This window comes from Chiloscyllium punctatum, chromosome 37, assembly GCF_047496795.1.
Source record: "Chiloscyllium punctatum isolate Juve2018m chromosome 37, sChiPun1.3, whole genome shotgun sequence".
Lineage (NCBI taxonomy): Eukaryota > Metazoa > Chordata > Chondrichthyes > Orectolobiformes > Hemiscylliidae > Chiloscyllium > Chiloscyllium punctatum.
The window spans coordinates 19356203-19416399 of NC_092775.1; the positions used below are offsets into that span (position 1 = coordinate 19356203).

The 60197-nt window shown below is 40.6% G+C and overlaps 1 protein-coding gene across 3 annotated transcripts; it reads left to right on the top strand.

Annotated features, from left to right (window-relative positions):
* Positions 1-6682: 6682 nt before the first annotated feature.
* On the top strand, positions 6683-52525 carry sgk2a (serum/glucocorticoid regulated kinase 2a). 3 transcript variants are annotated; one of them, XM_072556380.1, is made up of 13 exons: positions 6683-6746; positions 16893-16933; positions 31154-31255; positions 31346-31403; positions 33380-33463; positions 36793-36924; positions 46116-46228; positions 46320-46356; positions 46446-46532; positions 47405-47500; positions 49051-49206; positions 50720-50809; positions 51927-52525. In XM_072556380.1, exons 3-13 carry the CDS (start codon positions 31209-31211, stop codon positions 52083-52085), a joined length of 1059 nt encoding a protein of 352 aa, XP_072412481.1. In that variant the 5' UTR covers positions 6683-6746; positions 16893-16933; positions 31154-31208; the 3' UTR covers positions 52086-52525. The 3 variants fall into 3 exon arrangements, with proteins under 3 accessions (XP_072412481.1, XP_072412483.1, XP_072412480.1); XM_072556382.1 differs by lacking the exon at positions 6683-6746 and adding an exon at positions 16077-16122; XM_072556379.1 differs by lacking the exon at positions 6683-6746 and adding an exon at positions 16302-16403.
* The last annotated feature ends 7672 nt before the right edge of the window (positions 52526-60197 follow it).

The window sequence follows — 60197 nt, forward strand, 5'->3', positions numbered from 1 at the left end:
GATTGAGTGTTGACGCAATAGCTGAACATGCAATAAAGTCCAACAATCCAGTTCAAGGAAGTGCAAGCTGATAAACGACACGTGTGGTACTTAGGTTAGTGACAGTGAAAACATCTTCAAGGCAGGCATCCTTGCAAGAGGATTCGCAGTAGGGTTAAAATCAACGAGGTAAAAACAGTCTGTCCAATACCGATGAAAGCTAAGGGGAAAGAAGCCGCAACGAGGGAGAAAGAGAGTGAATTAGGTTCGACGCACAGGAAAGGCAATGAGAGGAAAAAAGAGAATGAGTAAGGCAGAGAGAAGATAAAAGAGAATTATGAAGAAAAAATCTACTGCCTTCAGGAATGGGTATTCAGTTATTTTTTTCTCCCTGACCAAGAGATGTTGATTTGCATTTGCACTATCCTGTTCATTTCCAGGTTCAGTGTAACTATAGCTGTATCAATATGTCCTTCATGAGATGCTTATGATAGGTATAAAGACCTCATATTCCATCTTACCCCAGCATCACTGAAGCATGACATGCTATTGAAAGCATACTGCACTATTGTGATCTTTTAGACCAGACATCTGATGTATAATGTTCACTTTAGCTGTAATAAATGTCAATGCATGTAAGATAATAAATGTAATACATTGTTAGCTGCAATAAACACCTGTTGATTCTTCAATATCACAATATACATGCTTTGTTCCTTATAAAAACCACTACTGCAGGCAAAATACATCATCATGGCAATGTGGGCCATCTACAAATTACTCCACTATCTTGGGGTAAATGGGTGGAAAATTAATTTCAAGACCAATGTTGAAAAGTATGGTTCTGGAAAAGCTCAGCCAGTCAGGCAGCATCCAAGGAGCAGGAGAGTCATGTTTCGGGCATAAGCTCTTTATTAGGAATATGGGAGGGTGGAAGGGGGCGGAGAGATAAATAGGAGGGTGGTGTGGGGTTGGGGGGAAGACATAGGTAGATGTAGGTGGGCGGTAATGGTGATAGGTCAATGGGAGGATGGAGTGGATAGATGGGCTCCGCCCTCCCCGCTGACTTATCACCATCACGCTCCACCTGCATCTACCTATGCCTTCCCTGCTACCTTCCCCCCAACCCTACACCACCCTCCTATTTATCTCTCATCCCTCCCCAATCCTGATGAAGAGCTTATGCCTGAAACATTTGAGTCTCCTACTCCTCAGATGCTGCCTGACCTGCTATGTTTTTCCAGTGCCACACTTCATGACTCTGATTCTCCAGCATCTCCAGTCCTCACTTTCTCCTAATTGAAGATTAACCAGGCAATAGCTTTGGATATCTGCAGAAATTTGAACAGCCTGCAGCATCGGTTTCCATGAGTACAGACTCACACGATCTGCACGTAGGGAATTAAGCACCAAGGAGCAGGGAATTTGGCTCCAAAGGACAGGTCAGACCCCGGAATAAAACACAGGTGACCAACAAGATGGTATAATCACAGCACTGGCAACAAGGAAAGTGTTAAGAAGATGCACAAAAGCAAACACGTGGGTGAAGTTCAGAATTAAGCAAAAGACAAATTTCAGAAAATAGCCAGGTTTTCTATATAGTTAACTCACATACAGTGTCAATGGTATAAGATGATCAGAAGCTACAATAAACAACCATTAATATATGTCCTGAAAAGGCAGGACAACACATACTAAAATCTAAAACTGATATGGGAGTTGGTATCAACATATTACCAATATGTACAGTCAGTTCTACTATTATGTGGTAGTTTCATTCACATGCAATTCCGTGTTATAAGAAAATTGTGTAATAGCAGCACCATTTAAACTAATGGGGCCAGAATGGCATTATAACCAATACAGTACATGCTTTAAAACTTCGCACTTTAGAAACAGTGTCCCCAATTCATCAGTCATGTTACAGTGAATTTGTGTTAACAAAACGCACATTATAGCAGAACAACCTGTATTCTGAAGGACATCTACCTCAGCAAATGGCACTACATTTGATTTGATTTGATTGATTTATTGTCATGTGTGTCTAAGTACAGTGAAAAGCTTTGTTTACAAGCAGTACAAGCAGATCACAGTACAACATATGCCTTTATTGGTGAGTGGACTGAAGTTAGAAGTTGGGATGTCATGTTGTGGCTGTACAGAACATTGGGGAGGGCAAGTTTGGAATATTGCATTCAGTGTGTCTCTCTGCTACAGGAAAGATGTTGTTCAACTTGAAAGGGTACAGTAAAGATATACACGGATGTTGCCAGGGTTGGAGGGTTTGAGCTATAGGGAGAGGTTGAATAGACTGGGGCTGTTTTCCCTGGAGTGTTGGAGGCTGACGGGTAACCCTATAGAGGTTTAAAAAATCATGAGAAGCATGGATAGAGTAAATAGATAAGGTCTTTTACACAGGTAGGGGAGTCCAAAATTAGAGGGCATAGATTCAAGGTGTGAGGGGAAAGATATAAAAAGGACTTAAGGGGCAACTTTTTCACACAGAGGGAGGTGTGTGTATGGAATCAGCTGCCAGAGGAAGTGGTAGAGGCCGGTACAATTACAACATTTAAAAGGCACCTGGGTGGGTACATGAATAGATAGGGTGTAGAGGTTTATGGACCTAATGCTGGAAAATGGGACTAGATTATTTTAGGATATCTGGTTGGCACGGACAAATTGGAATGAAGGGTCTGTTTCTGTGCTGTGCAACTCTTATGACTGTGACTCTAAATATGAGAGACCATTCACAATGTGTATCAAATCTTCAATTCCTTGCATTGGCAGAATCACACTGCACTGGCAATACACAAGCTCACCTTACCTTCCTGAATTCTTCTACCTGGCAGATACCAATGGTCCAGCAGTGGCAGGACAACAATGCGCCCAGATCTTGGTGTAGTCACAACCCATGACATTCAAATGTACACCTGCGGTGCAGCAACAGACCACACATGATATAATTAAATTAGTCAAATAATTCTAAGGATATGACTTTAAGTGAGATATAAGACAGGTACCAGGATGCTTACATCTGATATGCTGAGCAGATTACCCAACCCTGCCAAAGTTCAAGATATCCCTTTTGATCTACACATTGACACTGTTGACTACAAAGTTTGAAAACATCTCATGGCTGATCTATTACACATTGGCCAGAGCCACTGTAAACAATTGCAGTTGGCAATGGCCAAGATGATCGCCTACAAGAGTAACAAAAGATCATTACCCATGAATGGCCTGTCAGGATTAAAGAAGTTCTTAATAAGCTTTATTCATTTTGGCCATAACAGATGAACTTGGTATATTGCAACAGGCCATACTCAAGGGCAAACATGCCCTAATACCAAATATGCCGATTATCATGATTAACGTGTCTGTGTTATACCAGGGGCACATAGAGTCATAGAGATGTACGCATGGAAACAGACCCATCGGTCCAACCCATCCATGCCAACCAGATATCCCAACCCAATCTAGTCCCACCTGCCAGCACCCGGCCCATATCCCTCCAAACCCTTCCTATTCATATACCCATCCAAATGCCTCTTAAATGTTGCAATTTTACCAGCCTCCACCACTTCCTCTGGCAGCTCATCCCATAGATGTACCACCCTCTGCATGAAAAAGTTGCCCCTTAGGTCCCTTTTATATATTTCCCCTCTCACCCTAAACCCATGCCCTCTAGTTCTGGACTCCTCTACCCCAGGGAAAAGTCTTTGCCTATTCACCCTATCCATGTCCCTCATAATTTTGTAAACCACTATAAGGTCACCCCTCAGCCTCCAACGCTTCAGGGAAAACAGCCCCAGCCTTTTCAGCCTCTCTCCATAGCTCAAATCCTCCAACCTTGGCAACCCTTTCAAGTTTCACAACATCTTTCCGATAGGAAGGAGACCAGAATTGCATGCAATATTCCAACAGTGGCCTAACCAATGTCCTGTAGAGCCGCAACATGACCTCCCACCTCCTGTACTCAATACTCTGAGTAATAAAAGAAAGCATACATGTTTTGAATATGTAAGATGGCTAGCACCTGAATCTGTACTCCAACCAGAGATGAATGAGGATTGGCAATACTCCACGAATGCATGTGAGGCGTGCCAAACATATCAACCCCAGCAGCTGGGGAGCCTCTACAGCCACACAATGCCCCATCAATTTCTTGGACAGAAATGATATAAGATCTAATCACAGCACAAGGGGAAGATTACATCCTTGTGAGAGATTACTTTTCTAAATCTCCAATTGTTCAATGACAATCAGTACAACGTCACTGACACAATGTTTTCAGTTTATTCCATATCTGACAATGGATAGTAATGCATTGGCAAGTTATTTCAAGACATGTACCCTAAGTGGGGAATGCCCCATTTCAACCAAGTTGTCAAAACCATTCAAACAGGAACAATGTGTACTCATCCAGACGGGTATACAAACATCAGATCGGATGAGTTGTCAGACTTCCAAAGCATTACAGTAAGGTTTGAAATATTAGTTTTGTAAACTTTGTTTTACCTGTTTGTATAATAATCAAAACAACAACATATGACCATGTATATCTGCTTTGGAGATTTTTTTATTTTTGGAAAATGGGGAATGCTGTGTTATTTCTCATGGTGAATATGATACTGTACTTTAAAGAGATGTACTGATGATATCATCATTGTGTCCCAGCATGTGTCCTGAGGGTACAAAGCCTCATATTCCATCTTAGTCCAGGATCACCTGAAGCATTACATGGTATTGTAAGCAAGCTGCTCTGTTTTAATCTATTAGTTTAATATTAGTTCAGATACTTTTCTGCAGTGAACATAATGTTTGCTTAGAATAGATAGCTGTAATAAGTGTCTGTAGGGTTTTTCAATATCACATCACCCATGCTTAATTTCTTATGATGAATAACATAAGCATTTCCACTTCAAGTAAATCACATTGCAGAAGGCAAACTCATATCAATGATAACTTTACTACTTAAATGTAACACTATTGTTTCTCTGTAAATATAACGTAAGGAAATATTACGTTTACATAGCACCTTTCACAACCTCAGAACCTTCCAAAGTATTTCACAGACAATTAATACATTTTTGAAGTGTAATTCTGGATATTGTAGCAACCAATTTGTAAGCAGCAAGCAGCAACATGTTAATCATCAAATTACCTGCCTTTATGATTTTGGCTGAGGGTCAAATATTGTCCAGGACATAGGGATAACATTTCTACTGTTTTTGACCTGGTACCTGGAATATTTACATTTGCGTGAGACGATAGATGGGGTTTAACATGTCATCTGCAAGATGGTGTGTCTGACAGTATCAGCACTAGGACTCTTTCAGTATCAGCACTAGGACTGGATTCTAGATAACACACTCAAGTCTGTGGAATGCAACCCACAGTCTTTTAACCCCAGGAAAGAACTAAAGAGCATGTTTCATTTGATCTAAATGTTCGCACCTATAAATTATTTGATCTGAGGCTGGAAATACTTTAAGTATTTTGGTCTTGCAAGAGTTAAATAGAATTATATTTTAACCAGCTTTGAATTTGATCTTTGTAATGTTTTGGAAATAAAAGTTCACCCCCTACAAGTTCAATGCGATTAATTGACATGAATCTGCAAATCTTATCTTTTCTAATTTTTTTTTCCTTCAGCATATAAAAGCTGAGGAAGATCAAAAATTTCCTCCCTTCAAGAACAAAGAACAGGACAGCTGCAAAAGAGCCTCGTTGAAGACAAAATCATGATAATGAGTACAAAGTAATACCAGGTCAGAAAATGAGCATTTTACATTGTTATAGATGTGGCTGCTCTACGAGACATGGTCTGGGTGAATGTGTTGCTTCCCTCACATCCCGATGAGTATTGTTAGTGTCCTTATGCAGCTCCTACACGGAGAGATGCTCATGATACACTGCATTGAAGTACTGATGGGTGTTTCCTCCGCTGATAAACTATAAAGGGCAGATTCTGTCAGAATAGAGCCAGAGCTGTAACTGCAGTACACTGCTTGTGCCAAAAGATACAAGAATAACAACTTGCATTTCGATTTTAATGTCTTTTTTTAAAAATCCCAAGAGTAAATCCTTCTTTTGTAACTGAAACTGATCTTCTGAAATAGAATGAACTCTTAAATTATCGTATATTATGCAGTTCTAAAGAGCCCCTCTGCCTTCTGCATGTTAAAGTTAATTCACTGTACACCGCAAGGATTTTCTATTGCACACTGGAAATTAATTTTGGCAAAATACATCAAGATGCTTTATGAGCAACCTCCACTACTGCCAGTCTCCACACTCATCTGCCCCTCAATCCCGTTGCTTTTCAAGAAATATCGTAGCAGAACCTGAAATGGGTTCTTAAACCTAAAGCTTTGTTTATCTATTAGACTAGTTTTGATTAATATTAAAGATTTCATGATGTTATTCAAAGAATATTGAGTTCCCCTTGGGTTCCTTGGGCAACAAATTGTACCTCAACAGAAAAACAGACTAACAGGCCACTCCTTGCACCTTGTGTGGCATTGCACTGCACACAATGACTAGGCTGCTTACCTACATAATAACAGTTATTGAGTTTCACTGTGATTCATTTCTGTAAACTGCTTTGTGATATTTCTGAGAGTAAGTTAGTATAAAACAGCCATACCTCACAGGTACTTGGTGCATGTCCCACAGTGTGAGTGGAGCACAGAATCGTCGTTGAACTGAGCACAGCGTTAGCAAATTGATAAAGTCGGGAACTTGGCACAAGTGGGATTTCTCTGGTATTTATTTTTTAAGCTAAAATTTAGTTTAACATTTAAAATCTGACTAGGAACTTTCAAAAACAGTGAAAGAAGTTGCAAGCTAGGTAAGCTATGTGGTGATCAGTAACTGCTTATCAATCTCAGTTAACTATTAATCATTCACAGTGCTTTAACGCAAATAGGTATTAATTACTATGAGCAGGAGGCTGAATTCATGGTTGTAACTTAAGTGTCTGTTATTAGCTCTGTCTAAGTTAATAGCATTTTCCTGGAAAGGGAGACATGTTGTTAAACCTTTCAACCTGCACTTGTCAGGACAAATGCAAGAATGCCAAATTTCAAACAATCACATTAATTTATATTACAGAGCACAAGCACTGCTGATTGGTGACAAGACAGCTTCAGCAATACATCTCCCTTTGAAGCAGCATAGAGATTCTGAGTGCAAGTAAACAGAATTTGCTACTGTGCAGAGTGTGAAACATAGAAAAATCATAGAATTGCGTGCCGAGTTAACAGTAGCTTGTGTGTTTGGTAGTATGATGGACTGTCACTTTAAGATTCCGATCACATGATGACATTATCAACCATGACATCACATGATTGGACTCTTAACGTGACAGTCCACCATACTACCAAATACAATAAGGTAACGTCACCATAGTCCGATCAAACAATTTGGTGGGTATTCATTACAGAGTGCAATGATTGATGGTGGTTTAACCTGAGGGTCACCATACCTCAAGCAAGGAGGTGGGTTGAGAGAAGGAGAGTTCTCCATAGTAACCTCAGCCAGTGTAAGAATTAAACCCACACTGTTGATGTTACTTAGCATTGCAAACTAGTCATCCAACCAACCGAGCTAATTATAACATTCACACCACTCAACAACCCGGCATTGACCATCTCTAACAAGAGAGAATCTAACCACTGCTTCTTGATGTTCAATGGCATCCCATTATTGAACCTCCTCCATAATAACATCCTGGGGTTTACCCTATCAGACAACACTATGAAAATCCAAACTGGGTGTTAGTGTGCAAGTTATTGCTGCTTGATAGCATTGATGATGATTCCATCATAATTTTACTGATGATCAAGAGTAGACTGAAAAGACCGTAATTGGCCTTGATGGTTGAATTTCACCTTTTAGTGCACAGAACATATGTGGACAATTTTCTGCATTGCCAGGTAGATGACAGTTTTGTAGTTGTACTGGAAGAGCATGGCTAGAGTCACAACCATCTTCCTTTAAGCTAGATGTGACTCTAACCAGCAGAGAATAAGCCCCCAATTCATATTAACTTCAATTTTGCTCAGATTCCTTTGTGCCACAGTCAGTCAGTGGCTGTCTTGATGCCACAGGGAGTCATTCTCACTTCATCTTTGGAATTCAGTTGTTTGATCCATGTTAGGCCCCAAGACTGCCTCTGCAGTCTTTTATTTAGGAGATGTTGACGTCAATGAGATTGCACAGAGATTGTCTCATGTAAACCTGGCAAATCTGTTCAGAGGAAAAAGAATAAGGCCAATGTAGGTGTTCAAAAAAAAAATGGAATTCGGTTATGTCCCAAAAGGGCAAAAGTCAAGGACTAAATAAAATTAACATTAAAAAATACAATAATGAAGAAGCTAATGGAGAAAATGGCAAATCCTAACACTGGATGCTTTCCATCGCAGTGTTTCAAAATAGGGATCATTTCAGAGGTCAAAGAGTGTGGTGCTGGAAAAGCATAGATGGAATTCCTGATGAAGAGCTTATGCTCAAAACATTGATTCTCCTGCTCCTTGGATGCTGCCTGACCGATTCTGCTTTTCCAGTACCACACTCTTCGACTCTGATCGCCAGCATCTGCAGTGCTCACTTTCTTCCACCATTTCAGATGTTCCTAATGATAATTTTCCAAAGTTCTGTCAGTTGGGAACCTGTCCTGCAGATTGGAAAATTGAAAAATCACTCTGCTATTCAAGAACTGTGGCAGATGGAAATCAAGAAGTTATAACTTCATTAATTTAGCATCTATTATTAGGAAATTTCTATATAATTAGACATCGAGCAATTGACACTTTGACAATTTTCAGCTGGTCAGAGAGAGTCAGCATGGCTGAGTAGTTCCTTGCTGAATTTTGACTGAATTTAATGAGGAGATGAATAAAATTATAGACAAGGGAATGTTATTTAAATGGACTTCTACAAGGCCATCCTAAGAAACTGTTAGCTAAAACAGAACGTCACAGAATTAAAATGGTTGACCTGGTTAAGGAAACAATTCAGCAGCTAGGACAGAGAAAGAATAGGAGGCAGGTACTCAAATGGACAGGTTACAATTAGTGGTGCCCTGCATGGATCTGAGTTGAAATTACAGGGCTTAGGGCTCCATATTGTATATTATTAAAATGCTATGAATAAGCATAAAAACAAATCAAAATGATATGTGAAATGCGAGCCTTTAATTCTCAATGGAAGAAAATACAAAATGTTGGAAATGCTGCAGCTAGAACAAGCCCCAGATAAACCACACATGGGATACAAAGAGCAGTTCTGGGTCCCAGCTCAGGAAGAACACTTGGCCACGAAGGATTTTCTAGAATGGTGTCTGAGATTCAAGAGTTAAATGACAAGCAAAAATTACACAAAGTAGTTTATATAGAATCATAGAATCCCTATGGTGCAGAAAGAGGCCAGTCAGTCCATCAAGTTTATAGCATAACCCTGCATGGGGTTTCTCTAGAGATTAGAAGATTTAAGGATGAGGATTCCAAGAAACGAAGGGAAATGGAAAGGGTTGATGAAACGAATTCTGCTGGTTCAGGTATCTAGGATAAAGGGACACAGCTTAAAATTATAGCGAGGCTTCCCAGGAGTGATATGGAGAAGATGACAAAAAGTTTCAATCTTTCCTATGGAAATACTACTTGATGCGAGATAACTGTGACTTTTAAATTTGAGATGGATAGATCTCTGTTAACATAAGATATTAAAGAATATGTAGCCATAGGTAGTTGTATATGTTCAGTCACAGATCACTTTGGGTGACAGAGCAGGTTTGGGGAGTGAACTGGCCAACTCCTGTTTCCATGCTTTTACTGTAACAGAGACTGGTTTAAACAATTATTCTCTAGAGGCAGCTGGCCGAGGCACGTGAGTGCCAACATTTTCCGATTATGTTGTACTCAGTTGTAATAACAGACATTAAAAAGAACAATGTGCGTACAGGTCATATGAGAACATTTAATGTCTTTCAAACAGGCAAGAACAAGCAGAAACTTGAACTTCTGAAACACTTTGGTTTAAGACCTGCACAGGCAACATATTTTGTTGAGGTTAATTGCAAAGAAAAGCTGTCTGAAAACCATGTCAGCTACTCCTTTGCAAATCTCTTAATAGCTGGACAGCACCTGTCACAATATGTATAACTTGGGTATTTTTATTTGATGGGGTATTGCAATGAAAAACAAGTTCTAAAAACAAGGTGAAGAAATCATTTTTAAACTTAAATTGTAGGAACAAAGAACTTGGCCATTTAGTCTCTCAGGCTTGACTGTCAACTGACTTTACCCCAGTCTGGCCTACATGTAACTCCAGACCCAAGCAATATGAACTGTCCTCTGGGTAATTATGATGGGCAATCAATACTGGCCTGACCAACAACACCCATATCCTGTGAACAAAATTTTAAAAACACAGAAACCATTACACTCCAGATTTCCAAATTTCCCAAAAACATTGGTTTACAAGAAAAATCACAGATTTAAGATGAACAAATAAACTAGCTTCAACTGCTCAATGTAGAAGAGAGGTGCAAACATCTTACATTCTTTCCATTCAGAAGTGTTCCCCTAATTTCATGCCTGGCAGATCTGACTTTAATTTTCAACTCCACCCCCTGGTCCGAGACTCCGAAATCAAAGAAATCCAACTATTCAGACATTTAAAATATTGAAAATCTGGAGCTGATATTTATTTTTATGTTGTACGAACCCTGTATTGACTTGTTCTGTACTGTTTTACATGTTAAAAACTTCATTTGAATTATCCCAAATTTCTAAATTCTGGGCAATTCAGCCCTAGTTTGTGTAATCTCTCCTCATAATTTAGCCCTTGCAGTCCAGGTATCATTCTAGTAGGTCTACATAACACTTCCTGTCAGGCCAATATATCTTTCCTAGTGGTGGCGTCCAGAACTGTTCTCACTATACCAGGTGTGATCTAACCAGAGCTTTGTGCAGCTGAAACATTGAATCCAATCCCTTTCTAAGTTTAATGAATAAAGTTTCGAAGTGACCAGTGCATTCTTAATATTAGTGATCCAACAGATCAATCAGCTATTTGCTAATATTAATAGTCAGCAAAGTTTGAGTATCATATACATAATGTTCCACTGTTGTTCAAAGGAAGAGCAGATAAGGCCTCGCAGTGTAACTTGATACTAGCTATTTATAGCACTCACAACAGAATAGGGACCGCATTAGAAATGCAAAGATTAAATATAGGTCTACAAGGCTGCACATTCTCCCCATGTCTGTGTGATTTCCTCCAGGTGTTCTGGTTTCTTCCCACAGTCCAAAGATGTGCACATTATGTGGATTGGCCATGCTAAATTGTTCATAGTGTCCAGGGATGTGCTAGATGGGATTAATCATGGGAAATACAGTGTTACAAGGATAAAGGAGGCAGGGTAGGTATGGGTGGGGTTGTCTTTGGAGGGTCAGTGTGGACTTGATGGGCTGAATGGCCTGCTTCTACACCATAGGAATTCTATGATTTCCATAAGGGAATCATATCGTGATGCCACCCTTGTTCCTGCAAAAGATCTGTTTGAAAATATGGGATGGGTCTGAGAGTGATTTCATCTTGGAACAGGAAACAGGTGGGCAATGGCCAACCAAGAGTAACAAGCTCAATAAAGTGGGTCTTGAGGTGTGGCAGTAAAGTTCCTAGCTTGGACCAGGAGATCCATGTTCAGATTCCACCTGCTCCAGGGGTGTGTGATAATATTTCTGAAAAAGCTGATTTGAAATTTTCAAATAAAAGGAATTGGATGTTCAGCAGGCAGTAGAGGGGGGTCATAGTTTCTTGATTTCCATGGCTATGTTCATGCCTCTGTATTGTACTGACAGCCTTGATGTTTTGAGAGAGAGAGATAGGAACCATATGGAATACAGTGCTCCATCTCTCTTCCCTCTCTCCTGAGCTTTCCATCATCTTTGGTATACTGCATTTCCTTTAACCGGCTTTGCATGCACATTAATCAATTGGAAAACAGATGCTTTACAGATGGTGGTTAACATATGAAAAATATACCACAGGTGTTATGGAAAAGAAAATTCAGCTGTGCGCGATAGCACTTCTGGGTATAAAAGAAATTAAAACACAAACCTTTGGACAAGCTCAGCAGGTTTGGCAGCATCTGTGGAGAGAAATCAGAGTTAATGTTTCCAGTCAAGTGACCCTTCCTCAGAACTGAAGTGGGCTAGGAAAATGTCGGTTTATAAAAGAAAAGAGCTGAGTGCAGTGGAGAGTGTCATGTTTGTTGATTGTCTGCCCCTGTTCCGTGGCTATGTTCATGCCTAGTTGTCATTGGAGAGGGAGCACACAATGCCCACCAATACTATTGATGCTTTTAGAAAGAGGTGGGCACTCCAGGGCGAAACAGTGCCATATCTGCCTCATTTAGCCCACTCCCTCTCTCCCTCACATTTCATGGTATTGCATTGCACTTGCTGGGCAACGCACATAATTTGAGTCATTGGAAATATGGGTGATTTATTGATGATGGTAAATATATTAAAATTTGGTGATTTGATGGTAGAAAAGAAAAGCCGTTCAATTGTATGTGATTACACTTCCAGATATAGAAGAGAAAGAGTACATTTCAGAGGGAGGCGGGCATTGGAGGGGGTAGAGTACCTTATTATCCCTCCAACCCTCTTCAAATTTAGTCTCCTCACTCTCTCTCTATCTTTCCCCCACTTTATTATTGTTTCGCTGCTGTTGCTTGTACTTCATTTATTTAGTTAGATGCACGGGTGGTTTGGTGGAGATATATTAAAAAAAAGGAACCGGGTGTTAACCCTCAAAGCCTTGAGAGAGAGGTGAGTACTACAGGGCCTGGAGGGTATTATTGTCACTTCCAGCATTCCTTCCTAATGGTATTGGGGGTCTACCTACAGCAAATGGATTACAGCAGTTAAAAAAGGCAACACACCACCACTTTATAAAGGGCAACTAAGGATGGGCATTAAATGCTGTCCAGCCAGTGAGGCCCATGAACCTTCCAAGTGAATAAAAACAGTCCATTTTAATTGAGTTCCCACCTGTCTTCCAACATGCCTCTATTTTTGTTGTCGTTGTACTGTCCCTGATGAGTGATTTGGTGATAAGTCTATCAAAATGAAAAATACAGTAGCGTGCTTTGTGGTACAGTAGTAGTATTCCTAGCTTGACAGAAAAAAGCCCAGGTTTCTACCTACTTAAAAGGTTTCTCATAACCATCTGAACAAGTTGGTTAATTTTGTTTCAGGGAAGAACTGAATTCATCATCACAGGATCTGGGGTGCATTATTTGCACCCACCCCGTGACATTTTGATTAATTTCTCCTTTTGTTTTTGCTTTCTGGGGTTAAGTTATAGCGTTCCTGGGAGGTCTTGTTTTATTTCTGTTTGTGATTTTGTTTTATTTATTTAAAATAAACAAGTTGGGTTCTTTGGTGTAAGTTTCATTTTGCTGTGATATCTTTCACCCCATTGGGTTGATTTGGTTGATCCGACTAGTCAGGCAGATGTCCTTTCTCCCCTCACAGCTACTTATGCATCTCTATAAAGCTCAGTGCTCAGTCACCAAGGATGACCCGCCTAGAAAAGCCATTCCAGGATATATGACGTAGCTATACTCTGTGCCATACCTCCAGGACATTTTGTAGGATACATGAGGCAAGCCAAGCTCTGAGACTATAGGTGCGTCCAAATCAGCTGTTGCATGTGGCAGTCTGGCCCTTTTTTAAAAAGCCAGTGTTCTTCCCAGGCTGATTGTCTTTCTGTCGTACTGTGGAGTCTGTCAATCAGATATATAAAGATTATAGGAGGTTGCATCCCCTTTTCATTTATTAAAAGAAATCTTTGTTGTCCTTTTGGTTGCACTTCAGCCCCAAGCTCCTGATCTTTAAGCATTTGGTGTGGATGAGGTCCAGGACATTGGAAGACCTCCTCATGGGTCTACATCTAGACCTAGCCAAAGTAGCTCTCAGTCGGTCCTGGAAGTGGACTGTGCAGGGGGATTGCCTGCCTCTCTAATATGGTTTTCTCTATGCCCAGGGGTCCTTCTAGGGGAGGAGACCAAGTCCACTGGCAGATTGTGAGCTTTTCATGAAAAGTGGGTACCACTGGAGCTGGGATGCTTCACTAACCTCACCAAATTACATCCCAATTTGAAATTTTCTGTGTATCCTTTGAGATGTTGATTCATGTAACAGTGCCCCTGGTGTACTATTCTTAATTTGTTTTAATTTAGTGAATATATTCCATTTAAATATCTCAGTTTTCTGGCTTGCGATGCAGAGTGACACCAACAACATGGGTTTAATTCCCACACCAGTTGAGGTTATCGTGAAGGATTTTCCCTCTCAACCTCTCCCCTTGCCTGAGGCCTGGTGATTCTCAGGTTAAGCCACCACCAGTCTTCTTTCTCTAATGAGAGAGCAATTCCATGGTTTTGTAAGACAATGACGACTTTACCTTTCCTTTTATTTAAAAGAGTAGGAGTCGGATTTTTCCAAGGCCAATTGACTTTTCAATGATGCAGTGGTGTCCATGGATCATATGTATGTAGGCTGTGGGAGGTTGAACCTCCTATTCATTTACTTTCTTGCACTTTTGTTTTCACTTCAGCCCCATGTTCCTGATCTTTGGGCACCTAGTACAAAGGAGAAAGGCGAATAGAGGATCTCCTTGTGGGCCTACTCCAGGGCAGAATCAAAATGGCTATCAATAGGTCTAGGCAGCAGGCCATGGAGGGATTGTGATCCGACAATTTGCCTCTCTATCATGGTCACCTTTGTGTTGGGTAGCATTGGAGAGGATGTTCACGGGGTTGGGCTGTATTATATCCCGCCTTAAATGCCATTTTGACTTAGCTTCATGGCTTTTCGTTTGATTGTTGGTTAATGTTACAATGATCCGAGTGTACCTAGGCATTTTTGTTTTTAATTTGTTCTGTTTAAAACAAAGACTTCGGCTCTTCTGAAATGAAGTAGTTGATTTCTGGATAAGGAAAAGATCCGGAAAGGAAAGATGGTAACTTGTGTCTGTGCGAAGCTATAGATTTACACTAAAACATGTAACCTCTGAAACTCTTCTGCTGCCTGACTCAACATATGGATGTCAACTTTCAATTCTGTCAGTAATGCAATTACTTTTATTCCTCTGCTATATCTGAGAATCATACCTAAGATTTGTACCTAAGATGGCGCCATGAGAAGATAGACATTGTAAAAGCTTTTCACTGTACTCCTACAATGATGTACACATGATGGAAAAAGGATATTGAATTGTATTCTATATTGTATTACATTGCACCTTTATTCTCATTTTGTTGATTGATGTAGATTTTGTTTTAGATGTGTAAGTGAAATAAACATCGGAAGTCATAATGTTTCTTCAAAAACCTGTGTCTCCTGATATGAAATCACTTACAGATTGCTTGTTGTAATTGCTTGCAGTTGAACCATTGCTAAGAATTAGGTTTGATGTATTACTTTGTTTTCAATTTTGGTTGCTTTTTTTGGAGAAAACAGTAATTTCTATAATAATTAAATGTGGGTAACACATTTGAAGAAATTAATTAACAACAAAAATGTGAGGAAAGCGAGCAAACATATGAGGTTTGATCTTCTGAAAGCATTCAGAAATTAAGAGCCTGGCAGAAAGAATCCCAGGGTAAATGATTATCTCTTCTCCAGATTATTTAACTGAGTTTCCTTTCACTGTCCAGCATAATAAATCTTCCAAGCAGAGTGCCAACAGTGTGTCAACAATAATCACTAACAAATTAAGTTTTCTAAAAGTGCGACAGGAATGGGTTGATATTAATGAGAATTTTTTCAGTGAGGCCTGATAGTGAGATTTTCCTTATACAATCAGTCATGTAAAATTACTAGAACAGGTACATTTATATTTCAGATATGCTGCATGAGGGGAGGAGACTATAGGACAGTTGAAGGTTATAGGTGTGCCATTTCAATACCAGATGATCAGAAACAGTACTTTTTTTCCTGTTTTCTGTTTAGTAAACAAGTTCCTGTCCTTGTCAGTCCTGTTTCACCTGCAGATCATTCACAAGATTAGCAGCCGCTTATTGTCACTGGTCAGAGATTAGAGGACTTGCACTTTCCCAAGGTTCTCCCACTAATAGTATACCTTTTTTAACTTTTTAACTCTGAAACCAATCGTCAAGTTCCAGGCTGCTCAGTGTCAAATTTAGTCTGATAACATTCCTCTGGACTCCCCTGGGAGAGTTTACTATGCTAAAGGCAGTGTATAAATGCTAGGTGTTGTTGGCATCTGACAAATGAGATTTGCTGATTGCGCAGCAATCTAGTTTGTGAAGCTGGTGATCAGCTGGACAGAATCGATTGAAGTTTCATGTCTTTGACGACTTTGTGTATGGCTGCTCACAGGTATGCCGACTCAGCTCGTGGTAGCAGTAACTTCCCACAATGAGCTAGTTGAACTTCATTTAGGGCTACAGCTCTTCTCTGTGTCTTATGGGAGAATACAGTTCTGATTGTGTCAGATGGAGAGAAACTACTTCAACTTAAGGTTGACACTGATGGTAGAGTTGGTTGTTAGTTACACCCCTCTCACCATCATTGAGTTTAAAGGCTCAGAGCTAATCCAAAATATTATCAGTAAATTAACACAGAGCCTTTAAGTGGCCCAGTCTCTGTTACAAATTGCACACAGGAGTAGTTAGACCTAGTAGCATTTTCATAAACAGAATCATGAATTGAATTGTCCACTGGGCATCTGTGTACTCATTGTTAGATAAGTTTTAGTATTTTAGTATTTCAGTCTGTTGTCTGACAAATATATTTGTAAGTTAATTGAACTTATGGCTGTGTTAATATGTTCTCTGTTTTATTTCATGTGCTTCACTTTGATATTAGTACCACAGTTAAGACTGCGCTTCACTCTTCTAAGATACATGGTAAGGAAGAATAGCTTTTCTGCATATGTGAATTTATATTACACCTTTAGTATTAGAAGGAATCAGTGTTTTTTTCATATTGTTGTTAAAGCTATAGTGTAAATCCAGATTGAGGTTGTTGCAACTCAAGTAGCCAGGATGAAGCCTAGTGTTTGTATAGTTCTAAATTTGTTTGACAGATCTATATATTGCATATAATTCTCCTCCAATCCAACAAGTACAGATTCAGTCTGCTCATATATATTCTTTTGAAAAACAGATTTAAAATAAACAAATTCAACCACATTTTTAAAAGTAATATGTTAAATAGGCATTAACATAAACAGATGTTCAAAGGAATATTTAAATTTAGATTAAAATGTCAATGATGTGGGAATAATGCATTAGAACCTCCATGTCACTTGCAGGTTGGGTAAGGCCTTAAGCCTGCTAGTGGACACCATATGATCCAACTTCAGGAATACTTCAGCATAAATATTACTGCAGACAAGAGGCAAGCAGTCAGATCTAGCAATCCTCTCCACAGTCTATTGTCTCAACCTGTTAATGGCCGCCTTGGTTAGGACCAGGAGCAGGCCCACAATGAGTTTCTCTGACCTACCTATCTTCCTTTGCATTCCAATATATGTTCCAATACATATGAATAAAATTGTATCCCCAGTTAATACCCACTACCCAAATCAAATTAAACACCTAATGAACATACAATTAACATAGGACTCTGAAAAATGCAGAGTTTCCTAAAATAGGGAGCTTTACACAATATCCATGTGAAACTGTGTGAAATACAAATCCAGACTTCTGGCAAACATGGCATCAGGTTTATCTGGGAAAGTCATCAAACTTTCTGGCAATCTTTCAAAAGCACAGCAAGTCAGACAGCATCCGAGGAGCAGGAGAATCGACGTTTCAAGCATAATCCCTTCATCAAGAATGAGCCCTCATTCCTGATGAAGGGCTTATGCCCTAAATGTCAATTCTTCTGCTCCTCGGATGCTGCCTGACCTGCTGTGCTTTTCCAGCAACACACTCTCGACTCTGATCTCCAGTATCTGCAGACCTCACTTTCTACCTGGAGATCTTTCAAGCCTATTTACAATAACTATAAATGTGTAGGAATAAAACATTGCAACATTTATTACTTAGTTCAAAAATAGAAAATTCTGGAGAAACTCAACAGGTCTAGCAGCATCGGTAGAGAGAAAGACAGAGTGACTTGAAATGTTAACTCTGCTTCTCTCTTCCCAGATGCCATCAGACCTACTGAGTTTCTTCATCAATTTCTGTTTTTGTTTCAGATTTCCAGTATCTGCAATTCTTTAATTTATCATGTAATTGTTGGGTAGAATTTCAACATCACTCTTGAAAATAAGTTTCATACAAGATATACAGAGGAGGAAAGTTTCAGGTTAAGTTTCTAGACTTTGTTGTATTCATAACTTTCTCATGGGCCCTTTTGACAGGATTTTCAAGCCCCTGTGGTGGGTAAGTATGGGACCCAGAAATTCACGCCACTATCTGGTATGTCAGGTTTCTGGCTTTGTCCCACTCCTGGGACAACAGGACAAGATAAGGAATGGTTAAAGGTCCATTCAGACCTATGGCCTGGGCTCCTGAGGCATTGGAAACTGGATTGAAACGTCGATTCTCCTGGTGATGGATTGGGGCCCAACAGTTCAGGTAGATTTGGAGAACCTCTCCCATCTCATCACCCTGCTTGGTTTGACTGGCCTTGGAGTTCAGCTGCTGAAGACATTCTTAAATTTCAAAATTGAAGGTGGAGGCAGAGCACCTGAAAATGGCGGCACCTTCTGTCTCTTCTACCTAATTTGCTGCCCTTTCCATGCTCCCCAGTGGCCATCCAGCTTTGAGAGGCCCCTTGTCATTAGCGAGCCCATCCACTGTCCATTCAGAACTAATTGAAGGAAAATCACAGCCAGGTGACTGTTTCCCATGCAATGCCAGGCTATAACTCTCATGTGACCCTGAGGTCCAGATGTTGATCCAAAGAGAAAAGTCCTGGCTTGGAAAGTAAAATTCCCATTTTCAATTCTACAATTCCACTGAAATTTCACTCAGGTAGTTGGTGTTCACTTCACCTGTAGTAGCACTATTAGTTGAGAATCCAGTTTGCAGTCTGACAAGTTTACACAGCAGTTGCCTATTAGAAATGTGGCTATGGCACTCATAACGGAATATACATTTTTTTATTCATTCATAACGTGTGAGCTTTACTGGCTAGGACAGTACTTAAAATTTCCTGTCTCTAGATGCCTTCGAAAAGGTAACAGGTCACTTTCTTGAATTGCTGTAGTTCATTTGGTGTAGATGGACACACAGTGCTGTTAGGGAGGAAGTTCCAAGATTTTGACCCCGTAACACTAAAGGAATGGTGATATTTTTCCAAATCGGGATGGTACCTGTCTTGGAAAAAAAACTTGTGGTTGGTGGTGTTTCCATTTATCAGTTGCCCTTGTCCTTCTAAGTAGTGGTGGTCTTGGGTTTCTATGCTGAATTTCTGTAATGCATCTTGTAGATTGAAATATTGCTGCAACTGCGTGTTAGTGGTGGAGGGAGTGAATGTTTTTGGATGTGGTGCCAATCAAGCAGCCTGAATAGTATGAAGCTCCCTGGGGGTTGTTGGAGCTGCACTCATCCAGATATGTGGGGAGTATCCCATCACACTCCTGACTTGTGCCTGGTAGATGGTGGACAGACATGGATGCTCCAAACTAAAGTCTGAAATTTTCTGCAAATTTGGCTGTTTTTGCCTGGTCTAATCTTAATCTTTAATCACAGATTGAATGATTTTTGTGAATCAAAGATATCAAAAGGGATAAGGAACAAATGCAGGTACATGATGTAAGGTAGCAGATCAACCATTGTCTCATTGAAGTGTTCCTATTAGTCATGGCCCTCTTAAAATTGGGGTACTGTCACTAGATTTTTTTTAAGAGTTTTTTTTTGATAATAGCACGGGATACAATGTCAGTTTATGGGTGAAAAGAAAAGACAACATGCTACACAGGTCAACTGACCTCGAGTTTTAAATCCCACAGGATAACACAGAATAGCATTTATAATTCTGTTAATTTTCTTTCCATGTCATTAGAATGGTTAACAATTGATTGTGACAAACTGTAGATCAGTTCCTTGGCTTATCTGGTTAGACAGCAATGTTTCCTTAATTCTGAATTTCTAATTTAATTTACTATGAGTGTTACTTGTTGAAAAACCCTAGTACTTCATGATGACCACAGACTTGTGTCAGAGAAAAGCATGCTGGAAGTTGAAAACTGATTACTACATCCTCTGGTATGTCTATTTTAAAACCTGATGGTTCTGTTAATAGTAGAATAGTAGAAGTTCAGATCAGCCACTTGTGACCTGATTGTGCACAAATCACGATGATTAGTCAGAATTTAACAGTGAACAATAAAAGCATCTAACCTAGAGATTAATAGTTATGGTTTAATTTGAACATTACACCTGTGAATGAGGAATGGATTAAATCTCCACTTAAATGTGATCCATGATTTCCCTAAAATGAACTAAAAATATTTTAATAAGTAGATAGATTATGAGAACGCTTGTGCACAACAATTTGGGCTCATCTGGTGCAGTGGTAATGTCCCTCTCTCATAGACCAGAAAGATCCAGGTTCAAGTCCCATCTGTGTGGGATGTGTATCAAAATTGATTGATTAAAAAGAGTTAATTTCAAAATACTTCAACACTTTCTCTTTTTGGTTGTGATCTCTGTGTTAAAATTGAGGTTAAAGAGTATTGTAATAGGGGTTTTTCAACCAAATAAAAGTGAAATACTGCAAATGCTGGAAATCTGAAATATAAACAGAAACTATTCAAGAAACTCAGCAGCTCTGGCAGCATTTGTGGAGAGAGAAACAGAGTTAATGTTTTGAGGCTGATATGATCCTTCATTAGAAACAATGTACTTTGAAACCATTTGGAAGAACTGCCACACAAAAGTAAAATACTTTAGATGCTGGAAATAATCAACATTTCCAGCAGTGTCTATGGAGAAAGAAACAGGCATCTCATTTCAGGTCAATGACCTTATTTCATAGCTGGAAATAATTATAAAAGCAATACATTTTAAGTAAATACAGTGACAGAGAAATGCAGGAGGAATGAATGAAAGAAAAGAACTTCTGTGGGGTGGAACGCAGAAATGATTAAACAGGAAGGAAAAATAAAACCTGGCACTTGTGACCACTGGACGTTTCAAATATTTTACAGCAAAATGATATACTTTTAAAGTGTGATCACGATTGAACTGTGGGAAATCAGCAGCAAATTTGCACACATCAAGCTCCTGCTAAAAGAGTGTGATATAGACCAGATAATCTGTTTGATGATGTTTATTCATGGATAAATATTGGCGAGGCCACCTGTATTCCTTTACAGCCACCTGAGAGGACAGACAGGGCTTCTCTTTAGCATCTCAACCAACAGACAGCACTGCTGACAATGTAGCAAACCCTTGGAGGTGCAGCCATGATTTTTGTGCTCAGGCCGCAGTGTTCGACTTCAACATTGTGATGAAGGGTTGAGAATAAGCCATAGCTCATATGAAACAAATGGAAAAAAGAGGCTTTAAGGTAAAAAGACATTATAATTGGACTACAATGCAAGTAAAGAAATAATAGGTTCTGGTGGCATTGCATTGAAAATAGCAAAATCATCATCAACACAAAAATAAACATTAGTTAATTTCATAAAAACTGTAAAAGCCATAGTGATTGAAATGTATTTATTGACCAGCTCATCAGTTGGGCTGGCATCAGAAATTGGAGCTGGTATCCACTCTGTATATTTTGTTTTGATTACTGTCTTTCTAAAGTACTTGATTTGTGATACATCTCATCTTTAAGAGTGGAATAAATCACAATAAGCACACCACAACAAATTATTTTCATGATTCAATGCAAGAGATTGTATCGACTTCGCTTTAAGATGGAAGAAACGTGGCTCTGCACACACTAATGTCTTGCATTCATTAATACAAATCTGTGGAATGTCATCTTTTACGGAGATGCGGTGGCTGTGTGGTTACCACTGCTGCCTCACGGGTGAGCGGATGATTTGGTTTATGCGAAGGTTTGTAGGGTGGAAGGTGAGCACAAGGGGCATTCTGTCCTTGTTACGGTTGGAGGGGTGGGGTCTGAGGGTGGAGGTGCGGGATGTGGACGAGATGCGTTGGAGGGCATCTTTAACCACGTGGGAAGGGAAATTGCGGTCTCTAAAGAAGGAGGCCATCTGGTGTGTTCTATGGTGGAACTGGTCCTCCTGGGAGCAGATATGGCAGAGGCGGAGAAATTGGGAATACGGGATGGCATTTTTGCAAGAGATAGGGTGGGAAGAGGTGTAATCCAGGTAGCTGTGGGAGTCGGTGGGTTTGTAAAAAATGTCAGTGTCAAGTCGGTCGTCACTAATGGAGATGGAGAGGTCCAGGAAGGGGAGGGAGGTGTCAGAGATGGTCCAGGCAAATTTAAGGTCAGGGTGGAATGTGTTGGTGAAGTTGATGAATTGCTCAACCTCCTCGCAGGAGCACGAGGTGGCGCCAATGCAGTCATCAATGTAGTGGAGGAAGAGGTGGGGAGTGGTGCCAGTGTAATTACAGAAGATCAACTGTTCTACATAGCCAACAAAGAGACAGGCATAGCTGGGGCCCATACATGTGCCCATGGCTACCCCTTTGGTCTGGAGGAAGTGGGAGTATTCAAAGGAGAAATTGTTAAGGGTGAGGACCAGTTCAGCCAAACGAATGAGAGTGTCAGTGGAAGGGTACTGTTGGGGACGTCTGGAGAGGAAAAAACGGAGGGCTTGGAGGCCCTGGTCATGGCGGATGGAGGTGTAAAGGGATTGGATATCCATGGTGAAGATGAGGCGTTAGGGGCCGGGGAAACGGAAGTCTTGGAGGAGGTGGAGGGTGTGGGTGGTGTCTCGAACGTATGTGGGGAATGTCTGGACGAGGGGGGATAGGACAGTGTCGAGGTAGGTAGAGAGGAGTTCAGTGGGGCAGGAGCATGCTGAGATAATGGATCGGCCAGGGTGGTCACACTTGTGGATCTTGGGAAGGAGGTAGAACCGAGCAGTGCAGGGTTCCCGGACTCCCCTCGACCATGACCCCACCCCCCATCACCAAACCATCATCTCCCAGACCGTACAGAACCTCATCACCTCAGGAGATCTCCCACCCACAGCTACCAACCTCATAGATCGGGAATCCTGCACTGCCCGGTTCTACCTCCTTCCCAAGATCCACAAGTCTGACCACCCTGGCCGACCCATTGTCTCAGCATGTTCCTGCCCCACTGAACTCATCTCTACCTACCTCGACACTGTCCTATCCCCCCAGTCCAGAAACTCCCCACATATGTTCGCGACACCACCCACGCCTTCCACCTCCTCCAAGACTTCCATTTCCCCGGCCCCCAACGCCTTATCTTCACCATGGATATCCAATCCCTCTACACCTCCATCCGCCAAGACCAGGGCCTCCAAGCCCTCCATTTTTTCCTCTCCAGACGTCCCCAACAGCACCCTTCCACCGACACTCTCATTCGCTTGGCCGAACTGGTCCTCACCCTTAACAATTTCTCCTTCGAATCCTCCCACTTCCTCCAGACCAAAGGGGTAGCCATGGGCACACGTATGGGCCCCAGCTATGCCTGTCTCTTTGTTGGCTATGTAGAACAGTTGATCTTCCGTAATTACACTGGCACCACTCCCCACCTCTTCCTCCGCTACATTGATGACTGCATTGGCAGCACCTCGTGCTCCCGCGAGGAGGTTGAGCAATTCATCAACTTCACCAACACATTCTACCCTGACCTTAAATTTGCCTGGACCATCTCTGACACCTCCCTCCCCTTCCTGGACCTCTCCATCTCCATTAGTGATGACCGACTTGACACTGACATTTTTTACAAACCCACCGACTCCCACAGCTACCTGGATTACACCTCTTCCCACCCTATCTCTTGCAAAAATGCCATCCCGTATTCCCAATTCCTCCGCCGCTGCCGGATCTGCTCCCAGGAGGACCAGTTCCACCATAGAACACACCAGATGGCCTCCTTCTTTAGAGACCGCAATTTCCCTTCCCACGTGGTTAAAGATGCCCTCCAACGCATCTCATCCACATCCCGCACCTCCACCCTCAGACCCCACCCCTCCAACCGTAACAAGGACAGAACGCCCCTGGTGCTCACCTTCCACCCTACCAACCTTCGCATCAACCAAATCATCCGCCGACATTTCTGCCACCTCCAAAAAGACCCCACCACCAGGGATATATTTGCCTCCCCACCCCTTTCCACCTTCCACAAAGACCGTTCCCTCTGTGACTACCTGGTCAGGTCCACACCCCCCTACGACCCACCCTCCCATTCTGGCACTTTCCCCTGCCACCACAGGAACTGTAAAACCTGTGCCCACACCTCCTCCCTCACCTCTATCCAAGGCCCTAAAGGAGCCTTCCACATCCATCAAAGTTTTACTTGCACATCCACTAATATCATTTATTGTATCCGTTGCTCCCGATGTGGTCTCCTCTACATTGGGGAGACTGGGCGCCTCCTAGCAGAGCGCTTTAGGGAACATCTCCGAGACACCCGCACCAATCAACCAAACCGCCCCGTGGCCCAATATTTCAACTCCCCCTCCCACTCTGCTGAGGACATGGAGGTCCTGGGCCTCCTTCACCGCCGCTCCCTCACCACCAGACGCCTGGAGGAAGAACGCCTCATCTTCCACCTCGGAACACTTCAACCCCAGGGCATCAATGTGGACTTCAACAGCTTCCTCATTTCCCCTTCCCCCACCTCATCTAGTTTCAAACTTCCAGTTCAGCACTGTCCCCTTGACTTGTCCGGACTTGTCCGACCTGCCTAGCTCCTTTTCCACCTATCCACTCCACCCTCCCCTCCCTGACCTATCACCTTCATCTCCTCCCCCACTCACCCATTGTACTCTATGCTACTCTCTCCCCACCCACACCCTCCTCTCGCTTATCTCTCCACGCTTCAGGCTCACTGCCTTTATTCCTGATGAAGGGATTTTGCCTGAAACGTCGATTTCGCTGCTCGTTGGATGCTGCCTGAACTGCTGTGCTCTTCCAGCACCACTAATCCAGAATTATGTATCATCTTGTTAACTGTCGCATTGGAACATGAATATTACTAAACTAATCAAAAGAGAAAATGCTGGAAAATCTCAGCAGGTCTGGCAGCATCTGTAAGGAGAGAAAAGAGCTAATATTTTGAGTCTAACTGACCCTTTGTCAAAGCTGTGTTGGTCAGTTAGACTTGAAACGTCAGCTCTTTTCTCTCCTTACAGATGCTGCCAGACCTGCTGAGATTTTCCAGCATTATTTCTTTTGGTTTCAGATTCCAGCATCCACAGTAATTTGCTTTTATTACCAAAGTCATGTTTACATCAGAATCATTAGATTATGTTTATAGTGCAACTTGGATGTTGCAATGAAGCAGTTTGTTAAACCTCTCCTGACTTTAGAAGGCAGGAAGGCAGTGTTACGAGACCCCAGCCACCCACGAACAAAGTCCCAATATTGTTAGAGGCTACAACAAGAATTTGTATTTTGTATTCAATAGAAGAAAATAAATCCAATGGGCTGTCCAATCCCATTTTAAAATGTGTTAATTTGAAAATGTACTTAGCCAGAGTTGATTTAAATGTCAAAGTGTGTGGAAGCACCACCCACATACACAAAATATTTCATGTTTAATTGCGTAGACAGAACCGTGCAAATTGGTGCCAGACAAAACAAACAGGACTGCTTGGCTGAAGCTGTTACTTCTGCTACCAATCTCAGGCTAGTAGCTGCAGCCAAAATACATCCATAAGCTGTTTTACATGTCAGTCTTTGAACACCAGCTCATGTAGCCCAGATTTAATGTAACCGATGACAACAAAATAGAGCTGTTGGATTTTTCATAGAACCATTTCTTTTCATAAAGACCTCCAGATTGCTGGCAACCTTCTTCTGCTGATGTAAACATGATGTGTGAGGATGTTTTTGACAACATCATGATACATGCTACAATTTACAGAATCAACTATTTAGAGCCTTATTGCACCAATGAAGGCCATTGGATCTCCCTTGGAAGAAGTTCTGTCCCTCTCGCGTTCCCCTATATCAAGAGATGGTATTGAGATGGAACTTGCTGCCCCTGAGGCAGGTGAAATCTGAGATGATCAGTAATTCCAAACATTAATTGAATCGCGACTTGGGGGAATATAATGTGTACAACTACGAGGATACAGCAGTGAAATGGGACAACTGGTTGCTCTACAGAAAGACAGCTCTACATTGGGCCAAATCCACTCATTCTGTGCCCTAAGGCCTTGATGGCAGTATCCTCTGGTCCAGGAGGAGGCAAGGCAGGGGGAGGGTGGTGGACAGTTAATTAGGCAACGTGGTGGCGTACCCAATCTCCACCATTTCCCATCTCCTTTGGGAGATTCAGTTGGAAGGTCCATTGCCAACTTTCCCATACTGCCACAAATTGAGGCTCTTAAGTACTAAATAAAGCACCACAATCCACTGCCAACTGCAGGCAAGATCTTCCAACAAGCCGCCTTCCCGGAGACTGTTGGGGGGTGGGGCTCAATCAAAGGTATTCAGTGCCAGCTCAAAGGTAGGGACATAAGACAGGAGAGCAGCCACTGAGTGTCAAAAGTACTTAATTGGCTGGAAGACTCTTTGGGTATCCCAGGGATGTGAAAGTTGCTTTATAAATGCAAGTCTTTTTTTCTAAAGTTAATGTATTTTTGGTACGGTCAACAGAGAGAAGTGAAGGTATTTAGTGCACTGAGATTGACTAAGATTTGTGCAACTGACAGTTCAACCACTAATAGCGGATGGGGAGCAGTTGGAGCTGGAGAGCTCAACAGAAGAACAGAGGGTGCCTGGATGGATTTTGTCAATCTGGAGGAAGTTGGACAAACCCATAATTGAAAATTTAAACATAAGGACAATAATCTAAATCTTGATTTCTCCTAATCAAGCTAAAGTAGGACCATGAAGAGTAATGAGAAAATAGCACTTGGTTAAGGATAATATATCGGTTTACATTTACCTATTCATATCGTTATAGCAACTCTCTATTCTGACCACCTCTGATGTCTCAATTTTCTCTGTTCTAAGGAAGAGAGTCCTAGTTTCTCCAATCTTATCAGACTTAAAGACTATCATGCCTAGTATCTACATCTTATCATCAGTTGCTTGCTTTCCTTCAGCTATGTAATACATGAAACAAGACATAATGTTCGAATTGTGGTCTGACCAATGATATTGTTTTAAAACTATTTTGTTCTTTTTGTACTTCTACAAAACCTGTAGAATCCTTTACTTTCCATATTTATCAACCTAGTCCATAAGATCACAATGTGTAGAAGCAAAAGTAGGCCACTTGGGCCTTCAGGTCTGCTTCTTAATTCAGTGAGATCATGGCTGATCTGATAATCCTTGGACTCTACTTTCCTACCTTTTCCCCATAAACCTTGATTCCCTTATTAATTACAAATCTGTCTATTCATCCTTGAATATATTTAATGACTCAACCTTGACAGCCATCTGTTGTAAAGTATTCCACAGATTCGCTATCCAATGAGAAGAATATTCTTCTCTTAAATGGGCAATTCCTTCCTCTGGTCCTGGACATTCCCACAAAGGGAAACAACTTTCCACATCCACCCTGTTAAGCACCCTAAGAACCTTATACATTTCAACAATGTCTCCTCTCCAATAAGTAGAAACCCAAACTGCCCAATCCTCCTCTTAAGAAAATCACCCCCATATTTGGAATCAACCAAGTGAACCTTCTCTGGACTGCCTCAGTTACCGTTAAATCTTTCTTTAAATAAGAGGATTAAATTGTACACAATATTGTAGGTGTGCTTTGCCTTACTGCCTTGTATAATTTCAGCAAGACTTCCATATTATATTGTGCACTGTCTTTGAAAGCCAACATTCCTTTTGCCTTCCCTATTACCTGCTGAATTTGTATGTTAGATTTCTATGATTTGTGCATGAGGACCCCTAAATCTCTCTGTGTTGCAGCTTTCTGCAGTCTTTCTCCTTTTAAATTATATTAATTTCTTTCTTTCTTAATGTTAAAGTGCATAACTTCACATTCCCATTCATGTTTTGAAAAGCGAGATAAAAATCTTGACAGTTAATGAAAAGTCCCTATTTCTGTGTTTTTATATTTCACTTGGCAAGGACTTAATCTAGCCTCATTCATATATGATTTCCTTTCCTCTCACTTTATTGATCAAAAGTAGATGGTGCAATTCCTGGGATGAAAGCCATAGTGGAACCCTGGCAGCTCCAGCTCACCAGTTGCTCCTCTAGGCACCCATGTTGGCCAACCATGCCAAACATCTCAGGCAAACTCCATGGGAAATAACTGTTTGCATCCCCTTCTCTGTGGATGTTGACATCAACATGCATCAGCCTCACCACATTGTCATGGTGCATCTCTGACTCACTTAGAGGACAGTTCACTACTTTGCTTCACTTTGAAGTACATCAAAATCTTTTGTTGCAATGCTGCTGCCAGGCCACTTTGCACACCGGGACATGCACTCAAATCATGAATTACACCAGGCTGCACCTCAGGGGTCTTCTCTTGCTCTTTTGGTACTTATTCACTTTGAGGACTGCAGATGCTAGAGAGTCAGTGTTGAAAAATGTGGCACTGGAAAAGTACAGCAGGTCAGGCAGCATCTGAGGTGCAGAAGAGTTGATGTTACGGTCATAAGTCCTTCATCAGGAATGCCAACTTGGATGGTCACAACACCTCTACATTGCTTTGTGCTTTGCCACCTCATTGATAACTTGAAAGCTCACATTGTTTCTGTCTGGGCTTACCATTTAGCAGAAACACACAGCTTGGCACTTTTTCCTTGTTATCAGCAGCGCTCAGTCAAGGGTGCAGACATGTTGTTCTATGGCTACGTCAGTTTCACACCTGTAGTATGTGGCAGCAGTTTATATGGTAAACACACTGCATTGCTTCAGCCAAATGACCACGTCAAGGTTTCAGTAATCCTAGCTCACTTACAATCTCCTACTTGTGCTGTATGACTGGTGCAGCATACAGTAGGATATGGTCCCCTATGTCAAAGTCCATGGCGCTCCTTGTTAAAGTCTCCCTTGTCTCACTGTATATAGGAATATACTAAACTGTCATTTGTATGTGATGCAACTGCAGACTGGTCCCATTACAAAGAATGTGTTCTGTTTCTGATATTCCCCACAATGTTTTATTGGAACCTTGGCCAATGGATCACACCACAGCAGAGGTCATTGGTGCCGTGGCCACACTGCTATGTAGGTACAGAGAAATTGAGGAAGAACAGAGGTATCAGCAATCGCAGGACCAACCGCAAATTCTAGCTCCACACAAAGAAGTTGTAGCTGAGGTTCCCTCAGATTGCTGAAGAGGTATTGTTCCTTCAGCCTGTGCCATAGGCCTTTCCCCTAAGTGCACAGCAAGGTAAACGGCATACAGGTTGTGTTGAGAATGTCATATCACAATATGGCTGATGTCATCAACAGACATGGATTCCATTCTATCAATGTACATGGCATCTGTGACTATCTGTACCATATTGTAAAGTCTGCACTAAGAACTCTGAGAGTTGCTGTGATGCCTATATTCCTGAGAACACTTGTGTTCCTTTTCCTTTCAAGAACCAGTTGTCTTTTAAGGATGCTTACTGGGAGACAAGGACTACCTTCAGCAACAATGGCCAATGACTCCACTACGTAAACCCTAACGAAGGTCCAACAGAGATACAATGCAGCTCATTCTTTTACCAAGATCATTATGAGGCAGGTGATGAGACTGATGCTTGGATCAGTCTGAGGGGCCTTGCTGCAGAACATTGGAGCAAGCAAACAGGAGAATGTAATGGATTCTGAAAAGCTGGGAGAGCAGCATTAGTCTTGTGAGGAGGCAGATGAGGACATCGTACAGAAGGTACATCACCTTCACCTTCATAATACAAAGTCACGCATAATAACCCAGACAGGACTTAATTGACATTCAGTTCCAATAGATGAGAGCGTTAATTGTTTTTAAATATGTTGATGCTTGAAAGGTCTATGTTTGTTCCCAAAAGCAAACACAGCTTTTTTATTTATTTTCTGTTGTTAAGTTCTGTCTTTTGTGTTGTTAAGTTTTCAACCATTTGAAGACTTTCCAATATATGATGCTGCCATAGAACAAGAGGTTATGCCAGACTTTGTTTTAGGGATAAAGTAGTAGTCACTTCGACAGTGGAAGTCATCAACGTGCCCACACAAGCTTTTCTTTCTTGCTTCCCTCCCACTGTGTAGAGGGCCATGGATTGTGGTTGGCAGTGCTTGACCCAGTGCACAGGCTGGGCTTCAAATATGGCACTGGTGTTGAAAGTCTGGGAGTGTCTTAGCAGTGGTGAGTACTTCTGCCACTGGTGAGTATATGATAGCATGGGCACAGTGAAATAGGGGCATACTTCATATCTAAAGGTAAACATATTATTGCATCAGAAACAATATTGCATCAAAAAACTCAAAGGAGCTAACAGAGGCAAACCCTCCATGCCTCTCCCTGAAATTGGAACTTGTCAGGTTTTTTTGTAAATTTCAGTTAATTCTTGGTGAAATTCAGCCATCAAGAGCGTAACTGCTCAGGGACCATGGAAGACAGGAAATCTGCTTTGGGAGAATTGTATTGTGATTAATCCAGGAACAAGTGCAATAAAATGCCCTAAAAATAAATGAATCTGCTGTCAATATGTTTAACTCTGTGGAATGAAATATTTTGTGCAGTTTTCTTGTTTCCAGAAAATATGTAATTTCCTCAATCATACAGATTGTGAATGACACCATTCTGATAAATCATAATTCAAGCCTTTCGTAAGTTTTCAAATACAATTTTGTCATGAAAGCAGTATCTATTTGAAATGGTTTCACGAAACCATAGCTTCATAAAATCTTGGTTTAAAGCAGGATGAAATTTAAGGGCTTAGATTTCAAACATTAAGAAGCTGCTGGTATTTACTTCCCTTTCCAGAACTCGTCCTGTGTAAAAAATGTACACATTCAAAAATTCAAAATAACAAGGTGAAGCCAGTGAGTAGAAAACATTCTTGACCCTTGATTTCCTGTTTTGAAATTTAGGATTTGCAGATCCTTATTAGAAAGGTTTAACATCCCTTCCTTTGAGCCTCAGATCATGTCAGCACAGAGCAACATCAACCTGGGACCATCCGCCAATTCCTTGTAAGTTCTTTTTAACATTGGAATAATTACTGACTATCTCAGGAAAGATTTAATTTAAAAATTAATTTACAAATTATTATTTATTTATAGTGCCAAACCAACGGACTTTGATTTTCTAAAAATAATTGGGAAAGGGAGCTTTGGAAAAGTAAGTGAATTATTTTAATATTAATATGATTTTATTTTTAAATTTGGTTTCTCCTGCAACACAACTTTGAACCTGTTTTGATGTTGGGCACAATCATGGATGTCATACTGCGCCAATAGCAAAACACATCTTTTTATGTACATTCTACAAATTATCTCATTGATTGGGGATTAAACCTCTTCAAATGCTTTACAGTCAAAGGAGTCAAAGTTTTATCTCTAAACAACTAAAGATGAGAGGATTGGACTAGTGAAAATATCACCTATCCAGCTGGAAAAGCTAAATGATAAATGCTTCTTCCATCCAAAGTTAAAAATCACACAATACCAGGTTATTGTCCAACAGGTTTAATTGGAAACACTAGCTTTCAGAGTGCTGCTCCTTCATCAGGCAGCGCTCCGAAAGCTAGTGCTTCCAATTAAACCTGTTGGACTATAACCTGGTGTTGTGTGATTTTTAACTTTGTACACCCCAGTCCAACATCGGCATCTCCAAATCATGTCTTCCATCCAAAGTTTCAACAATTTCAGTTCCCCATCAACCATTTTAAAAGGATTGTGTCAGGCTGTCATGAACCATGGATCGCAACCCCAGATCACCTATGACACACTAAACTTTTAATTACATCAAATTTTGTAAAAGAGGACTGCTACATGTAAAATGATTGCAGATATAAATCTTGTGTGTCTGTTGAGAGAGCAAGAGAGAGACCCTGAAATGGCACACCTGTTGAAGTGTCAATGAAGCTTCAAAGGGATGAATCTAAAAGGGAGAAATGCAGTACAAACTGCGTTATGATCTCTTGGAAGTTATCTCAGATTGATGAGAGAAAAGACAGCATCTAGGTAAGAAATATGTTTCATATTTTACCCTTTCAAGAACACCAAAGAGCAAAGATTAAAAGCCAGTTCAACTCTAGTATTTATGTACTAATGGAGGAAATTAATCTTATGATCTGAGGCACTCACATGTACTAGTCTGGGTTTGAGTGCTAGTATGCTTTGAAGGTCACAGTTGAATTACCACCCACTTGACACACCTGCATTGCAGATAAATGATTATCCCTCCCACAGTGCTAAAAGCCAACTAGCCAGCAAGTCAATGAAAAGAAAATAGGACAAAATAATTCCAATGAATTTGCAAAGCTAAAAATCTTGAAATCAACTGTTCAGCTGCCAACATCAATGCAACTGATATCAATCACTATAATGGACACAATTTTCTTGCATTTACCCCAAACAAATGGCCCAGAGACTAACCCATATTTCTTCTTTTAAACTTTTTTTCTATTCACTTCTTAGTCTTCTATTGCCTTATTACTTATTCTTACATTTGGTAACTAATAGACCCAACTTTTTGTAAACTCAAGAAAATCTCCTAAATTGGCTCCTTTTAAAGTATAAATTAATTTCGATCTGGGAGAAAGTTATCCACAGAGATCCTTCGTAACCTGCTACAACCAACTGGGCAGAGTAGATGGATAAAGAAGGGAGAGCAAGTTCATCCCTCCTCAGTAAGGGGGTTTTACTAATTTTGGGTATCCTAACTGGAACAGTATTAATCTCACCAGGCATCTGGTCATAAACCTGATAACTCATTGAATATTGATCTCTCTCAGAGGAATAAATCTGCAACATTCTCAAATGTGGTTGAGAAGAAACATCTCAGTACTGCAAATAATTGTGCACGGCTCCAACTAATAATGGCAGTGGCAACAAACTCAGCCTCTTCTGTTTTTTGTCAAGGGTTTTTTTTAAAAGCTTTTTATTGATTGTGCTAGATCCAAGTTTATGAAGTTTATGAAAACTTGCATCTGTCTTTAAATGTGTTCAAATAATTTCATTTAGACATCATCAAATTTAATTTGTACTTTTCACTTGGTCAATATAGTCTTGGAAAGTGTGTAATTTTCATACCCTATGTGTAAAGAGTGGCAGACTGAGCTGGAACTTTAACACTCTTCAATATCATTTTAGGTTCTCCTTGCTAAACGTAAGTCTGATGGCAGGTTTTATGCTATTAAAGTCTTGCAGAAGAAAATGATCCTGAATAGGAATGATGTAAGTATAAAAAGGTCTCAAAGCTTAACCTCTTGTGTGTGACAACAATATCTTATCCTTAGAACTTTTAACGTAATAGCATGTCTCAGCAGACTTTGTAAAAGCTTTATAAGATAAAATATGACATTGAGACACAAAAGGAGGTATTGAGATGGATTTAATGTTGCTTAATTAGGTCTTGTGTTTCTCCAAGCCTGCTTTTTTTCCTTGGGACAGGCCTGACTGAATCAGTGCCTCTAAAGGCAAATATAACAGGTCAGCATCGGACCTTCAAAAAGTAATAAAGTCATAGCGATCTACAACATAAAGACAGGCCCTTCGGCCGAAACTGGTCCATGCCGACCAAAATATCCACCACGCTAACCCCATTTCCCTGCACTTAGCCCATATCTTTCTAAATCTTTTCTTGACAAATTTTTTAAATGTTGTTATGTACATGCCCCAACCACCTCTCCTGGCAGCTCATTCTGTAAGCATGCCACCCTCTGGTAAAAAAAAAGTTGCCTCTCAGGTTCCCATTAGTTTTTTTCCCCACTTATCTTAAACTTATGTTCTCTTGTCCTCAATTCCCCAACCCTGGGAAAAAGACTGAGTATGTTCATCCTGTTCATGCCGCTCATGATCTTATACCTCTATTAGATCCCCCCTCAGTCTCCTACACTCTAAAGAAAAAAGTCCTAGCTTGACCAAACTCTCCCTATAACTCAGTGCCTTGAATCCAGGCTACATCCTTGTAAATTTCTTCTGCACTCTTTCCAATTTAATAACATCCTTCCTAAAGCAAGGTGACCAGAACTGAACACAATACTCCAACTGTGGCCTCACCAAAATTCGGAATAACTGCAACATAACTTCCCAACTTCTATACTCAATGCCCTGACTGATGAAGGCCAGTGTGCTAAAAGCCTTCTTCACTACTCTGTCTATCAGTGACTTCACTTTCAGAGTTCTGTGCACCTGAACTCCAAGGTCCTTCTGTTCCACTACACTCCTTAAAACCCTACCATTCATCATGAAACTCCTATCTTGATTTGATTTTCCAAAGTGCAACACTTCATACTTATCTATGTTAAACTCCATTTGCCATTCCTCGGCCCACATCCCCAGTTGATCAAAATCCTGCTGTAATTTCGATAACCTTCCTCACTGTTAACGATCCTGCCTATTTTAGTGTCATCTGCAAACTTATTTACATTCTCATCCAAAAGATTGATATAGATAACAAACAGCAATGGACCCAGCACTGACCTCTGAGGCACATACAAATTGCAGGCCTCCAGTCTGACAAGCACCCTTCCACTATTACCCTCTGCTTCCTACCATCATGTCAATTATGTATCCAATTTGCCAGCTTGCCTTTGATTTCATGCAATCTAACCTTCCAGAGCAGCTTATCATGTGGAGCCTCATCAAAGGCCTTACTGAAATCCATATAGAGTACGTCTACTGCTCTGTCCTCATCAACTCTCCTGGTCACTTCATCAAAGTACTCTAACAAATTTGTGAAGCATGATTTCCTGTGCACAAAGCCATGCTGACTACTCCTAATGAAACCCTGTCTTTCCAAATGCATGTATATCTTATCCATCAGAATCTTGGCAAGTAACTCATCTACCACAGATGTTAGGCTTACAATCTATAGTTCACTGGGATTTCAGACCGAACAGCAGAATTCCTGTTCACCAGTAGCAGCAGGTCAATCAGATCCCAGCAGTTCTCCACTGTCAGCAACGCCACTAGGTGCAGTGGCTGTTGCTAGGGTCAACACCAGAGATTATTGCTTAAACTAAGTGGCTAAGATTAAGATGCGTGTTTTGAAGATGAGGTCAGGGAGAAAATTGCCTAGAGAGAGAGGTTTCGAGGTAAGTGTAGGGAGTGATTTTCAGAATGATTTTGCTCCCCATCATTCCTACTGAATGCTTGACAACGGGAAGTCTGAAACAGAGCAAATATGAAGTCTTGAAGCTCATCTCAAGGTCAAATGTAACAGCAAGGAGTGGGATCACAACCGAAGCAAAATCAGTGCTGAAATGATGCAGAATTTTGGTTGTTGAATTTCAAATAGGGCTTGCAAGGACAAGATTTGGGAAACATTGATTACATCTAATAACACTGGAAAAGAATGAGAATTAAAATTCTTTCCTTGCACTTTTAATTGAAGCACTAACCCATCTACTTTGTAGATTAGTGCTTATAAGATTAATTTACCAAAGTCATTATCTGCTTTCTTGGTTTTAAGACATGCCTGTGGCCTGTCACAGCTCCAAGTAAACCTTGTAAAGTTTTTAAACAAGAAAGGAAATAAAGATTTTCATTTACATAATATCTTTCCTGGTCTGAAGGCAACGCCAAAGCTCTTTACAAGCATCGAGTACTTTTGAGATACTTCAAATGTAGGGAAAACTGCAGCAAACTGCACAGAAAGATCTCAAAAACAGTAATCTCGTAATGGCCAGATAATATGTTGAGTGATTTTGGTTGAGAAGTGAATACTGGCCAATACATACTTGAAAAAAATTTTTATTGTGCTTTTTGTTCTCCAATTAATTCTATTTCCGTACTTTTGCAAAATAGCTCTGTAATTTTTTAGTGCCAGAGGGAAAAAACGAAACCCTAGTTGAATGTTTTATTTGAAAATGACACATTTTTTCTCGACATATGCTTTACTAATCAAATATCATAAGTGCATTACAAAACATTTTGAATCAAATGTTGTGGAAAATACACTAAAATACTATTTTCCGAGACTGAGCACTTTGTATTAAAGGTACGTCAATCCATTTGCAATATTTTGGCATTAACTATATACATTCTGCTACAAGCATACAGCCTGAAGAATTTTTCTGAGGTATCAGCACCACAGTATATGATGACTGAAAGGCTTATACAGTAGCCTCTCCCCTCCCCACCAGACCTTTGCAGTGGTTGCTCAATGACGAGTGTATCCATAGCCAAAAGGTTTTACAAATGACAATGCAGCATCCCCCCGCCCTCCCTAGCATTTCTCTGAAATGTCAGCCCACTTCTGTGTTCAAGTCTGTGGAGCTGAATCCACCATCCAAGATTGGAGAGTTTTAGTCACTGAATAACTGTCCTTTTAGATTGGGTACATTTATTGTACATAGGTAAAATTTATTGTACATGACTGGTCAATAATATTAAATAGAATTTTGCATGCAGTGAAGTGAAGCTGGGTTAACATTGAAATAATTCTTGTGTATGTACTGTGGTTGTATAAGTACATTATTTAAAAGTACATACTAAGGGGCAGATATGTCTTTTCTCATTGGCTGCTTGTTCAGATTCTAATCGTGCCTATTTTAAATTAGCAAAAGAACATTATGTCTGAACGCAATGTGCTATTGAAGAACCTCAAGCATCCTTTTCTGGTTGGGCTCCACTACTGCTTTCAGACAACGGAGAAACTTTATTTTGTCCTGGACTATGTTAATGGTGGAGAGGTGAGTGGATAATGTAAGATTACAGTTGCTTCATAAAGTTTGAATCTCACTTTGAAAGTTAACTGTTGCAGCCATTCGCCTCCAATTTCTATGGTCACATATTATTGGTGTTGGTTTCTATGCAGCATTGCAACTCAAGTAATACTGCAACAGAATTGTGCACTATAACACAGCAATTGGCTTCTAGAATGTGGTGGAGAATGTTCTCATCACTGCTCAGAGATGGCACATTTACTTAAGCCAGCCACTTCCCCACACTATTGACAAAACTGGAACTCCATGAAGTGGATGTTTCCTTATCTGGAAAGGTGTCATTTGCAACCACCTTTTGCAGTAGATACAGACAAGGATGTCACTAACTTGTGGAGGTTTTAGTAAAAATATATCAGGATTGGGACTGATATTATTTATTATGAAATATTCCTTACCCTGATTTCTAAAATACATTGTGAATGCACAATGCCCCATGCTGGTTTAATGCAGCCATTAATACGTAGTATTAAAATGGTGTGTTCAATAATCCGATTGTCGTTGCTAGGACTATTTTGATTTATGATGTTGAAGGTGCTGGTGTTGGATTGGGATGGACAAAGTTAAAAACCACACAACACCAGTTTATAGTCCAACAGGTTTATTTGGAAGCACTAGCTTTCGGAGTGCTGCCCCTTCATCAGGTAGCTGTGGAGCAGGATCATAAGACACATAATTTATCACAAAAGATTACAGTGTCATTCAGCTAAAATGATATATTGAATCCAGTAGTGTTCAATATATAATTTCAGCTTTTTGACACTGTCGTCTTTTACGATAAATTCTGTGTCTTATGATCCTGCTCCACAGCTACCTGATGAAGGGACAACACTCCGAAAGCTACTGCTTCCAACTTCATCTGTTGGACTATAACCTGGCGTTGTCTGATTTTTAACTTTATTTTAATTTAGTGAAATGGCTGCAGAAGCATTAAATAAAAACAAAATACAACAGGTGTTGGAAATCTGAAACAAACAGAGAATTCTACAGGAACTCAGTAGGTTTGGCAGTGTCTGTGAAGAGAGAAACAGTTAACTTTTCAAGTTCATTATGACTCTTCTTCAAAACTGAATATTGGACTCACAACATTAAGTCTGTTTCTCTCCCCTTTAAACCTGCTGAGACACTGCCAAACCTACTGAAATCTACAGCATTCTTTGTGTTTAACAATCCTTTGAATGCCTCCAGCTAATGCAGTGTGAATGGTTGCAATGCCGCCAGTAATGGATCTCTCAGGGTTTCTCAGGACAAAAGTTCAATGGTAGATGATGGTCTGCCTTGGATGGCCACAGTCACATCGGTAAACTGACTATCAACAATAGGCCACCAAATGACCCATGGACTTTGCCAGGATTTGGTGTTGGAGAGACTGTTAGGTCTGAAGGTTGATAAGTCTCCGGGACCTGATGGCCTGCATCCCAGGGTACTGAAGGAGGTGGCTCGGGAAATCGTGGATGCGCTGGTGATTATTTTCCAGAGTTCAATAGAATCGGGGTCGGTTCCTGAGGATTGGAGGGCGGCTAATGTTGTGCCACTTTTTAAGAAGGGTGGGCGGGAGAAAGCAGGAAATTATAGACCAGTTAGTCTGACCTCAGTGGTGGGAAAGATGCTGGAGTCTATTATAAAGGAGGAAATTACGGCACATCTGGATAATAGTAACAGGATAGGACAGAGTCAGCATGGATTTATGAAGGGGAAATCATGCTTGACTAATCTTCTTGAATTTTTTGAGGATGTAACTCGGAAGATGGACGAGGGAGATCCAGTGGATGTAGTGTACCTGGACTTTCAGAAAGCTTTTGATAAAGTCCCACACAAGAGGTTAGTGAGTAAAATTAGGGCGCACGGTATTGGGGGCAAAGTACTAGATTGGATAGAGAATTGGTTGGCTAATAGGAAACAAAGGGTAGTGATTAACGGCTCCATTTCGGAATGGCAGGCAGTGACCAGTGGGGTACCACAGGGATCCGTGCTGGGACCGCAGCTTTTTACAATATATGTAAATGATATAGAAGATGGTATTAGCAATAACATTAGCAAATTTGCTGATGATACAAAGCTGGGTGGTAGGGTGAAATGTGATGAGGATGTTAGGAGATTACAGGGTGACCTGGACAAGTTAGGTGAGTGGGCAGATGCATGGCAGATGCAGTTTAATGTGGATAGATGTCTGGTTATCCACTTTGGTGGCAAGAACAGGAAGGCAGATTACTACCTCAATGGTATCAAATTAGGTAAAGGGGCTGTTCAGAGAGATCTGGGTGTTCTTGTCCACCAGTCAATGAAGGCAAGCATGCAGGTACAGCAGGTCGTGAAGAAGGCTAATAGCATGCTGGCCTTCATAACAAGAGGAATTGAGTATAGAAGCAAAGAGGTGCTTCTGCAGCTGTACAGGGCCCTGGTGAGACCACACCTGGAGTACTGTGTACAGTTCTGGTCTCCAAATTTGAGGAAAGACATTCTGGCTATTGAGGGAGTGCAGCGTAGGTTCACGAGGTCAATTCCTGGAATGGCAGGATTGCCTTACACGGAAATACTGAAGCGACTGGGCTTGTATACCCTTGAGTTTAGAAGACTGAGAGGGGATCTGATTGAAACGTATAGGATTATGAAAGGATTGGACACTCTGGCAGGAGGAAACATATTTCCGCTGATGGGGGAGTGCCGAACCAGAGGACACAACTTAAAAATACGGGTAGAAACAATGACTGCAGATGCTGAAAATCAAGTACTGGATTAGTGGTGCTGGAAGAGCACAGCAGTTCAGGCAGCATCCAACGAGCAGCGAAATCAACGTTTCGGGCAAAAGCCCTTCATCAGGAATAAAGGCAGTGAGCCTGAAGCATGGAGAGATAAGCTAGAGGAGGGTGGGGGTGGGGAGAGAGTAGCATAGAGTACAATGGGTGAGTGGGGGAGGAGATGAAGGTGATAGGTCAAGGAGGAGAGGGTGGAGTGAATAGGTGGAAAAGAAGATAGGCAGGTCGGACAAGTCAAGGAGTTAGTAACTGAGCTGCAAGTTTGAAACTAGGATGAGGTGGGGGAAGGGGAAATGAGGAAGCTGTTGAAGTCCACATTGATGCCCTGGGGTTGAAGTGTTCCGAGGCGGAAGATAAGGCGTTCTTCCTCCAGTCGTCTGGTGGTGAGGGAGCGGCGGTGAAGGAGGCCCAGGACCTCCATGTCCTCGGCAGAGTGGGAGGGGGAGTTGAAATGTTGGGCCACGGGGCGGTTTGGTTGATTGGTGCGGGTGTCTCGGAGATGTTCCCTAAAGCGCTCTGCTAGGAGGCGCCCAGTCTCCCCAATGTAGAGGAGACCACATCGGGAGCAACGGATACAATAAATGATATTGGTGGATGTGCAGGTGAAACTTTGATGGATGTGGAAGGCTCCTTTAGGGCCTTGGATAGAGGTGAGGGAGGAGGTGTGGGCACAGGTTTTACAGTTCCTGCGGTGGCAGGGGAAAGTGCCAGAATGGGAGGGTGGGTCGTAGGGGGGTGTGGACCTGACCAGGTAGTCACGGAGGGAACGGTCTTTGCGGAAGGCGGAAAGGGGTGGGGAGGGAAATATATCCCTGGTGGTGGGGTCTTTTTGGAGGTGGCGGAAATGCCGACGGATGATTTGGTTGATGCGAAGGTTGGTAGGGTGGAAGGTGAGCACAAGGGGCGTTCTGTCCTTGTTACGGTTGGAGGGGTGGGGTCTGAGGGCGGAGGTGCGGGATGTGGACGAGATGCGTTGGAGGGCATCTTTAACCACGTGGCAAGGGAAATTGCGGTCTCTAAAGAAGGAGGCCATCTGGTGTGTCCTATGGTGGAACTGGTCCTCCTGGGAACAGATACGGCGGAGGCGGAGAAATTGGGAATACGGGATGGCATTTTTGCAAGAGATAGGGTGGGAAGAGGTGTAATCCAGGTAGCTATGGGAGTCAGTGGGTTTGTAAAAAATGTCAGTGTCAAGTCGGTCGTCACTAATGGAGATGGAGAGGTCCAGGAAGGGGAGCGAGGTGTCAGAGATGGTCCAGGTAAATTTAAGGTCAGGGTGGAATGTGTTGGTGAAGTTGATGAATTGCTCAACCTCCTCACGGGAGCACAAGGTGGCGCCAATGCAGTCATCAATGTAGCGGAGGAAGAGGTGGGGAGTGGTGCCGGTGTAATTACGGAAGATCAACTGTTCTACATAGCCAACAAAGAGACAGGCATAGCTGGGGCCCATACGTGTGCCCATGGCTACACCTTTGGTCTGGAGGAAGTGGGAGGATTCAAAGGAGAAATTGTTAAGGGTGAGGACCAGTTCGGCCAAACGAATGAGAGTGTCAGTGGAAGGGTACTGTTGGGGACGTCTGGCGAGGAAAAAACGGAGGGCTTGGAGGCCCTGGTCATGGCGAATGGAGGTGTAGAGGGATTGGATATCCATGGTGAAGATAAGGCGTTGGGGGCCAGGGAAACGGAAGTCTTGGAGGAGGTGGAGGGCGTGGGTGGTGCTCAGTTACTAACTCCTTGACTTGTCCGACCTGCCTATCTTCTTTTCCACCTATTCACTCCACCCTCTCCTCCTTGACCTATCACCTTCATCTCCTCCCCCACTCACCCATTGTACTCTGTGCTACTCTCTCCCCACCCCCACCCTCCTCTAGCTTATCTCTCCATGCTTCAGGCTCACTGCCTTTATTCCTGATGAAGGGCTTTTGCCCGAAACGTTGATTTCGCTGCTCGTTGGATGCTGCCTGAACTGCTGTGCTCTTCGAGCACCACTAATCCAGTAGTTAAAAATACGGGGTAGATCATTTAGGACAGAGATGAGGAGAAACTACTTCACCCAGAGAGTGGTGGCTGCGTGGAATGCTCTGCCCCAGAGGGCAGTGGAGGCCCAGTCTCTGGATTCATTTAAGAAAGAATTGGATAGAGCTCTTAAAGATAGTGGAGTCAAGGGTTATGGAGATAAGGCTGGAACAGGATACTGATTGGGAATGATCAGCCATGATCATATTGAATGGCGGTGCAGGCTTGAAGGGCTGAATGGCCTACTCCTGCATCTATTGTCTATTGTCTATTGACTAACAGCACACATCATCATCTACCTTGGCAAAGTGAAGTTGAGGATTATCAAATCAGCCATGGTTTCATTAAACGGTGGAGCAGATGGATGCTTGCCTGGATGGGTGTAGTTTTGCTGATTGTCCCAAGTTCTATGTTGTCTTTTCCTGGGTGTAGCATTTGTCTCTTACTTCTAAAGTTATTTGTTCAGCCATAGTTCCACCATCAGCCACAAAGAGGCAAAGTCCCAAAGAAGCAGTTAAAATTGGATTATTTCTGGTTTGACTCAAACTTTGTTCTTTGGATGCTTTGGCACATGGTCATCACTGGCTGGCCAGCATTTATTGCCTGTCCCTAGTTGACCTCGAAAAAGTGGTGTGCTGCCTTCTTGAACCACTGAAGTCCAAGTACTATGGAAGGAGCCATAATGCCATTACGGAGGGAATTACAGGATTTTGATTCAGCGACAGTGAAGGAATGTCAATATATTTCCAAGTCAGGATGGTGAGTGGCTTACTCAGTTAGATGGTGGTGTTCTCATGTATCTGGTGCCCTTGTCCTTCTTGATGGAATTGATCGTGAGTTTGGAAGGAGCTGTCTAAGGATCCGTTGGTGAATTTCTGCAGTGCATCTTGTTAATAGTACACACTGCTGCTACTGAGTATCAGTGGTGGAGGGAGTTAATGTTTGTGGATGTGGTGCCAATCAAGTGAGCTGTTGTGTCCAGATCATGAAAAGCTTCTTGAGTGTTGTTGGAGCTGCATCTATCCAGACAAGCACCCATCTGGTCCACCATCCAATAAAACCCGAGCTGATTTGATAATCCTTAACTTAATCCTTTCCTCTTAAGCCTTGATACCTTTATTGATTAAAAATGTGTTCATCTCAGTCTTGAATATACTTAATGACCCAGCCACTATAGCTCTCTGCAGTAAAGAATTCCATGGATTCACCACCCTCTGAAAGAAGAAATATTTACTCATTTCCATCTGAAATATGTGACTTCTTATGCTGAGATTATGCTTTCTGGTCCAAGGCTCTTCCATAAATGCTGCAGCTACCTTGTCAAGCCCCCTAAGAATCGTGTATCTTTCAAGCAAGTCTCCCCTCATTCTTTTAAACTGCAAAGAGTAAAGGCCCAATCTATTGAACCTCTCTTCATGAGACATCCACTCCATATCTGGGATCAAATTATTGAATCTTCTCTGGGCTGCCTTAAACGCCAGTATATGCAGACTATATAGATGAAATTGGTAGGAAACAGGATTTTAACACAAATACACAACCGTAAGGAGTTGCAGGGGTAGTGTTACCACGTATCTTCGAAACCCTCAATCACTACCATTTAGAAGTTGCTGTCTAAGGAATCTTGGTGAATCTCTAGAGTGCATGTTGAAGATTGTACATACTGTGCTGCTGTGTGTCAGTCAGACAGAGTGATGTTTATGGATGTGGTTGTAAGAATATTAATAATCCTCGATTCATTAATTCTGCGTGGATTAGCGGAAGGTCAATGCTGTTACAAAATCGGACTCATATCCAATTCCTAGATTGGAGGACTATATTGAGAAAGTCGGTCAAGCTAGTTACATCACCAAGTTGGACTTTATGCATGGTTACTGGCAGGTACCTTTATCAGAGACAGCAAAAGAAATTTCCACTTTTGTAACCCCAAATGGGTTATATCAGTTTAAAGTGATGCCCTTTGGAATGAAGAACGTGCCTGCAACATTCCAAAGACTCATGAACAGAGATGTGGCTGGATTAACAAACGGTGCATCTATTTGGACAATGTAGTGATCTTGGAAAGATCACATGGGTACAGTTGGCAAAGGTCTTTGAATGACTATGAGAAGCAAAACTGGTGATAAACTTAAATAAAAGGAATTCGCAAAAGCAAAGGTGATTCTCTTGGGACAACATCGGTCATGGGGTCATGGAAGTTTGACCCCACGGGATACAAACACAAAGGCTATCGAGGAATTTCCATGACCAACCTCGAAGAAAGGAGTGCTTCGATTCCTAGGACTCAGTAGATTCTATTGGAAGTTTGTTCCAAACATCAGCAGTGTAGTGGCACGGTTAATCAATCTGCTGAAGAAGAACACAAAGTTTCGGTGGTCAGAACCATACCAGGAGGCATTCCACTACTTGAAATCACTTTTAACCACCAAGCTAGTTTTAGCTACACCAAACTTTTCAAAACCTTTTAAAGGTGCCATCAATGCTCGTGACATTGGAGTTGGAGCTGTACTCCTCCAGGAAAATGAGGATGGGATTGAACTGCCAGTTGGTTACTTTTCGAAGAAGATCAACATCCACCAGAGGAAATACTCCACAATCAAAAATGAACTATTGAGTTTGGTACTGGCCTTACAGCATTTTAATGTGTATGTCACGAACAATGTGTCGGAGACGATTGTGTACACTGAACACAATCTGCTTACATTCTTAGAATGTTTTAAAGATAAGAATATGAGACTATTTCATTGGAGTCTTATGTTACAGACTTTTAATTTAAAAATCATACACATTGCAGGTCGGAAGAATGTAACCACAGACATGTTATCGCTGATATAACTGACAGAATTTAGATGAGATTTGTCTTTATTTAATGTTTCATGTAATATATATATAAAAGAAGTTAAGGTGAATTTATATGAAAGTTATCGGTATGTTCAGGTAATGTGTTTAAAAGGTAGAAAAAAAATGAAGCCCTCTTTTAATTATGATGGTTCATTTTTTCCTTAAGGGGGGGGTGTTATGAAGATGTGGGTTTACTTTAAGAGAATTACAAGCAGCAGAACTACCAGACACAGCACCAAGTGTTCTCAAAAAGGTAACAATGTAACAATGAGTCAAACAACTCGATTAGTTTGTTGCTTGGAGACAAAAACAAACTTGAATTCAGCTAATTAATTTTAATTATACCCAAAACATATCAAACTCCAATCAAGTTTAAATTGACCATCTTGAGGGCCAATGACACAATTCGATGCGCTTGAGTATAAGACCGGGGAAAATTGAACAGCTGAGAGAAGAACTGCCACGGCATGTAAACAGATTGCCTGAAAAATAACTCTGTTAAAAAGGCACCTTTTCAATCAGTAACCTGTAAAGCAGAAATTCCTGACCAGAAGAAATGACACAGGAAGATCTGAAGACAAGAACCGAAAGCTGTCTGGTTTTGATATAAGAAGTGTTGTTTTGTAAATCTTAATTGGGAATTTTATTGGACTAGTATTATAGAAGGGAAGGTAAAAGATAGATTAGAGAAATACATTGTAAATAGTGGTTAGTTAATTATTCTCTGGTATACTTTAAGAAATAAAGTTGTTAATTTTTACTTTACATAGTTCTTGGCCACTTGATTTTTACAGAATACTGCACAGGATAAATCTTTTCTGTGTTGCTGGTTTTAAATTAAGCAGGAGAGTTTACCCTGTGTCATAATGTTAAGTAAGTGTTTTTGTACTGGAACAGCTTAGCCAGGGGCATGGACAGTTCTGAAACATGTATTCAGTACAATTGCCAAAATAATAACGACATTGGGAAGAAATATCACATTAATGAAACACACTTTTTATGCATATAATATTGAACCAGTCTGAAAACACTATTCCAGGACAACAAGTAAAAACAGGAAAAAAGAAAAAGTAATTAGAAATTTTCCATGCCATCCTGATGTTATGTTAAATGTATGATTTTCCTCAACCTACATCTTTGCAAACTGATTTCAGTGCAGTTTTAAAGATAAAAATATAAAAGAACAATAAAAGGAAATCTTAGGAGTCTCTTCACAGTAACTTTTCTAATTAGCTGATTCCTATTGGTCAGACTCAAGGGGAATGGGCAGCCAAACATCAGACCAAAGCAATGCTGTCCTATGACCATCCAGAAGATGAGCAAAGTATTGGGGGTATCGAGCTGTTAAACGTTTCCAATATTCTGGAAAGAAGATAGTGCCCAGGAACTTCTTTTGCCAGGGCTGTAGATTGTATACTATATGTTGACCAGTTTGTCCACAACATTTTGATCCAGAGGCCATCCGTGAAAGCTTCATGTGAAAGTACATGACTGCCAGAAACAATTGAAACATTAAAGCCACTAAGAAGTCTTTTTTAAATGTAACAGCTGTTCTTCCATTTGCAACGAGAACACACTTTTCCAGAACCAAGAGCTAGATTTTATGCATCGGAGGTGGCCAGTGCCATAGGATACCTACATTCACTCAACATCGTGTACCGGTGAGTTCTGCTATAAAAGTGTCTTTTGTAACACTTCTTATAAATTTCCAAAGCATCTGTGCTAAGTAATCAATCTCACTTTGCATTCCAGGGATTTGAAGCCTGAAAATATTCTCTTGGATTCTCAGGTATCAATAACAATCTTCCTAGCTTTTTGTCAGTAAGATAGGAATAGTTAGAGAACCATACAAATTCTAGTTTTTGTTATATATTTCAGGGCCATATTGTACTGACAGACTTTGGGCTTTGTAAAGAAGTAATAGAACCAACAGGAACAACCTCTACTTTCTGTGGGACACCTGAGGTATGTAGAACAGTACAGAGTACAGAATGGGAAAGTATGGGAGTAGTCAGCCAATCAAGTCCACATCGGCTCTCTGCAAAAGCAATTTAGCTAGTCCCAATTCCTAGGTTTTTCAACTTCAATTATTATATTTATTTTTTAGATTGGATTCAATCTGGCTTGTAAGATTTTAAATAGCTAAAGCAACTTTGCAAGGACATAATGCAAAAAACATAGTTTTTACATGTAACATAAATTTAGACATCCACCCTGCAATGATTATCATAATAAAATAAAGAGCTGTAGATGCTGAAAATCAGAAACAAAAACAGAAATTGCTGGAGTAACTCAGCAGGTCTGGCAGCATCTGTGGAGAAAAAGCAGAGTTAATGTTTTGAGTCCGGTGACCCTGCTACAGAACCCTTCTGTTTTGCTGCAATGTTTATGGATTTTTGCAGCACAGTCTGAATTGAATATTTTAATATTTCTATGCTTTACTATCTGTTTCACCTTTGCTGCTGTCTTTAAACAATTAACTTGGCTTAATCTTGACTATTACCATTCTTCCATATATTACCTCAATTGGAGTATTTGTCATATTTATAACAGTGAAAAGTGGGCACATAGCTAAATTGCTTCACTGTAAGTGTAGAATTATTACAGTTCAATATATAAGTATTCACACATAACAGATCAAGTTTTGATTGTTAGTTGGATTTCTATTTGGTGGAAGAAAGTTAATGGAATATTTTTACATAATTTACTTTTGTTCATCTGGTGTGATCAAATCACTTTTAATTAGTTATTACTTGCATTTAATACTGGCAGGCAGCAAATTGTCACATCATGGAAAATGCATGAACATCTATTCTAAATGTATTTTGTTTTGTCAGTATCTTGCCCCAGAAGTTTTACAAAAACAGCTCTATGATCGCACTGTTGACTGGTGGTGCTTTGGTGCAGTCCTCTTTGAGATGTTGTTTGGACTGGTAAGTAGTACACTGTAAATCTACTTCATGAAGCAGAAGTCTAGATCCAAAACTCAATGTAGCATATTGGGGTATGTTTCTAATCTTGTAAAATCAATTTGATATCAAACTCTGCATTTCTTGTTTGCATGTCATCACAGGAGCTAACTTTTGTGAGGCAACCGTAGTCTGTACCCAGACCCTTCTGGTCCACAAAGAATAAAACAGCACAGGAACAGGCACTTCAATCCTCCAAGCCTGCATCAACAGACTTTATCCTTCCATACGAAAACTGTCCCTCTATTCCCTCCCTATTCATGTACTTGTCCAGGTGCTTCTTGAATGCTGCTACTGTGTCTGCTTCCACCACTTTCTCTGGTAGTGCATTCCAGGTACTTACCATCATTTGTGTGAAAACTTGGCCTCACACATCCATTTTAAACTCCTCCACCCTCCCACCTTTAACCTGTATCCCCTAGTAATTGACCCCTGGGAAAAAAACCTCATACTTACCACTCTATCTATGCCATTCACAATCTTATAAACTTCTATCAGCTCGCTCCTCAACCTCCTGAATTCCAATGAAAACAAACCCAGTCTATCCAACCTCTCTTCATAGCTAAAATCTCCCATTCCAGGAAATATCCGGTAAACCTTTTCTGTACCCTGTCCAAAGCATGTATGCAATATTCCAAGTGTGACCTAACTAAAGTGGATAAATGTATGGTTATCCACTTTGGTGGCAAGAACAGGATGGCAGATTACTACCTAAATGGAATCAATTTAGGTAAAGGGGCAGTACAAAGAGATCTGGGTGTTCTTGTACACCAGTCAATGAAGGTAAGCATGCAGGTACAGCAGGTAGTGAAGAAGGCTAACAGCATGCTGGCCTTCATAACAAGAGGGATTGAGTATAGAAGCAAAGAGGTTCTTCTGCAGCTGTACAGGGACCTGGTGAGACCACACCTGGAGTACTGTGTGCAGTTCTGGTCTCCAAATTTGAGGAAAGACATTCTGGCTATTGAGGGAGTGCAGCGTAGGTTCACAAGGTCAATTCCTGGAATGGCGGGACTACCTTATGCTGAAAGACTGGAGCGACTGGGCTTGTATACCCTTGAGTTTAGAAGACTGAGAGAGGATCTGATTGAGACATATAAGATTATTAAAGGATTGGACACACTGGAGGCAGGAAACGTGTTTGCGCTGATGGGTGAGTGCCGAACCAGAGGACACAGCTTAAAAATACGGGGTAGACCATTTAGGACAGAGATGAGGAGAAACTTCTTCACCCAGAGAGTGGTGGCTGTGTGGAATGCTCTGCCCCAGAGGGCAGTAGAGGCCCAGTCTCTGGATTCATTTAAGAAAGAGTTGGATAGAGCTCTCAAGGATAGTGGAATCAAGAATTATGGAGATAAGGCAGGAACAGGATACTGATTAAGGGTGATCAGCCATGATCATATTGAATGGTGGTGCAGGCTCAAAGGGCAGAATGGCCTACTCCTGCACCTATTGTCTATTATTTCCTCCAAGATTTGATCAATGAGTAATGTTCCTTTCTTTTACCTGGACAGCCTCCCTTTTACAGTCAAGATGTAGCTGAAATGTACAATAACATTCTTCACAAGCCGCTCTACTTGCCTATGGGAATATCAGCAGCTGCTCGTGATATTCTGATGGGACTCCTACAAAAAGACCAGAAGAGAAGATTAGGAGCTGAAGCAGATTTTGTATGTGTGCAATTTGTCTATGACTGAACACTAATTACAAGATGATTTAACATTGCTTAGAAAGAAAACTAATGCAAGACAGTCAGCATAGCACTATTCAAAATAAATCGAGTCAAAGGATCGTAATGAGTCATAAAGATACACTGCATGGAAACAGGCCCTTCGGCCTAACTTGTCCATTCCAACCAGGTTTCCATACTGATTTGCCCATTTTCCTGCATTTAGCCCATGTCCCTCCAAACCTTTCCTATTCATGTACCTGTCAATGTCCTTATTACTGCATCAGTGGACCATATTCCTATTATAGTGTTTACCTGGTAGCTTGGTCAATATTTGTCCAGTAATCAATAAAAACAATGCAAATAAAATGGACACAATTCAGCTCTTAGTTTGCAGCGATTGGGTTTGAATGTTAAGGTATTTAAGATTACCGAGGATCTTTCAACCTTATCCCCAGTTATTTCAAAACAGTCGATTATCCTTGTTTGAATCTATTTTTCATTGCAGTATGCAGCATATTACATTTGTTTCAGGGGGTCAGTTAGGTCTGTTAGTTGGACAGCTGGTTTTTGATGAGGAATAGTGCTAACAGTGTGGGTTCAATTTCAGCTGAGAACAACATGAAGGTCCCATCTTCTCAATCTTTCCCTTCGCCAAAGGCATGAGGTCCCTCAAATTAAATTTACCACCAGTTGTCTCCCTAATGAGAGCAAACCTATGGGATTTTTGTGGCTTTATCTTATTATTTTACATTTTGTTGTTAAATATTATTAGCCACTTTGTCTTCTTAAATATATTTAGTTCTTATTGTACTTTACACTGTCCTTCCTGGATTGACTACTGTGAAGTTGACCAGCTCATATGGAATTTCCGAATCCATCATTGATATAAGCTTAAGAGATAGCAGACCAATACCAATTAGGAGTAATCCACTAAACTATTCCCACTAAAAGTTAGCATATTTTTTTCTTTGGCATCTTTAATTCATTCAGATCAGTTCCATTTCTTAGTTATTGTGATGAGAAGAATTGACCTAAATTGCAAGCTCAGTATAAAAGATAATATTAAAGGTCAATCCTGAAACAAGGATTGTAAAAATCTCAGAAAAACAGAGTTGCATGCAGCCCAATTAACTTGCTTTGCTGCATAATTCTTTCTCTTAATAAACAATATTAGCCTCATATCTATGGCCTGTCAGTGTGGTATTTCTACTTCTTTAAGAGAAATTTTTGGTACTTTCTGGCACTTTACAAGCAAGTAGATTGTGATTCTTGAAGAATGCCACAACCCATTCATTACATATATGAGTTTACAATTCAGTTTATAATAACTAACCCTAACCATCAATCATTGTTATCTGTTCTGCTTTTAACAATGAGCAGACACAAAGTGGTCAGTATCAGCCCTAATCATATTTTATAAGTCCAAAAATCATATTCATGTCAAGCTTTAGAATGAAACATGAACAAATGACCTTACTCAACTAACTTCATTGTATTTTCTCCTGACACAGCTTGATATAAAAAAACATGCATTTTTTTCATCCATTAATTGGGAGGATATCTACCACAAGAGAATTACCCCACCATACAATCCCAATGTGGTAAGCTTTCTGGTTTCTGTTGGTTTTTATATTTGTGGAGCTATACATTTTTGTTTTGTGTGTCTATGTGTTTCACAAGAGAATGCAATGCTGCATTAAAATCTGCTTACATTTTCATAAAATCACAAGTGATGGTTTATGATTAAAGCACAGGTACCTACTAACATTAAATATGGAAGTAGTTAGATAGGTGCATTTCAGTTTGATCAGTATTGCACAAGGGGAAGATGGGTGTTGTTCTTGAGTGTGGGATGGGGCATACCTTTCCTCTTGAATCAGGTCATCACATCTAGGGTGCCGTTTAGTTACTTGTAGTAGGAACTGCATGGAATGGGCTGAGATCATTTGTTACCTTCCACGTAAAGTTTGAAAAGTAAATGAAACTCATGTCAATCTGTTTGATTTTGGTCAAGAAGACTTTAGTGAAAATACAATGTATTATACCTTCTCACTTCGAACAAAAATTCCACAGTGAGAATAATATTTTCCCAACTATTGGAAATCTGTAATAAGTGTATAAATGGATGTGATGGAAGTTAGTTGAGGTTTTTATACAGACAAAATTACTGTTTATGTTAATTTAATGTGTGATTAGAATCAGTAGGTGATGGCGTGTCTGACAGGCCAGAACCTGCCCATTATTTCAACTGCTAGGAAAATTGGAATTGTGTGGAATTGTTTGGGGAGTAGCAATGTTGATATAAAGAAAGGTTTTGCACTTCTTGCTGCCTAAGGTCTGGGAAGGGCTTAACTTCAGACTTCATTTCATTCCAAGGTCTCACTTACAGGATCTCTTCAAAAACTTTACATTGCATATAATTCAAGGTGAGGTAAAGTGCATTTGTGAAGGGAAATAGGAGTGGGGAATCATGAAGGAAAACCATGATCATGTAAAAGTGCATTTTTCACTAATATTTTAAGGTTTAGCAGGCCAATTCTGTGAGCTTTACTATGGCATTGTATAGACACTTAAAGCATTTTCACCACCAGAAAAGCTGCACCACACTGAATAAACACAGGATAAAATAAATAAATTTACCAACTTTTCTGAAATTTTTACATTTGACAAGTACATTGAGCAAAAACTAACTTCACAGTTTCTTTGTTTTTTTTTCAGGCAGGCCCTGGTGACCTCCAGCATTTTGATCCCGAATTCACTGAAGAAATTGTCCCTAATTCTGTGGGACGCATTCCTGACTCTACTATGAACAGCCCAACAACAACAAGTGCATTCCTGGGATTTTCCTATGCTACTACAGATGATAATTTAAGATGATAACTAAGTATTTAGGTGATCTGAGAAACTTAAATGAACATGCAATCAAGAAGAAGAGAATGTCACAGATAAGATGGCTTCAGCCCAAAACCTTCTGGAGAAATTAATGTTTATTTTGAATGAAAAATGACTTGTTTACAGTCTTCTGAACAGTATAATGCATATGAATATGTGTTTTTGAAATACTTCATGTAGTCAGTCTCCCATTAGAGTATCAATGTACCTGTGCAACTCAATTCTAAACATGTAAGCACATGAACATTTACATGGGTAAAAATGTCCCCATCTCTTCTCTACCTGTTTTGCTTTAATGTCACGCATATCTTTGTAACATCCAGCCTGTAATATACCTTGATGTTGATTTTGTTTGGTTTAGTCATTGTGAGCAAGCTGACACTTAAATAGACTGTTTAAATAATTAATAAATTATAGTGATTTGATTAATCTAATAATTATTTTAAACAATACATAACACACCTGACACATGCAGAACTGTAGTTTTAAAAGAGAGTTTAGATAGATTAGATAAAGAGAGGCTGATCATGGCCCACATCATCTCCAGTCTCCCAGCTTGCCTCAATCCCCTACAATTTGCCGACCGATGTAACGGGTCCACAGCCAATGCCATATCCCTAGCCCTGCTCTCATTCCTAGAACATATGGACAACAAGGACACCTGTGTCAGATTCCTGCTCATTGACTACAGCTCCACCTTCAACACCGTTACCTCCTCCAGGCTGATCTCAAAACACCATAACATTGGTCTCAGCTCCACCCTCTGCAACTGGACCTTCAGCTTTCTGACCCACAGACCGCAATCAGTGAAGATAGGTAACTCAACTCCTCCACAATAACACTCAAAACTGGAGCCCCCCCCCCCCCTCCAAAGATGCATCCTCAGCCCCCTACTATACTCCCTGTCACCCATGAATGGGTTGCCAAATTCTGAATGAATGCCATCTACAAGTTAGCTGATGACACCACCATAGTAGAATGGATATCTAACAACGATGAGTCAAAATACAGAAGGGAAATAAAGGGCTTGGTGGTATGGTGCAATGTGAATAACCTCTCTCTCAATGTCGGCAAAACTAATAACTGATAATTGACTTCAGAAAGTTTGGAAGAAAACATGTCCCCATCTACATCAATGAAGCTGAGGTTGAGAGAGTAGAGAGCATCAAATTCCTCAGAGTGACAATAACCGACAACCTGTTCTCAACATCCTACATAGACGTAACAGTCAAGAAGGCACAACAAAGCCTCTTTTTCTTCAGGTGGCCCAGGAAATTTGGCATGTCTAGAAGGACCCTCACCAACTTCCACAGATGCACCAATGAAAGCATTATCATCAGATGTGTAACAGCCTGGTAAGGCAACTGATCTGCCCAGGACCGTAAGAAACTAGAAAAGATTTTGTGCACAGCCCAGACTATCACAGAAGCCAACCTTCCATCCATGTACTCCACTTACACACCTTCTGCCGTAGAAAGGCTGCCAACATCATCAAAGACCCATCGCAGCCTGGTAATGATCTCCCACAACGTCTTGCATCAAGCAGAAGATCCAGAAGCCTGAACACATGCAGCAGCTCCTTCCCATCTGTTATTAGACTGATGTATGGGCTGTCTATCCTCAAATAATGCTGATCTTGCTAACCTAGTGCACGCCCTGTGCAATATAAACTGTATGTCTCTGTCTAAGTCTTTTTACAACCTCTGATCCTTACATCCTTGCTTCCAATGATCTGTCCATACTGCTCATAAACGTGGTACATGTGGCAATAAATTAATCAATAATTTTAGATTAGTTCAATTTGGGTGAGCTCATGAAGTTTTAAATGAATTCCTTCAAACTATACATTACTAAACGATACTGGATTTTATTATGTATCAAGTATAATTGATTTAATAACTTAAAACTGTTTAAGTAACAAACAAAATACACAGAAGTTATACTTATTAGAAGAACAAGACAGAATTCAAACTGAATCCAAAACCCTGCACTTGGACAGGAAACCTCTTCCTTACTTGATGTAAAGCATGTAAAGCTTTTACAACCAACGATAATCCCTGATTAACTGTCTCTTAAGAACTGCCAAAACCTGAACAGAGGTCCCTGACTGACTCTCTTGACCTCAAGTTTCCACATTTACAGAAAATGCTGACTAACAGTAATGAAACTGACACCTTTACATTGACCTAAATTCAACCAGGTGCAGGACCACAGTTCATCTGCTTTCAGGATTCAGATGCATGATTTTATTGTCTCTATGGGACCACCCCAGCACATTACTTAGAAGTAGTTATTGAAATCCAATCAGATAATGATTAATTTAGTTGTATATTTCTATGCATAGATGATGTTTCACTTTAGAATAACGGAATATCTCATTATGCTCATTTTATTTTAAAATGAGTAATATATCATTCATTAACACATCTATGTTTTCTGTGCAAGGTTGGTCATGGCTGGGATAAGAAGCTGGAGACGTGTTTCCTCTTCCATTTCTACAGCATTCTCATAGTCTTTTTCAAAAAGGAAGTTAGCAATTTAATTAGCAGTACAAATATAAGAAAATCCAGCCTTTATCCATTAATGATGATTACTTATTCTTCAATTACAGCATGATGGAGGCCATTATTCCAGTACTGTTGGCTGCTACACAAGCTTTAGTATGTCAGTGGTTCTAGAATTGATAAATATGCAGCACAAGGTGGTTTCTTTCAATGATAGTGTGGTACAACTGAAAATAATTGGTGTTTTCCTTTTTTAGCTTAACAAAATGAGTGTGTTTGTAAAGACACCAAGAATATTAGACTAACTAAAACTGAAATCTAAAACCCAGAATAATTTGCAATAGCAGCAACTTTAGAACACCATTTTGCAACTTAGATCTCATTCCTTCAAAAGCAGCCTCTAACAGTAAAATGTCACCTGTCCTCTTCCAGGATGTTTAAACATCTTGTGATTTGGGCAAGGATTCTTTTGAACTGGAAGTACTTGTTCACAGCTGTAAATTCAAGTTCTTGAAATGAGTATCATATCCTGTAAGTGAAATTGTTTCTTTCATTCAAAACTCTTCAAAGCATTACTGTAATTGTTTTTGTAGAAGTTATTACGTTGGTGGAATTGCCATGAATCTGATGTGTTCTATTCTTTATCCTGAATTATAGACTAACCAATTGATTACAATGGTATAATAGGTACCCACAAATCTAAATTATTAGAGTTTTGCCTGATTTTACGATTTCCAAACTTTTGAGTGGAAGATAAAAAGTGTGCATAGAACATAGAACATTTCAGTGCAGTACAGGCCCTTTGGCCTCGATATTGCATCAATCTGTGGAAGCAATCTGAAGCCTACCTATCCTATACTATTCCATTTTCATCCATATGTTTATCCAATGACCATTTAAATGCTCTCAAAATTGACGAGTCTACTATTGTTGCAGGCAGGGCATTCCACACACCTACTACTCTCTGAGTAAAGAAACTACACTACCTCTGACATCTGTCCAATGTCTATCACCTCTCAATTTAAAGCTATGTCCCCTCGTGCCAGCCATTGCCATCTGAGGAAAAATGTTTTCACTGTCCACCCTATCTGACTCTCTGATAATCTTATATGTCACAATTAAATCACCTCTTCTTTTCTCTAACAAAACAGCCTCAAGTCCCTCAGCCTTTCTTCATAAGACCTTCCCTCCATACCAGGCATCATCCTAGTAAATCACCTCTGAACCTTTTCCAAAGCTTCCACATCCTTCCTATAGTGCGGTGACCAAAGTGTACTGCCTATTCCAATTATGTATTTGTTTACTCCTTATGAGGTCAGGCGAATGTCAACTTGAATGTAAACTTGTTATTTTATAAATGTGTTGTAGGACCATATGGTTGTTGTGGTCTTTGAAAGGTTGAGGGTAAAAAGCCAAAGCAGATTAAGCTTGTGGCATATGTTTATTCGGTTTTTGTTCATGACTTCAAGTCCCTAAGCATATAATTGAAGGGCTTCTTAAAGCCCATGTGAGAGATTCAGGAACAAACTGTAAGGTAGATGTTTGGAAATAATGTCAAATGTTTGCAGGGTGGGAAGTCCTTATCCTACATTAACTTGTCACTAAAGTCCACGAAGGAGAAATTTACTTTATGGCAGATGCAATTCCTTGCCAAAGTTTCTTGCGTAAGAATTGGATCCAATTATTATTAGGTCATTATTTATTATCCGTCCCTAGTTGCCATTGAGAAAGTGGTGGTGGGCTGTCTTCTTGAACTGCTGCAGTCCATTGGGTATGGTTACATCCGCAGTGCCATTAGGGAAAGAGTTCCAGGATTTCAACATAGCAACACTGAAGGTATCAATGATATAGACTGGATGTTTAGTGGCTTGGAGGGGAACTTACAAGTACTGGTGTTCCCATGTATCCGCCGCGCTTGTCCTTCTAGATGGTAGTGGTTATGGGTTTGAGACGTGCTGTCTAAAGAGCCTTGGTAAATTTCTCTGGTGCATCTTGTAGATGGTGCATACTGCCACTACTGAGCTTTGGTGGTCAAGGGACTGAATATTTTTGGATGTAGTGCCAATCAAATTACTCTGTCTTGGATGGTATCAAGCTTCTTGAATGTTGTTGGAGCTTATTCAAGTAAGTGGCATCACATTACATTCAGTCCTTTCACTTTAGTCAATGATGTAGATCATAAACAGCTTGTTTTTTGATTCATTTGTGGGATGTGAGCATTGCTAGCTGACCAGCATTTATTGCCTGTCCCTAATTGTCCTTGAGCTGATGCACAAGTACACATCTTTGCAGAGTTCCATGACTTTTTTTCCATGTTTAACTGTTTTCTATCTGTTAACAAATCCACAATCGATGCTAACATCCAAAACCCAATCCATTAGGCTGAACCTTTGCCTACTTGTTAGTTGTTCAATGACCATCTTGTAATTATCATGCTTTGGTCAGAGAAAAAAGTAAGCGAGGTGCTTTGAGGATCAGGTTAGCTAAAACATGTGTGACTGACTCAATGGACAATTGAAACCTCCACAGTAGGTCTAATACTTGATCAAAGGAAAACATGAAAATATTATATTTCTCTAGTCATTGAGAACACATTGTTTCAGAGCTCTCTTTCTGTGATATTTCATTTCCTGACTTTTGTCAAGTGACTGAAAATCTCTAATAAATTGACAATTTTCATACATGATTTTATTACAAATATATTGACCCTATAATGACTGAAGAGTCACTTTCACCAAAAAGTGACAATACTTAAATACATTTTCAATACTATATTCCTTTTATATACTATGACACTCTTCTTTTAAGTTTTTTTATGCAGGTCATGCACGACCTATGCCACTGGTATCTGTTCAACTCTGCAGATAATCTATATGTAAGATGGTTTCTGTAAACTTTCATTAACACAGTAGGGCTGGAGATTATTCTTAAATTACAAATCCATGTGAAATATGGATTAAGGTATCATTTTAACTGACATTATAAAATCTCAAAGTGCTTTACAGCAACTGAAGAACTTAGAATTAGATTTTATTGTCATGGATACTCAAGTACAGAAGTACATGAGTACTTTGAAAAGTATACAACATTGCCATTCCTAGTGCCTTTTTAGATACAAAGTAGAAAAATAAAGGAACAAAGTCAAAAGATAGGCATCACAGTCCTTTGAATTCATCAGTCCTTCTTAAATGCTTAGCCATGCTGAGCTCACACTCCCTACAAAGGCTCAATCTCCTCCACTTTGGCCCACTATTACTGCCGGCGCAGATATGGGGGGACCTCCCTCAGCACTGTGTTGGGCTTGTTCTTCTCACTTTGGGCTCAAACTCCAACTGTCAAAGTCCTGATCCAGGCCTCCCAGCCGCTGTCACGCTCCAGACCCAACAAAGTCATGATGCCATCGCTGCCACTGCCTCCACGACCAAGCTCTCTCGAGAAGGTAGATTCAATCTCCCCTGCATTTGCTACAGATACCAGGAGATCTGGGTTGTCTGCTCTTGCCACCGCCGCAGGTGCCCAGCATATGGGAGATGGAGCCATCATGGGGACAGATGGCAGCATTTTGGGCTCACTCTCCCCACGATGGCTCCAACACCCATATGCTGGGCTCATTCTCCTCCATGCTGATCTCCGAGCTGCACAAGTTCACACTCCATAGGAGGTATGTAGATTAAAGGAAGAAACCAGTGTAAGCAAACAGAGTAGATGAGCTGCAGTCAAGAGGCCTGATGTTGTGCTGCAACTCTGGCACCCTCTTGGACATCTTTCTAAGTGTAGTGAGTTTTTTGCTGCAGAGAAGCCTAATATCAAAATGTATAAACTACACAGATAATCATTTTTAATGATATTAGTTCAGGACTAAATGTTAGTCAGGTCAAGACAATGCCTTTGCTACCCACAAATGTTTTACTTTCTGTTGAAAATGGAAGAGCTTCTTAGTTAAAGAAAGTTGAACAGTCCTGACAGTGCAGCATTCTATATCTACTGCTTTGAATTCTAAAAGCCCAGCTGATGTGTTCAAATTTCTAAAATAGGGACTGTATCCAAACCTTTAGAGTCAGATGAGAATGCTCCCTGCAGGCACAAAACAATTATTTCCCTTGTCCCAACCTGAACAGCATCAGTTGATATTTTAAGGAATTTTTCTGTATGACAATATTTCTAATCAATTTAGGTAATATATAAAACCATACCACTCAGCCAGGTGTATATGCGTCACATGAGCCATTTCTAGTTTAATACATTTTTAATTAATTAATTCCTGGGATGTGCACATCACTGGCAAGGCCTGTGTTTATTGCCAAACCCTCAGTGGCCTTAAAACAATATTGGTGAGTCACCTTCGAGAACTACCAATGTACATGTGATCATTAGATGATAACACACAGGATCAGAAGTAGGCTGTTCAGCCCATCAAGCCTGCTCTGCCACTGAATGAGATAATGGCTGATCTGATAATCCACAACTCCATTTTCCTGCCTTTTGCCATAAACCTTTGTTCCTTGCCTAATTAAAATCTATCCATTTCAGCCTTGAATGGTAGAACTACTAGAAAGGGAGGACTGCACATGCTGGAGATCAGAATCAAAAAGTGTGGTGCTGGGAAAGCACAGCCAGTCAGGCAGCATCCGAGGAGCAGAAGTATTGACATTTCGAGCATAAGCTCTTCATCAGGAATGAAGCTCGAAACGTCGACTCTCCTGCTCCTTGGATGCTGCTTGGTCGGCTGTGCTTTTCCAGCACCACATCTTTTGACTCTACACTTAATAGCCCAAACTGTACAGCCTTTGTGGCAAAGAATTCCAGATTCACTACCCTTTGAGAGAAGAAATTCCTCACCTTCTTACCCTCTCACCTGCTCTGTCAAAACCCATAAAAAATTTGTACAATTCAATAAGGTTACCTCTCATTCTTCTAAACTTCAATGATTCCAGGCACAATTTACTAAACCTCTCTTCATTAGCAATCCTTCTATACCCAGGATCAATCTCGTGAACATTATCTGAACTACCTCCAACATCAGTATATTTTTCCTTAAATAAGGGACCAAAACTGTTCACAGTACTCCAGGTATGGCCTTATTTGTGCCTTGTAAAGTTTTAGCAAGATTCCTTATTTTTATGTCATTTCCTTTGAAATAAAGGCCAACATTTAATTTGCCTTATTGTGTGCTAAAGTTGTATGCTAGCATTTTATAATTTATGTACGGGTACTCCAAAATCTTTGTGCTCTAGCTTCATTAAGATTTTCCCAACTTAAATAATATTTAGTTCCTCTTCTTCTAGCTGAAATGCCTAACCTCCCATTTTCTCACATTATGTTCCATCTGCCAAATTTTCACTTCACCTGTCTACCTCCCTCTTTATAGCATTTTCACACTTGCCTTCTCACCTACTTTTATGTCATCTGCAAACCTGGCAATAGTACATTCATTTTCTTCATCTAAATCACTAATATAAACATAAATAATTGTAGTCCTATTACTAATCATGTGGCACCTCAAAGGTGACAATTCGCTATGTTGAAAATAAGGCCTTTATACCAACTCTCTGTGCTTTATTAGTTACCCAGTCCTCGATCCATGCTAATATAT

What these genes read in the sequence shown, in the direction of transcription:
- sgk2a (XM_072556380.1), top strand. Translation starts at nt 31,209, where the DNA reads ATGTCAGCACAGAGCAACATCAACCTGGGACCATCCGCCAATTCCTT. An exon ending in ATATTCTCTTGGATTCTCAG is followed by an intron (nt 46,357 to 46,445) that starts GTATCAATAACA and finishes TATATATTTCAG; the next exon opens with GGCCATATTGTACTGACAGA. An exon ending in TAGGAGCTGAAGCAGATTTT is followed by an intron (nt 49,207 to 50,719) that starts GTATGTGTGCAA and finishes CTCCTGACACAG; the next exon opens with CTTGATATAAAAAAACATGC.